Below are 72,089 nucleotides of genomic sequence, written 5' to 3' on the forward strand. Positions count from 1 at the left end.
TAGACGCATTTTAATTCACACGGTCTTAAAAAAAACAAAATAAGCATGCATGCATATTAATAAAACATAATAAAAAACACCAGCCAAAGTCCACTTTAAACCTAATAATTATACAAAAAAACATAAATAAATAAAAAACCAACCCCTCTGTCACATCCCACAGCCCTAGTCATCGTCCTCGGAGTGGTGGGGTTGGAGTACACCGCCACCTCAGCCCAAGGGAAGGCCCGCCGGTTGGCCACCGACGCTTCCTCCTCCGGTGTTTGCTGCTGCTGCGGCGACAATGCTCCTTGGCACAGCGCGCACCTCCTCCTACTTTTGTCACCGCTCCTCCTCCTCCTCCTTGTGCGCCAAACGTTGTCGATGCTCCTCCTTCTCGCGCTCCCGCTAAATTTGCTGCTCGGCGTGGCCCACTCATCTGCCAGCCGGTGCCCCTTCCACACTTCAAGGTGTTGCGCCTCCTCATCGGCGGTGGAATGCATCCACACGGGCGGCGCGTTGACCCACTGCCCGAGGATGCTGGTCCACTGGAACCTCCCACGGACGCCGTCGGGTAGATCTAGCACCGCCTTGGGCACCAGCGATGTTGGTGGTGCCGGTGGTGGTGGCGGGCAGACGCATTCGACTGCCGTGGAGAGCTGGAGCGCCTCCTCCATGCCAGTCCAGCGCGCGTCCTCCTCATGCATGACTCTTCAAGGGTGCGCTGGAGTGCCTCCTCGAGTGAGGCCTGGTACTCAGCCTCTGCTTCCACTCCTTCACCACCGGCGGTGGCAGTGGAGGGTGGGCCTCGACCTGGATGGCCGTCGTGGCGCACATCTTGCTCCATGGCGAACTAGACGTGCCAGTTGGAGCTGTCTAGCATCTGGGTCACGGTGATGCACCAGCGTGAGAAGGGCATGTCGGTTGTAGATCTCTGCCGCATGTGCTCGCTGACACTACTGCACGCCCGACATCGGAATGAGGTGGAGGTTGTGATGCCAGCCATGGGGAAGGTTGATATCCGGCCACGACAGTGGGACATCCGACAAATTTGAGTTTGAAATGCATCCACACGGACACGAGGCGAACGAAATTTGGGTTTGTGTCGGCGTGTTGGGCCAGAATTTTCGTATGTTTTGACCCAAACAGACACGCGCGGACCAAATGTGTCGACGCGTTCAAGTAGCGCTCATTATACACTAGTGGGCCCAAAAGTCAAACCCAATGGTGCATACACGTACTGGCAGGGCCCATCCAGCTGCCGACCACCCTTGATTCACCAGGACGCTCGTAGCCGAGAGAGCTTAGTAACTTTACTGATTGCAATTTGTCCTGCTCAGACGATTTGCAATACTATGTAGATGAACGGTTCCTCACAAAAAATATGTGGATGAACGTAGGGATAAACCCTTTGCGGTGCAAGACCTCAGATAAGAATGACCAACTAACCCTGTCGTACGTTTTTTCGAACTCTAGTTTAAGAATAATTGTAAGCATTTTCGTCCTTTCGAGCTCATGCATGATTTCGTTAAGACAAAGAACCCCTTTGATAATAATTGGACCCTTATTAAAGGCCGTTTGAGACATGTCTGACAATTTTAGCAGCAATGGACGGCCTCTCGCGTCCGTGTTTCGAGGACTGGTCCACCCATGTCCGTGGAGGGATGCGGAAAAAATTTACGGGTTGTCGTTGGAGATGCCCTAATAATATGTTTGATGATTCTTGCCCTTTAAAGCAACCTTGTAAAATAGTGGATGTCGTGACATCACCCTGATGGCAGCTATCTTTCCAAAGCATCAGCTCTTACGACTTGTAGACTACAAGCTCTGCTCTGATAGTTCTGTAACAGCGGCCAAAATCTCCTAGAGCATTATTCTAGAGGCGTGCGAAATCATGAGCTTTAGCTATGATCGTTCGAAGACAATCAAGGATAAGCCTCTACTCTATCTAATACATATACGTCCCCTCCAACAAGGGCAAGACACTTCAGCAATTCTATTCAGCACCTTTCTAGTACGTAGTTGGCAAGAGGGTTGCAGGAGGAAATAGCTAATCAGACCTAATCAACAAAAAATGCTAAACAGTCACATATTCCCCTGGAGCATCATTACATTTCCTAATAACTCTCAATCCTAGCACCTTGGTGCACACCATTGTACACTGGCCATCATGTTGGTAATTCACTAGTAAGCAATCTTCGAGCGGACTTGCCTACTCGGGCTACTAATTTTGTATATCCATCAGAATGAAACTGTCTTTGATGTTTCTCTCTCTGATCTCTCTTGACCTCCGAGGCTCCGACCACACTTCTTAGTGCATTATGCTTTCTTTGATGAAGGGTATCCCTCCCCTTTTATGGAGTGTATCTTCAGTGCCATGTACAATAGTGCAAAGGCTGCAACAGCAGGTTTCAGATCATTTTTTAGAGAAAAGGCCTAAGCCCGACTTTATAAATAAAGCCACAAGGCAGCGTCATAAACCCAAACATCAACCAGGGCGATACACCCAACATCCACAGCATCAGAAATAATCCAAGGCACACGAAAGTACTAGGGGTACATGGCAACCTGCCAAACACGGCATGCAGGCCGGAAGGAAAACGAAACAACCACCAACAGGAAGGACGAGACTGCACCAAGCAGGTTAGACATCAGGAGCCTCCCCGGAGATGGAGGACGCCGAGGCCCGAATTTTAGAGATTAGCAGGTCCAGAGCTCCCCGATCATCCTCTTTAGTCAATGATCTCCACTGCTGCAAGAATATACATGATTTGAAAAGAACGTCAGCAACCTTCGAAGGAAAGACATGTTCAATAGTAAATTTGTTCCTAATCGTCCAAAGGGACCAGCAAATCGCACCCAAGCCAACCCAGAAAACCCTCTTAGTGACCCCAACCAACGAGTTGGCTAGGTTTCTCATCTCTCGAAAGGAAGAGGGGTTCCAAGTAACCTGGAGCCACGACCGGTCGCAGCTCCACACTAACTTAGCGGAAACACAGTGAAAGAAGATGTGCTCCGTGTTTTCCACAGCACCGCAAAGAGCACAAAATTCCGAGCCCGGACCATTACGCTTACGGATTTGGTCAGCAGCGGGGAGCCGCCCTCTAAAGGCTTGCCAGAGGAAGATTTTAACCTTAGGAGGAACTTTGGACCTCCAAATGCAAGAGAACCTATTGGAAGGGACGCCTCCGATGAGCCTCGCGTACAAAGACTTAACCGAAAAGCGACCAGAGGCAGAATGAGGCCAGACAACAGAATCCGGAGACTCCGAGAGCAGGGGGAAGAAGGCAGAAAGGCTTTGCCAGTCTTCCAACTCTTCAGGAGTCAGGGAGCGGCGAAAGGCCAAATCCCAATTATTAGCTGCCACCTCCGTGATGGAGATTTCAGGGTTAGGACAGAAAGAAAACAACACCGGGAACCTATGAGCCAAAGGAGCATCACCACACCACCAGTCGCGGCAAAAACGAACCGAGGTACCATCGCCCACAGTAAACTTAACATGATCCAGGAAGAGAGGCCTGACTTTAATAAGGTCCTTCCAGAATTGAGATCCACGCCAGGCACCGGCAAACAAAGGACTGGAGTGAGGAAAGTATTTAGCCTTAAGGATGGAATACCAAAGAGAGTCGGCCCCACTGGACATTATTTTCCACCACCATTTAATTAACAGACACTTGTTCATGACCAGCGTATTAATAATGCCTAACCCTCCAAGGTTTTTAGGCCTACACATAAGCTTCTATTTAACCAACATGTACTTCCGTTTATTATCAGCAGCGTTCCAATAAAAAGCACCCCTATGCTTGTCAAAACCAGCATGGGTGCCAACTAAAAGAAGATAGAAGCCCATAAGAAACATTGGGAGGGAGGAGAGACAAGCATTAATGAGAGCAACTTTGCCAGCATTGGTATTGTATCTACCACGCCAGGGAAGGACCCTATTTCCCACCTTAGACACAGCCGAAGCAAAGTCCTTAGCATGAAGCACCACAGGAGAGATAGGAAGACCCAAATATTTGAAGGGGAAAGTGCCCAAGGAACAATTTAGCAACCTAGCAACTCTCAAGGCCTCTGTATCATCGACGCCAGTAACAAGAACCTCACTTTTGGAAAAGTTAATTTTCAGGCCCGAGACAGCCTCAAAGCAAAGCAGGATGAACTTAAGGTGGGCAATGCAGGCATCATTCAATTCGACCATAATGATGGTATCATCGGCGTACTGCAGGTGAGTAATACCATCCGGGACTAGGTGAGAAGCCACAGGCAAGATATGACCATGCTGCACCGCCCTAAGAAGAATGTGGGAGAAGGCGTCGGCCCCAAAATTGAAAAGCACAGGGGAGGCAGGGTCCCCTTGACGCAAGCCTCAGCCGTTAACAAAGAAATTACTAATGTGACCATTCACAGAGACCGTGGTGTGACCGCCCAAGACCAACTGCATGGTACGATGCACATAAGCCCCATCGAAGCCTTTCGCAAGAAGGACCTGCCTTAGAAAAGGCCAGCTAACCGAATCATAGGCTTTCTCAAGATCAAGTTTTAAAATGATCGCTTTGGAGTTACGAGCCCGCAGGTCATGAACAATTTCATGAAGACAGAGGACCCCGTCTAGAATGAAGCGCCCTTTGATGAAAGCAGACTGATGCGGGCTGATGACTCTATGGGCAACGGGGGATAGGCGATTGGTGAAACCCTTTGCAGGGAATTTAGCAAAGTTATTAATCAAAGCGATGGGCCTAAACTGAGAGATCAATTCGGCACCTTTAACTTTAGGGATCAGGGATATCACCGCATAGTTAAGTCAAGAAATATCAACAGTGCCTAGGCAAAACCCTTGGATGGCATTACAAACTAACTGCCTCAACTGAGGCCAAAACTTCCGGAAGAAAGGAATAGAGAAACCGTCCGGCCCAGATGCAGCGTTCGGGTTAGCAAAATTTACCACATCCCAGATCTGCTTATCAGAAAGGGGGATCATCAATGCAGCGTTCTCCTCGGCCGAAACCCTCAAACTATGGTCCCTTAGGATAGGAGAGATAGACAGTCCCGAAGGAGGTTTGGCCCCTAACAACGAAGAGAAGAACTCAACCACATGAGATAGGATTAACGAATGGTCTGAAGTACGCACACCATTAATGATCAGGCTATTAATACCACACCGCCTCCGCCTACCATTAGCAATGCCAAAGTAAGCCGTTGGGGAGTCCCCTATCAAGGTCCAGTTAAGCGTACCTTGCTGGCGCTAGTAAATTTTCGCCTGATGATGCAACTGCATCAAGGCGGCCTCAAGGTTATAACGGAGAGACCACCCATCGTCAGAGAGCCCAGAGGAGTCAACTGATACGTCCATTTTGCAACATGCTTTTATATCAATATTTATTGCATTATAGGCTGTTATTACACTTTATATCTCTTTACTTATGGCTATTCTCTCTTATTTTACAAGGTTTACCATGAAGAGGGGGAATGTCGGCAGCTAGAATTCTGGCTGGAAAAGGAGCAAACGTTGGGAACCTATTCTGCACAGCTCCAAAAGTCCTGAGACTCCATGAAACAACTTTTTGGAATTATTAAGAATTTCTGAGTGAAAGAAATAGGCCAGGGGCCCCACACCCTGTCCAGGAGACAGCCCCCCCCCCTAAGGGTGCGCCCCTATCTCCTGGGCCCCCTGGTGGGGCTCCGGCGTCCATCTTCTGCTATATCATCATTTTTACTCTGGAAAAAATCGTCGGCAGGCTTACGGGACGAAACTCCGCCGCCACGAGGAGGAACCTTGGCGGAATCAATCTAGGGCTCTGGCGGAGCTGTTCTACCGTGGAGACTTCCCTCCGGGAGGGGGAAATCATCACCAACGTCATCACCAACGATCCTCTCATCAAGAGGGGGGTCAATCTCCATCAACATCTTCACCAGCACCATCTCCTCTCAAAACCCTAGTTCATCTCTTGTATCCAATCTTGTATCAAAACAACAAATTGGTACCTGTGGGTTGCTAGTAGTGTTGATTACTCCTTGTAGTTGATGCTAATTGGTTTACTTGGTGGAAGATCATATGTTCAGATCCTTTATGCATATCATTACTCCTCTGATTATGAACATGAATATGCTTTGTGAGTAGTTACGTTTGTTCCTGAGGACATGGGTGAAGTATTGCTATTAGTAGTCATGTGAATTTGGTATTCGTTCGATATTTTGATGAGATGTATGTTGTCTTTTCCTCTAGTGGTGTTATGTGAACGTCGACTACATGACACTTCACCATTATTTGGGCCTAGAGGAAGGCATGGAGAAGTAATAAGTAGATGATGGGTTGCTAGAGTGACAAAAGTTTAAACCCTAGTTTATGTGTTGCTTCGTTAGGGGCTGATATGGATCCATATGTTTAATGTTGTGGTTAGGTTTACCTTAATACTTCTTTTGTAGTTGTGGACGCTTGCAATAGGGGTTAATCATAAGTGGGATGCTTGTCCAAGTTAGGGCAGTACCCAAGTTCCGGTCCACCCACATATCAAATTATCAAAGTACCGAACGCGAATCATATGAACGTGATGAAAACTAGCTTGACGATAATTCCCAATGTGTCCTCGGGAGCTCCTTTCTCATTATTAGAAATTGTCCAGGCTTATCCTTTGCTTCATAAAGGATTGGGCCACCTTGATGCACTTTATTTACTTATTGCTTGTTACTATTTATCTTATCACAAAACTATCTATTACCTACAATTTCAGTGCTTGCAGAGAAAACCTTACTGAAAACCGCTTATCATTTCCTTCTGCTCCTTGTTGGGTTCGACACTCTTATTTATCGAAAGGACTACGATAGATCCCCTACACTTGTGGGTCATCAAGACTCTTTTCTGGCGCCTTTGCCGGGGAGTGTAGCGCTTTTGGTGAGTGGAACTTGGTAAGGAAACATTTATATAGTATGCTGAAATTTTCTGTTACTTGTCACTATGGAAACTAATCCGTTGAGGGGCTTGTTTGGGGTATCTTCACCCCAACCAGAAGAGCAAAGATTTGCTCGTCAACTTACTGAACTTTATGAAAATATTTACTTTGAGATTCCTTCGGGTATGATAGAGAAACTGCTAGCTAATCTATTTGCAGGAGATGGAACATTGCATCCCGATTTACACCTTATCTTTGTGGATGAAGTTTGTGGATTATTTAAGCTTGCAGGTATTCCCGATGATGTTGTCAAAAGGAAGGTTTTCCCTTTATCTTTGAAGGGAGATGCATCGACATGGTATAGGCTATGTGATGATACGAGATCTTGGAATTATAAGCGATTGAAGTTGGAATTTCACCAGAAGTTCTATCCTATGCATCTTGTTCATCATGATCGTAATTACATATATAATTTCTGGCCTCGCGAAGGAGAAAGCATCGCTCAAGCTTGGGGGAGGCTTAAATTAATGTTATATTCATGCCCCAATCATGAGCTCTCTCGGGAAATGATTATTCAGAATTTTTATGCTCGGCTTTGTCTTGATAATCGCAACTTGCTCGATACTTCCTGTGATGGTTCTTATATGCTGAAGACTACTGATTTCAAATGGGACTTATTGGAAAGAATTAAGCGCAACTCTGAAGATTGGGGTTCCGACGATGATAAGGAGTCAGGTATGACACCTAAGTTCGATTGTGTTAAATCTTTTATGGATACCGATGCTTTTCGTGGATTTAGCGCTACGTATGGACTTGACTCTGAGATAGTAGCTACTTTTTGTGAATATTTTGCTACTCACATTGATCTCCCTAAAGAGAAGTGGTTTAAATATAATCCTCATGTTGAAGTGAAAGTAGTTGCACCTATTACAGTCGAAGAAAAGACTATTACCTATAGTGATCCTATTGTTCCTACTGCTTATGTTGAAAAACCTCCTTTTCCTGTTAGGATAAAGGATCATGCTAAAGCTTCAACTATTGTTCGTAAGAGTAATACTAGGACTTATACACCTCCTGAGCAAATTAATGTTGAACCTAGTATTGCTATGGTTAAAGATCTCTTGGATGAGGACTTAGATGGGCATGTTATTTCTTTCTTGGGTGAGACTGCTAATATTGCTAGACCTGATACTAAGACACGTAGACCTGTCGTAGGCATGCCTGTTATTTCTGTTAAAATAGGAGATCATTGTTATCATGTCTTATGTGATATGGGTGCTAGTGCTAGTGCGATACCTTATGATCTTTATAAAGAAATTATGCACGACATTGCACTCGATGAATTAGAAGACATTGATGTTACTATTAAGCTTGCTAATAGGGATACCATTAAACCTATTGGGATTGTGAGAGATGTTGAAGTTTTGTGTGGGAAGGTTAAATACCCTGCTGATTTTCTTGTTCTTGGTTCCCCACAAGATGATTTTTGTCCCATTATTTTTGGTAGACCCTTCTTGAATACTGCTAGTGCTAAGATTAATTGTGAAAATAATATTGTCACTGTTGGCATAGATGGTATGTCTCATGAGTTTAATTTTGCTAAGTTTAGTAGACAACCTCGTGAAAGGGAACCACCTAGTAAGGATGAGATTATTGGTCTTGCTTCCATTGCTGTTCCTCCAACTGATCCATTAGAACAATATTTGCTAGACCATGAAAATGATATGTTTATGAAGGAAAGGGAAGAAATATATGAAGTGTTCCTTAAACAGGAACCTATGCTGAAACATAACCTTCCCGTTGAAGTTCTTGGGGATCCTCCTCCACCAAAGGGTGATCCCGTGTTTGAACTCAAACCATTACCTGATAATCTTAAGTATGCTTATCTTGATGAAAAAGAAATATATCTTGTTATTATTAGTGCTAAACCTTCAGAGAAAGAAGAAGAAAGATTATTGAAAACTCTGAAGAAGCACCGAGCAACTATTGGATATACTCTGGATGATCTTAAGGGCATTAGTCCCACATTATGTCAACACAAGATTTCAGTGGAGAAAGATGCCAAACCAGTTAGGGATCCTCAAAGACGATTAAATCCCAAGATGAAGGAAGTGGTAAGAAAGGAGATACTAAAGCTCCTTGAGGAAGGTATTATTTATCCCGTTGCTGATAGTGAATGGGTAAGCCCTGTCCATTGTGAATTGATCCCACAAAGAATTATTATAGGTTATAGGATGGTAATTGATTTCCGTAAGTTAAATAAAGCCACTAAGAAAGATCATTACCCTTTACCTTTTATTGATCAAATGCTACAAAGGCTATCCAAACACACACATTTTTGCTTTCTAGATGGTTATTCTGGTTTCTCTCAGATACCTGTGTCAGTGAAGGATCAATCTAAAACTACTTTTACTTGCCCTTTTGGTACTTTTGCTTATAGACGTGTGCCTTTTGGTTTATGTAATGCTCCTACTACCTTTCAAAGATGCATGATGGCTATATTCTCTGATTTTTGTGAAAAGATTTGTGAGTATTCATGGATGACTTCTCCGTCTATGGATCCTCTTTTGATGATTGTTTGAGCAACCTTGATCGAGTTTTGTAGAGATGCGAAGACACTAGTCTCGTCCTGAATTGGGAAAAGTGTCACTTTACGGTTAATGAAGGCATTGTCTTGGGGCACAAGATCTCCGAGAGAGGTATTGAAGTTGATAAAGCCAAAGTTGATGCTATTGAAAAGATGTCATGTCCCAAGGACGTAAAAGGTATAAGAAGTTTCCTTGGTCATGCCGGCTTTTATAGGAGGTTCATTAAGGACTTTTCTAAAATCTCTAGGCCTCTAACTAATTTATTGCAAAAAGATATTCCTTTTGTCTTTGATGATGATTGTGTAGAAGCGTTTGAAGTGCTTAAGAAAGCTTTGATAACTGCACCTATTGTTCAGCCACGTGATTGGAATTTACCTTTTGAAATTATGTATGATGCTAGTGATTATGCTGTAGGTGCTGTTTTAGGGCAAAGAGTTGAGAAGAAATTGAATGTTATCCAGTATGCTAGTAAGACTCTTGATGCTGCCCAGAGAAATTATGCTACTACTGAAAAAGAGTTCTTAGCAGTTGTGTTTGCATGTGATAAGTTCAGACCTTATATTGTTGATTCCAAAGTTACTATTCACACTGATCATGCTGCTATTAAATATGTTATGGAAAAGAAAGATGCTAAGCCTAGACTCATTAGATGGGTTCTCTTGCTCCAAGAATTTGACTTCCATATTATTGATAGAAAGAGAGTTGAGAACCCCGTTGCAGATAACTTGTCTAGGTTAGAGAATATTCTTGATGACCCACTGTCTATTAATGATAGCTTTCCTGATGAACAATTAGCAGTCGTCAATGCTTCCCGTACTGCTCCTTGGTATGCTGATTATGCTAATTACATTGTTGCTAAATATTTACCGCCTAGTTTCACATACCAGCAAAAGAAAAAGTTCTTTTATGATTTAAGACATTACTTCTGGGATAATCCACACCTTTATAAAGAAGGAGTAGATGGTGTTATTAGACGTTGTGTGCCTGAGCATGAACAGGAACATATCCTACGCAAGTGTCACTCTGAATCTTATGGAGGACACCACGCTGGAGATAGAACTGCACACAAGGTACTACAATCTGGTTTTTATTGGCCTAATCTCTTCAAAGATGCTCGTAAGTTTGTCTTATCTTGTGATGAATGTCAAAGAATACGTAACATTAGTAGACGTCAAGAAATGCCTATGAATTATTCTCTTGTTATTGAACCGTTTGATGTTCGGGGCTTTGATTATATGGGACCTTTTCTTGCCTCTAATGGTTATACACATATTTTAGTTGTTGTTGATTACGTTACTAAGTGGGTAGAAGCTATTCCAACTAGTAGTGTTGATCATAACACTTCTATTAAAATGCTTAAAGAAGTTATTTTTCCGAGGTTTGGAGTCCCTAGATATCTTATGACTGATGGTGGTTCACATTTCATTCGTGGTGCTTTCCGTTAGATGCTCGCTAAGTATGATGTCAATCATAGAATAGCATCTCCTTATCATCTGCAGTCTAGTGGTCAAGTAGAGTTGAGCAATAGAGAGCTCAAATTAATTTTGCAAAAGACTGTGAATAGATCTAGAATGAATTGGTCCAAAAAACTTGATGATGCATTATGGGCCTATAGAACTGCATACAAAAATCCTATGGGTATGTCTCCTTATAAGATGGTTTATGGAAAAGCGTGTCATTTACCTCTTGAACTTGAACATAAAGCATATTGGGCTATTAAAGAGATCAATTATGACTTTAAGCATGCTGGTGAGAAGAGGTTATTCGATATTAGCTCACTTGATGAATGGAGAACCCAAGCCTATGAGAATGCCAAGCATTTCAAAGAAAAAGTCAAACACTGGCATGATAAGAGGATACAAAAGCGTGAGTTTAACGTAGGAGATTATGTGTTATTATTCAACTCTCGTTTAAGATTTTTTGCAGGAAAACTTCTCTCAAAATGGGAAGGTCCCTACGTTATCGAGGAGGTCTATCGTTCTGGTGCCATAAAAATCAACAACTTCGAAGGCACAAATCCGAGGGTGGTAAACGGTCAAAGAATTAAACATTATATTTTAGGTAATCCTATCAATGTTGAAACTAATATTATTGAAACCGTACGTAACCCCTGAGGAATACATAAGGGACACTTTCCAGAACGTTCCAGACTCCGAAAAGGCATAGGTATGTGGTACGGTAAGTAAACCGACTCCAAAACAACTCCAATGGCAATTTTTATAAGTTTTGGAATATTTAAGAATTTTAGGAAGAAAGAAGTAGTCCGAAAGGGACACGGGGCTCCCACAAGAGTGGAGGGCGCGCCCCCTGTCTCGTGAGCACCTCGTGTGCCTCCCGGACTCCGTTTTCTTGCACGTTACGTATTTTGGTCGGTAAAAATTCATTATATATACTCCCGAAGGTTTTGACCACCGTATCACACAAATATCCTCTGTTTTCGTTTCGAGTTGTTTCCGTTGCGGATTTAGAGCGCCATGGCTTCACCTTCCTCCAACATGAAGACAAGGATGCTTGACTTTTGAAGATAGAGCTGAAAAGAGAAGAACCAGAAGAGATCAACAAGGATGAAGGGATCAAGGAAGCCATGGAGGTTGAAGCTCCGCCGGTGAAAGAAGAAGATATCCCTCAACCTTTACCTAACCTATTTACTGCAATAGAGATTGAAGCTTTCAAGATGATTGAGTTAGCTCGCATACAGAACAAGTATCTCACACATGAGAATATTCTGTTGAAGGATCATATTGCTGGGCTTAAGGGCATTATCCGCAAGTTGGAGGAGCTTTTACGCTCAATGTGCAATTATCCACCGTCATCATCACCACCTCCATCACCTCCGAGGAAATAATCACATGGGTATGGGCACTCCCTTGGCAACTACCAATCTTGGGGGAGGTGCCCCGGTATCGTATCACCATCACACTCCTATCTTTACTGCTTTATTTAGTTTGATCCTTTTAGTAGTATCTTGATCTAGTAGATTGAAGTTTTGATATCAAGTAGTTTGAGTTTTTCTTTGTGATCTCTTTTTGTATTCGAGTCCGCGAGCTATCTATAATAAAGATTAGTGTTGAGTCAAGGGCTTTGCTATGTGCTATGATCTTGAGGAAGTAGAAAGAATTAAAGAGTTCTTATTGATCTTATGGATAGTGATAACTTCACATATAGAAAGTATGAGGCATAAAAATTGTTGAGAGTTGATAAACGTAGTTTTGGTCATCGTTGCAATTAATAGGAAGTGATAAGGAAAGAGAGGTTCACATATAAATATACTATCTTGGACATCTTTTATGATTGTGAGCACTCATTAAGTATGACATGCTAAAAGAGTTGACGTTGGACAAGGAAGACAACGTAATGGTTTTTGTTTTCTCACATCTCAGTTAAAGTATATTGTCATTGAACTTCCAAACATGTTGAGCTTGCCTTTCCCCCTCATGCTAGCCAAATTCCTAGTACCAAGTAGAGATACTACTTGTGCTTCCAAATACCCTTAAACCCAGTCTTGCTATGAGAGTCCACAATATCTACCTATGGATTGAGTAAGATCCTTCAAGTAAGTTGTCATCGGTGCAAGCAATAAAAATTGCTCTCTAATTATGTATGACTTATTAGTGCGGAGAAAATAATCTTTGTACGAACTTGTTGTGGAAGTAATAAAAGCGACGGACTGCATAATAAAAGTCCACACACAAGGGGCAATATAAAGTGACGTTCTTTTGCATTAAGATTTTATGCATCAACCCTAAACGCGCATGACAACCTCTGCTTCCCTCTGCGAAGGGCCTATCTTTTACTTTATGTTTTTACTTTATGCTTGAGTCAAGGTGATGCTCACCTTTCCCTTTTTCATTTTATCCTTTGGCAAGCTTCTCGTGGTTTAAAGATCGTGATACATATATCCAATTGGATGTTCGTTAGCATGGGCTATTATTGTTGACATCACCTAAAGGTGAATACGTTGGGAGGCAACACAATAAGCCCCTATCTTTCTCAGTGTCCGGCTGAAACTCTATAACCACAAGTATTGCGTGAGTGTTACCAATTGTAGAAGACTATATGATAGTTGAGTATGTGGACTCGCTGAAAAGCTCCATTGTTGACTCTTTCTGATGTTATGATAAATTGTGATTGCTTCAATGACTGAGATTATAGTTTGTTAGTTCTCAATGAAGTTTTTGAACCATACTTGAAATTGTGAATTGATTGTCACTTGAGCATAAGAAATTATATATTGAAATCTATATATGTTGTTGTTATTAGAATGATCATGATGCCCTCATGTCCGTATTTTATTTTTATCGACACCTCTATCTCTAAACATGTGGACATATTTTTCGATTTCGGCTTCCGCTTGAGGACAAGCGAGGCCTAATCTTGGGGAGTTGATACCTCCATTTTGCATCATGCTTTTATATCAATATTTATCGCATTATGGGCTGTTATTACACTTTATATCTCTTTACTTATGGCTATTCTCTCTTATTTTACAAGGTTTACCATGAAGAGGGGGAATGCCGGTAGCTGGAATTCTGGCTGGAAAAGGAGCAAACGTTGGGAACCTATTCTGCATAGCTCCAAAAGTCCTGAGACTCCATGAAACAACTTTTTGGAATTATTAAGAATTTCTTAGCGAAAGAAATAGGCGAGGGGGCCCACACCCTGTCCAGGAGACAGGGGGCGCGCCCCCTATCTCCTGGGCCCCCTGGTGGGCCTCCAGCGTCCATCTTCTGCTATATCATCACTTTTACCCTGGAAAAAATTGTGGGCAAGCTTACGGGACGAAACTCCACCGCCACGAGGCGGAACCTTGGCGGAATCAATCTAGGGCTCTGGCGGAGCTGTTCTGCCGGGGACACTTCCGTCCGGGAGGGGGAAATCATCACCAACGTCATCACCAACGATCCTCTCATCAAGAGGGGGGTCAATCTCTATCAACATCTTCACCAGCACCATCTCCTCTCAAAACCCTAGTTCATCTCTTGTATCCAATCTTGTATCAAAACAACAAATTGGTACCTGTGGGTTGCTAGTAGTGTTGATTACTCCTTGTAGTTGATGCTAATTGGTTTACTTGGTGGAAGATCATATGTTCAGATCCTTTATGCATATCATTACTCCTCTGATTATGAACATGAATATGCTTTGTGAGTAGTTACGTTTGTTCCTGAGGACATGGTTGAAGTATTGCTATTAGTAGTCATGTGAATTTGGTATTCGTTCGATATTTTGATGAGATGTATGTTGTCTTTTCCTCTAGTGGTGTTATGTGAACGTCGACTACATGACACTTCACCATTATTTGGGCCTAGAGGAAGGCATGGAGAAGTAATAAGTAGATGATGGGTTGCTAGAGTGACAAAAGTTTAAACCCTAGTTTATGCGTTGCTTCGTTAGGGGCTGATATGGATCCATATGTTTAATGTTGTGGTTAGGTTTACCTTAATACTTCTTTTGTAGTTGTGGACGCTTGCAATAGGGGTTAATCATAAGTGGGATGCTTGTCCAAGTTAGGGCAGTACCCAAGTTCCGGTCCACCCACATATCAAATTATCAAAGTACCGAACGCGAATCATATGAACGTGATGAAAACTAGCTTGACGATAATTCCCAATGTGTCCTCGGGAGCTCCTTTCTCATTATTAGAAATTGTCCAGGCTTATCCTTTGCTTCATAAAGGATTGGGCCACCTTGCTGCACTTTATTTACTTATTGCTTGTTACTATTTATCTTATCACAAAACTATCTATTACCTACAATTTCAGTGCTTGCAGAGAAAACCTTACTGAAAACCGCTTATCATTTCCTTCTGCTCCTCGTTGGGTTCGACACTCTTACTTATCGAAAGGACTACGATAGATCCCCGACACTTGTGGGTCATCATCAGCCGCAAGGTTAAGGGACAGAATTTGAGCTTCAAGGAGGTCTTTCGAGCGATGCTCCTCATCTGCGTGGTTACGGGACCACCCTCTCAGAAATTTCCGCAAAGTATAGGAGCACGAGTGCCGATCATCTAGAGGACCAAAGGAGCGAGCATTGGAGGAGAGAAGGAGGATAATCTTCGAGGCCAGCATATCACTGAAGCCATCGATCAGCAGCCAAGAAGCATCAAATTGGAATCTAGCAGGAGGTCTATGAAGTTGTGTCCCATCGTCCATAAGAAGAGGAGTATGGTCCGAACCAACAATACATTTGGCGACGAGGGAGGCCCTGGGAAATAACGAGTCCCACCTAGAGCAAATAAAAACTCTATCAAGAACCGACCTGATCGGGTTAGCCTGGTGGTTAGACCAAGTGAAACAGGCTCGCCAGGGGCCACAAGAAGTTGTTATTATTTTTATCAGAAGGGGATCGAAGGAGGTTAAAGTCTCCGCCAATAACCATCGGTAAATTGCAAGCCTCAATCTTCTCAGAGAGCTCATCCAGAAATAGAGAAGATAGCGAGTGATCAGCTAGCCCATATACTACAATGAACTCCCACAGCAAATTAAGGGTTTTGTGGCAAACAACTGTGCTGGCCCAGAAGATACCATGATCAAAGGCAACGAAATCGAAAACATCTTTTTTGGAGCCTATGAGGATCCCCCCCGAATGGCCCGACGCAGGTAACAGATGCCAATAAAATCTATCCATACCCGCAATAGACGACAATTCATTAGGAGAGAAAGATGCTTTGAAAGTTTCCACCATCCCTATCAAATCAATATTATTCGCACGAACCAAGTCTTTAATTTGGTCCCGGCGCCCCCTAGCACTGAAACCCCTAATGTTCCAGAATAGGGCCCTCATTTATAGGATAGATTTTTAATGCGGAGGCTAGACCTGCTAGGAACCATGCAGGGTTTAGATCGTTTAGAAGGGCCCTTTTTGGAGTTGTTAGGCTGGGGTTGGCCACTACCAACCTCCAACCCCTCACCCTGAGCCCGGGTTCCTACAGAAGCAGCAGCCGAAGAGGCAACGGCCTCTTTAGCTTTAGCAATAGCCGCCTGGGCCAACTCGTTAGCCCGAATAGTAGAGAGAAGAGCAGCAGGAGAGCAAACTTCGGGATCTACAAACACTCCCACATCTGACATAATATTTAACAAGAAATCATCAGATAAAGACGGTAGGACTAGCCGAGACAGGGAAGAAGGGGGGCAAGGGCCATGGAGGTTACCTGAAGGGGGGAGATCCTTAGCAGCAGCCCGCCTCTCTGTCCGCTCCATGATGGAACCACCCGCATCAGCAACCCGCCTACCCTTGCGAGTCGTGGACGCGGGCGACCGAATCGCTGAAGAACGGGCCATGGGAGAAGCCGGGATGGGGCCGGAGCGGGACATCGAGCCGAGGTCCTTGTCGAGGCGGCGACAGACACCAGTCATGGACTGCTTGGAGCCCGAGGAGTTTCTGCTCTTAGCCGGAAACTTGAGCACAAAAGATATCTTCTTTCTCTTAGACTGGGCTCCCACCTCATCACGAACAGGAGAGACAGGCAGGTCCTCAATCCCGGAGCGAGTGGGAGAGATCGGGCGAATAGGGAGGTTGGAGCAGGCACCGGAGGTGGGAGTGGCCGAAATCGGCTGGATCTTCAGAAGCATATCATCAGAAGGAGGAATCAGGAGGTTAGACTCGGGGATCGCCGCCGGCTCACGAGGAGCCGTAGCAGCAGGGGCCTGGGATTAAAACAGCTCACGCTCCGACTCAGCCAGCCCATCCCATTCAGATTGGGTAAACCTCAGGTTGGAGCCATCACTTGGATTTTGACCACCAGCAGATCCAGCACCCTCCTTGTCATGCTTGTCGGAGGGGTTGGACGGGGGAGGAGGAGGAGGAGGTGGGGGTTGGAAAGCGGCCGCCCCTTCCACCCGAACCCGGAGTCTGACACCACTTGGAGAAGGGAAGACATCAATCGCTCCATGAACACACAACGGATCCACGCACCAGATCTTAATCCGAGCAGGGCCAACCTTGTCCAAAGACTCAAGATCCACCTCCACAGGATTCCCGATCAGCACACCAAACGCCATGAGAAACGCAGACGAGCGAAGCCCCGCTGGCAGATCATCCACCAACACCCAAACCTGAGACAAAGGGCCAACCGTCCTTCCACTGCAAGAGGCCGGCTTGACAGACACCACCAGCTGGTTGAGGGGGAGGGTAAAGCTCGTGCACGAAGCAATCATCCGCAGGCAGTCTTTGGAGGGGAAAACAACAGAGGACTCAAAGTCCGAAATCTGATTAACTTGCCAATCCCATCCCTCGACATCCCAAATCCGAAGCCCTTCCAGCAGAGTTTGAGGTGAGATCTTTTGGTCTTTCACAGTAACAATAGCAGCATTAGAGAGGGAGGGCGCCGCCGTCAGGATAGGAAGGTCACTGTCCAGGGCAAAGAAAGCACATCCCGGGAGCCCCAAACCAAACTGGATGACCGATGTTGGTTTCAGGCGATTCATGCAGTTGACAGTAAGATGCCCATAAGAGCGGCATATGAGGCAGAACAAAGGGTTGGTACATCTAGACTGAAAGTGCCCGGGCCTGTGGCAAGCGAATCAGGTGAGCGCAGACGGATTGCTAGGGGTGGAAGAAGGGGGACGGATCTGCGGGAGGGAGGCGGGAGGTGGCAGGAGACCGTCCCCCACCCCCGACGAGGGAAAGGCACCAGGGAACGGACCAACCGGCGGACGCGCCGGCCCCGCAAAGGATTGCGGCGGAGGACGAAGCCCCACACCCGCACCGGCCGGGCGAGGGGGAGGGGGGATCCGAGCCGAAGCAGATGCACCACGCCCCGCGCCAAGGGCCGGCAGAGAACCGGAGGAGGAGGAGGAGATCCCCCACCAGCCGCTGCCGCCGCCTCCCAGGGATCCACCGTTGGAGAGAGGGAGGCCCCAGATCCGGACCCTTGCGGGCCAGATCCAGACGCACGCTCCCGCTCCGAACGCTGGAGCCAATCCGGGCCAGCAACCCAAGCCACGCGGTCGCGAGCCACCCGCTCACGAGCCGCCTGCTCCGCCTCCAACTTCGAGCGGAGCGAGGCCTCAAGCTCCAGATCCGCAGCAGAACCCGACGAGTCCTCCCGCCGGCGCTTACTACCAGACACCGCCTCGCAGGACGAGCCCCGTGACTTATCCGTGGAGAGCACAGAAGCGAAGGCGAGGAGGAGGGGAGGGGGAGGGCTAGATCTGACGAGGCGGCGGATGGGGAGCCGGTGGTGACGCAAATCTGCAGCGGAAGCCGGAAACCCTAATAGAGGGAGGAAGCACCACGGGTGACCCATATATACCCGGACCGCGTCATGCCCTCCAGGGCCCGACGGGCCAAGCAGGCCGAGGGGAGAGGGGGGGCAAAGCAGAAAGGGGCCGCACTGGGTCCACAGGGGGAGGGGGAAATCGACACCAGATGCCAGATGGGGGTGGGCCGACAGGACACACCACAGCCGGGCGGCCCAACAGGCCCAACAGACGGGTCAGCCCGCGAGCCAAAGGTCAACGAAGAGGAGGCCAGATCTAGGGCAAGCAGAGCCAGCGCCGCGGCCCGGCCTGGCGACGCCGCCGCCGGCGCCGGGGAGACCGAACCAGGCGCAGAGGAGGGGGAGAGGGGGCACGCCACACCCGGAGCGGCACCCAAAATCCCAGGAGAATGCGAACAGCGGGAGGCCTTACCAGATTTTTGACGCTGACGAGACACCCGAAACCAGCCATCATCCGAAGGCAGCGACGACACCGGCCGACCCCGGCCCCCAGGAGCGAACTTGCGAAGGCGAGGAGCGGCGGCAAGGGGCGAGGCCCGCCCCGGGAGACACGGCGAAGGGCGGGGAGACGAAGCCTCGTCCGACGAGCCCTCCCCATCGAGATCGAGAGCCCAAAAGCGGGAGCCCAGCGAAGACGACGAAGGCACCGGAGAGCGCCCCTCAACCGAGCGAGCGGGAGAGGAACAACCAGACACAGGGGGGACGGGAGAGTCAGGGCCCAAATTGGTGCCGGAGGGGCAGAGGGCGATGGCGGAGGAGCCGGGGGAAGGAAGAGGCGGCGCAGGGAGAGAGGGAGCGAGAGGAGAGAACAGAGCCATCCTCTGGGTCAACATATGGGCACCCTATACTATGTCATCTTTCAGATCATCCTATTTAAGAAGATGAATATCTTCCATGTCAACAGCTTTTCTAGCTGCACAAAATTTATTAAAAGAAAAAACTTTAAAACGCATGCCTTCGTCTTAGCAATTGGATGGGTCCTTGCATTTGCATGTTCACCTTTGTCGTTTTTTTATAGTTGCATCAAACAACTCTGGTGAACTATTTTGGAAAAATGAGTTTCACGTCTCCAAGATTTTATTCGAAAATATCCAAATACGCAAACTGGGATCAACAAGGTTCAGTTTTCTCCATTCATTTTCTCCTTGCAAAATCTTTTATTAGTCACTAGCACAAATGCCCGTGCGTTGCAACGGGAGAAATTTTTAGAATCCCGCTCTCAACGGACCCACATGTCATCTCCAACCTTTTCCCACATCCTGTGAAGTTTTATTTCAAAAGGCGAGGTGATACTAATTACTAAAGGAACCCTTCATCTAACACAATCATCATCTAGACCCGTTGGTTAGTTGTTATGTCGTTCAGAGGCGAGGTGGGCTTTTGGTTCATCTGGACTTTTTGTTCAAATCTTGGAGGCCGAGTGCAACAGCCGCTACAATATGGAATAGTCCCACCTCGTTGAACCGGCCAAATTAACTGGAGAAAACATACGAACTAAAATAATACGATCAAAGCGGGACGAAACATTACGTTGCTTTATTATAGTATATAGGTATGTGTGTTGCTACGGGAGAAAACAAAAACTTGGTTATGTCAATAAAACATACGGACGAAAGTAATACGATCAAAGCATGACGAAACCAAGAATATTACCTTTTTTATTAGTAGGTAGGTATATGTGTTGCAGCGGGAGGAAACAAAAAGTTGGTTATGTCAATAAAACATTCTTATGAACATGTAATCTATAAAATTTTCTGGTGAATAAAAATATAAGAAAAGAGAAACTTATCAATTATGTATATGCAGAAAAACGATATATGGCCTGGATATGATAATTTAGATTTCAATCAGTACCCAATTAAAAGGAGGGTAAATTGCAAAAAGTTCACCTCTGTCAGCTCGCAAAGTTCAGCGAACCGAGAGTTTTGCCCACACCATTCTCATTGGGGCTAATTTGAACAAACATCAAAGTTTGGAGTCTCCACCTGCAGTGCCTTGTGCATTAATTCCAGCCAATCATTTGTTCCATCCACGTACACATATGTATCAACCAGCACCATGCGCCATTGTCGGAAGAAACTAATTAAACAGAAGGGTTAGCTTGGAGACATGGTTAAACTGCAATTATCTTAGTTGCAGGCAGCATACAGAAATATGGGCGCCAAAGAATAGCTCTCATCTTGGCAGTCCTCGTGCTTGTAATCTGTTGGGAACTATTAAAAAGCATGTGAACACACCAGGGAAACATCAAAGCAGGTTATTTCATATTTTTATTCTGCGTACCTGATCTACTGATCATCATCACGCCATGTAACTTGGTTCCAATATGAGTTCAGGTGAGGACACCTCCATTAGCCCGAAGATAAAGACAGCCAAAGCAATTAACATAGAAAGCTTGTATCTGGTAGCCAAGCGAGACCTGCAGGAGCATCGAGGTGCATGGATTGATCAAGAAGTTAGGGGCGTGTTGACGTCGGCGGCGTTGGGGCCATATGCCTGAGTACCTCTCCGACTTACTTTACAATGCAATTCTTCGCCGGCTGGTGCTTATGGCCCAGAGAAATCAACATGTACAAGCTAGCCTAGCTAAGCTAACACGCTGGTGGATGGATTCTTCAGAGGATAACTACGTACAAGCAGACACTGGTGGATGGATCGATCCCATTGTACGCTACCAGGCTAGAGCTAGCCGATGGCTTCTCGCCCGATGGAAACAAACAGACCAAGTCTCGCTGAGACACGCACGCGACCCACGGAATTATGGCAACTGCTGTCGGCGTGCTATGCCTACAAGGAAGTGTGCATGTTGTAATCGAAAGCGGCGAAGCAGGCCTTCAAGCCCGAGGGTCAGCGTCGAGGAAGACAATGCGGTGATTTAGGCTGCAAATTTAGCTGCCGCAAAATCCTTTCTCCGATGATTTTAATTAGTGCTTTATACTGGATATAGACATCACAAAGTCAGAACATGCCTTTTTAGAGATGAACCATATAATAATATATTACACTAAAAGATTGATATGCACGCAAGGATTGTTTAAAGGGAAACGATTGGGGCCGGCGCACCGGCCGAACCACTCGGCCGGTCGCGCGCGACCTGTGCGATCCCCTTTTCATCGGCCCACAAATTGCTCGCCATTAACGCCCCACGCGGCTGCGCTGCTTCCTCTCTCTCTATTTCATCTCGCCGGTCTCTATCTCAGTTGGCCGTCGCCGTTCGCCGCCCCCGCCGGCCGTCCTCATCGCCGGTGGCCACCCGCGCCGGCCGTCCCCGTCGCCGTTCGCCGTCCTCGCTCGCCGGCCCCGGCGGAAGCTGGAACCGCGTCGTGGCCTGCTGCAACCCGTGCCCAGGAGAGCTGCCATCATGGATGGCGAGCATGGTGAACGGCGAGCTGCGAGGACGGCGGCGCTCGCGCTGCAGACATGGCGGAGGCATTGCAGAACCTGCCGCACGCCCTCATGCTACAACCGTTTAACCAAAATGCTTCAAACCAAGATGAAAAAAGCTTCAACCAGATACATCAAAAGCTGCAAGCAGTCATTGCCATGGCGGAGTGCTACAACCGTCGACATAAAATGCTACAACCCTTGATGAAAAAGCTTCAACCCGAAACGATAGAGAAAGCATTAACCAAGGCTGCTACAAAGAAAAAAGCTGCAACCATTTGATAGAAAAGCTTCGACCGTAGATGAAAAAAGCTTCAACCAGATACATCAAAAGCTGCAAGCAGTCATTGCCATGGCGGAGTGCTACAACCGTCGACATAAAATGCTACAACCCTTGATAAAAAAGCTTCAACCCGAAACGATAGAGAAAGCATTAACCAAGGCTGTTTACAAGAAAAAAGCTGCAACCATTTGATAGAAAAGCTTCGACCCTAGATGAAAAAAGCTACAACCATTGAAAAAGAAAGCTACAAACATACACTGCATAACCAGAAAAGTTGCATCCGTTGTAGAGAAAGCTTCAATCATATGTGCGAAATGCTTCAACCTGCGCGTGTCGCCACCGAGCCGCAATCACAGTGGTTGGCTGGCGGCCGTCGCCGACGCAATTTCCTGCAGCCATGAGCATCAACGGCGAGGGGCGGCGGCGGAGCTATAACCGGGGAGAGCTATAAGCGTCGCCGCTGCAAGCTGCAACCAGCAGATGATAGTTGGAAGCGGCGATGGGGACGGGGCGGCGAGGGTTGGAAGCGGCGACGGGGACGGGCGGCGAGGGTTGGAAGCGGCGGCGGAGACGGGCGGCGAGGGTGTGGACGGGCGGCGGGGATAGAAGACGCGGCGCGGCGCAGCCCAAGCGAGGGGATCGTGCCGAGGAAGAAGAAGCTGGGGGCGAGTTTTTTTTTTGCTCCAGATCCAACCGCGCACGCCTCGCATCGAACGGCTAGGGCTGGACCGGCCGAACGTTTCGGCCGGTGCGCCGGCGCCTAGCATCGCCCTTGTTTAAAGCTTTATCACTTTATGAAGGATTGTTTAAAAGCTTTATCACTGTAAGATGCAACGCTAGCTTTTTAGTTCCTCACTGATACCTTCCATTGAACCAGAGCATTTGCAGCAGGTTGTAGCCAACAAGCTCGTTTTCTTCCCCTGTATCTATCTTCCGATCTGATCAACATCTGACTTGATTATTCACTGGGTCACCTCTCTGTTTGTAGTTTATATTGACCAAGCAAAGGGCATATTAGATGCCATTCACGGAGCTTCAAAGTGAAGGTAGGGCCAGCGGTTGATGGGGAGAGAGAGCGCACAAGCTGTAGGTGCCCCAGCCCCTCAACGGGGCCGCAAGGATCAAGGATCGAGCCGCTGCTGCACCCCTGTTGCCGGTGAAGGAGGTAGTACGAGCACATGGCCGCACGCTGCTGCTGGATCTTGCCTCCATGGATCAGAAGAGATAGTAGGCACAGACGACCCTGAGCCATGACCAATACTCCAATAGCACCCATCATGGCTCGGGACGACGACCACCCTCATTGGTCCTGTACCCGAGAGCGACACACGCGGGGCCGCGGGCGGACAAATCTTCATCTAGTCCGTCGCTTGACCTCAGCGGCACCTCTCATGAACCTACCTCGCCAGAATCCTCGGCGACCACGCCTCGACGACGACGGGTTAGATCGAGGGATCAACTTTGTTTTATAGTAGCGGTTTTCTTTTCTTTAGAAAAATAGTTGTGGTTTCCTTTTTAGGAGAATACGGGTGGTTTCCTAGTTGTATAGGATACCGACGCTATGACTTTCAACTCAGCACGTTACATGGTGTGATGGTAAGCCATGTATTCTATATTCTGTATAGGTCTCGCGTTCGACTCCCCAAGTTTCACTCCTCGTGTTTTCTCGGCCCATAAGCGAAGCTAGCGTTCGCGTGACCCAGTGCTGCAGCCGTTCGACGGGAACTTGCGGCCCATAATTCGCGTGCTAGCAGCCGTTCGGTGAACTTGCGGCCCATAATTCGCGTGGTCCAGTGCTAGCGATGGACAAAATTTAGTACCACCTCGAATATGTTTTAAATTTAAACTGAAAGCGTAAAATCACGGGAAGAAAGCGTATTGTGACGGTGAATCCGACAAACTCAATCCGTGCTTTATTTATTATTATTATTATTATTATTATTATTATTATTATTATTATTATTATTATTAGGGAGAGATATCGAACAAAGCTAGTTACCAGCACAAGATAAGATTCAAAACAAAAGACAACTTGGTGCCAAATTGGCAGCTACCCTTCTACCCAATGGATAGTCAGAGCGCCCAGCACAAAGTGGCCATTCGAGAAGCACGGTCCTATCCCTACCAGGTTGTTGTCGTGCTCCATGTCGTTCGTCTTGTCGATATGGCCATCCCTAGTGGTGAGTCTAACAAGAGGTGTGTATGCTGTTGGAGGAGCCCCCGGTGCAGTCTGAAGGCACATATGCTAGTGGGTGATTCGTCCTCTGTCCACTAATACCCTGGATAAATTATTTGATAAACATTGCCTTTTGTGTCCCACAACATCAGTTGGATGGATGCGATCTCCATTTTTACAATTTGTGACTGGACACAAACTCACGGCTTACATACGACCTTTCTTTGAGATAATTTCACGCATTGTACATGGCTAAGATATAAAAATTATTTTTAGTAATGTCTTCTCTTGTGTCAATATCTGGGTGCCTTAATTAAGTGTTGAACATGTATTGGTGTTGGTGGTATTTCTATTGTTCTTAACTCTATTATCAAATCAGAACAGAGCATTTAATTGGTAACTTAACTTCAATGAAACTTATTATAATATATATCTTACCCTTTAAGTTAAATTATCGATGTGTCAAGACTTACGTGTTGGTGCAGAGGCCGGGTGTAATTGGTATCTTCGTGATATTAATATATTCCCTTTATCGAAAAAAAATCTCTATAGGTCAAAAATCAAGGGCATATGTAACTGCTATGTTTTTTTAATGGTCCGGTTTAGGCGGGCTTCATTGATTTAGGAGAAAGCAAGCGGGAAACAATGGGGATCAAGTGATCAAGGGCACGAAAAACACGTGCTAAAAGAAGAGAAAAATTAAAAATGGAGGAGGAGAGGGGAGTGATTAATTATCTAGCAACATCTTCCTCAAAAGGGCGCTCAAGACAAGTTGCACCCGCCAGCCTCCATTGCTCAAGATCATTGTTTATGGCTCACAGGACGTTACTGACCCTTGGCAGCTTTGATGTGAAGATGTAGGCATTCCTCGCTTTTCAAATTTCCCAGGAAATCAACATTAGCATTGATTTGAACCCCCTTTTGAACCTTCAGGGAGTCAAGCTGATCATCCTTTGGCAGTGTTTGAGGGAGTAGTGGTGTGCCTCCCGCCGTTGCTTCATGGTCGTGTAGCCAACCCAGGTCGAGGCCTTCTGCTAGATTGACGAAGAGAAGGGGCAGTCCCACAGAAGGTGCCTCGAGGACTCCGGGCTTCTCACGCAAAGGGGGCAGAAATAGCCATTTGGCCACCCACGCCGTTGCAGTCGACCATTACACCACAACCTATCGTGGTGCAACAGCCAAGCGAACTTCTTGGCACTACCGGGGGCCCAGGCCTTCCAGATGACTGCGTTGTGGCTCGAGGATGGGGCGGACTGAAATTGTAGTCCATAACCAATGCTTGTTGAATAAGAGTCTCCACCACCGGCCACCCATTAGATTTGATCCATTGTTGAAAAGATTTGGGTAGGTGCTGCATAGCGGCGCCGATCCCAGCCATGAACTCTTCGAGAAGCTTGCCAATCAGCTGCTGCCAATGTTGACTGTCGTGGCCTTCGTGAACAACTCCTGGTCACGTTGATCACATAGCAGAGGAAAATCCATCCACGGCGTTTGCGGCTGCTGCCAAGTGAGCCATACCCAGCGTAATCGGAGGGCGGTACTGAAGCGCTGCAGATCCAGGATATCGAGTCCTCCCTTGGCAATCGGCGAGCAAACTTTACTCCAAGACGACTTTGCATTTGCCACGAGACACCACTTCATCCTGGGTCCAGAGAAACCGCCGCCGCGCCTTGTCAACCCCTTTTAAAATTTTCTTAGGCACCTTGAGCACTGTTAGAGCAAACGTGAGGAGAGCAGTGAGCACTTCCCGCACGAGCACCCTATGGCCGGCTAGGCTCATCAGTTTTCCCTTCCATCCTTCCAGGAGCGATCTAACTCTTTCGATGATGAACTAGAAATGCACCATGCGCAATCTATTTAGCGAGATCGGCAGCACTAGGTATGTTGTGCGAAAATCTGCTATCTAACCATCGAACTCCTGTAGCACTTCCGACAACGGCAAGCCCGCGCAGTTTATAAGTATCACCGATGGTTTTACTTGGTTTAGCTTGAGCCCCGTTGCATGGAACGCTGCTCCACCGCAGATGTCGTCCATTGGTCCCTCAAGCGTATGCATACCTCCAAGAATGATGCCCCCAAGAGGGATACGGCACAAGAGCACCACCGTCATCCGATCGACCGGTCTAGAGTTTTCGCCGAAGGTGGCGGATACGGGTCTAGAGCTTCTCCACGACAAGAGTTGTTTTACGGTACCCTCAAACAAATATAAGCCGTCCATTTGTTCTGATCTGATAGATAGGATTGTTTGACACTCCAGTATATAGATGCCTTGGGGTACTACCGTTAAAAGTTGGGGAGTACCACCACTTTGAGGGTAATTTGGTAATCTACGACTAGATCATTAATTCTCCACTATTTAAGGGATAAAACCAACCTGCAGGCGGCGATTAAGCTGGCGACCGAACCTTGATTCACGGGATGCATAGAGAAGGACCTCTTCATCACATCCCAAAAACAAAATCAATAGATCAGATCTCAAAAGAGATAAAACGTGATGGAACTATTAATAATTACGTGATTTTGGAATTGGAAACCTGAACTGATTGCTTGACAACACTAGGAACATAGGTGCATGCAATGCGTAGATCCAGCGATGGGCCGGGTCGCCGGCGGCTAAGTTGCCAAAACTTCATGCATGTGCGTGAGGGCCTGGGGACGGCTCCACCGGGAGGATGCGGCAAGCCGGCAACCTCATAGTGCACGATCAGAGGCGGCGGGCGTGCGCTTCATCGGATGAGTTTTTTTTAGCTGATCGGATTAGGAAATTAGATCACGGGAATATCTCAATATTATACCTAAATCAAGGAAACAAAAAGTCTAAAGTGCCCTCTCAAATCAACGGTCAGATTTTGTTGGTACTCCCATCTCTATCTATGGAGTACCAGGGTGCTGTAAAAAACCTCATGCGTATAGGCAAGGAAAAAAGAAAAAAGAATCCAAAGAAACCGATCTGGATCAACAAACTATAACAATGACCATATCTGGACCGACCATCTTATGACACCACACGAACAATGAGGTTCTTCAATAGCAACGCTTCAGGAAGGGAGCAACACTCGAATGCCACCGTCACCGGATCAAGCCACCTAAGGCTAAATCTAAGGTTTTCACCCAGAAGAATCAGTCCGAGCATTCCGGACAATGCCTTCAACAAGGTAATGAAGTAAAAACATCTCCATTGCCAGGTGTACCCAACTCGGGCCAGACTTAGGCTTTCACCCTGAAACTCAAGACCGGGTGCTCAAGTATAACCTATCAAAGTCATTCATGTGTTGTCGCCACCACTTTTTCACAATCCTAGCAGCTACATGCGGTGTGACCACCGCCGCCGCACAACCATCCCTCTGCATGAAGACTTTGTCCATAGTTTGCATCTCGCCGCCGAAGTCAACTACCGGATCTTTGAAGATGAACTCTCAGAAAATCTTTTGATGGTGACCATGATCCACAGCGAGGCAGCCGTTGTCCTGGATCCAATTCCCGGTGACCCAATCAGAAGCGAGAAAGCAGATCTGCCAACTCCACCTAGCCGTGAAGACCCGGCCATGCCGCTGCCCGCCAAGACCTAGGTGACCAAGCAGCCATGACCATGTCCATGTGGTGCAACTAGCCGGCAGCCTGGACGGCCGTCGAGCATCTACACGCATGTGCACCTCTGAAGCAGCCGTGTGGATGCATCCAGGAACCAGCCCTGCACGTACTCTAGGCCATGGACTTCATCCAGATCGGAAGGCCGGAATCACCAAGTAGGTACCAGATCGGGAAGCCTGCGGCCAGATCGGAAGGCGACCACCAAGGGGAAGAACGGAAAGAGGTCGGAGATGCCCCGCCGCCGCCGCCGCCCACCGGGCGGCTAGCCTCCTCTAGCGGCGGCGTGGTGAACGGCGCTGCGCGGGAGGGCCTCCGAAGGTGGCCGAGGCGGCGCCTTCGGAATCGGCTGAAGCGACCCGGGAGGCGGGGGAGGGCCTCCGAAGGTGTTTTCTCTATGTGTTCGGGTACGGGGATAAAGATGACCTGATTAGATTCTAATCGGTTTAGATTTTAGAGTTCTATTCGTATACGTCAAGTACTGCCTTGTATACATCAAAGTCCAGTTATATATAAAGCCATGGCCGATTAAAAAAACAATCGATCTACTTCAATATAAATACATTACTTTTTATCGTTCGTTTCTTTCTGTAGTTTCTTCCTGCTGAGCCCTAGGAGCCCAAGGGTTTGGTGATCTTTGCAGTTTTGCACTGACAAACGGTTTGTTTTCCTTCACGAAAGCGAGGGATTTTTTATTGCTTTGCCCGAAAAGCAATTGTTCGTCGTCACGAAAGCATGACAAATATCATGGTGTTGTGCTGCGATTTTACGTGCCAACACACTTGACGAATCCGCTGGGGACGAAGAAGAATGACATACACACGATGGACACCGAACCCAAGAACGGAAGCGACTTCAACCGGGACAACACCATCGCCGTCACGCTCGACGATTTGTCAGAGGATGATCGGCGCGAGCTTGAACAAGAGGTTGAGAAGGAGATGGCTGAGCGGCTAGAACTGAAGTTGACTGGATACTACAAGACAAGGATCGGCATCGTCAAGAAGGTACATGTGTCGAACCCTTCTGATTCGATCAACACCGAAGTAAAATAGTCTACTTAAAAATTTCTCATCTAATTGATGTGTGTGTAGCTAATAAGTACGATTCTGATGTGAAAGCTATGACACACACAAGTACTCAATCGTAGCTAATAGAATTGAAGAATTTAAGGGGCGACTCATCTTGAAAATAATTTACTTGGTCATGTCCGTTCGTTAGTGCTGCAAAACGATGAGTATCCTGAGTAAAGGCCGATGGAGAATAGTGGCTTCATTAACTTTCCTAGTAATATTCATACAGCTGATGCATCGGCTAATAACGTTGTGCAGCCCCATGTCCCTTTAAGTAGCTATCAAGGTGGCCAGAACTATGTGAGCAGTTCAGCTAATAATTTTATGCCTAGCATAGCTGCTCCTATTGTCTCAACTTCAGTTCGACAAAATCACAACAGCAATAATGGAAGTGCTAGTTCTAATTCTAGCTTGCACCAACCTATTTATTAGGAAATAGCTATAATATACCACTCCTACTGTCTATCGGTACCGGCATTCTGTACGGGCCGGTAACCAATTCATATTTTAGTGGGTCTTCCTTGCAAGAATCACATGCTCAAATTTCTTTGTCAGGGTTTTAACCACGTGCTAGCACTCCATCTGCTTCACAAACTAGTTCTCTACAGCTGAATGATAGTTTTAAGGATAAGCTTGATAATATACTTAGAGAATAGGTTTATAACCTAAGGGTAAAGCATGTGCATATAAAAAAACCATACCCTAATTACTTTGATTTGATGGCATATCCTCGTGGTTTTACTATTCTAGATTTTTTTTAGGTTTAAAGGGTAAGATGGTAGATCCACTTTCGAGCATGTCAGACAATTTTTAGCCCAATGTTGTGATATCGGCCCATCAGATGTTTATAGGATAAATTATTTTTGTTGCCTTTGTCCGGTACTGCATTTACTTGGTTTACATCGCCTACTCCTAATTCTATTGCAACATGGGCGCAACTGGAGCAAAACTTTCATGAATATTTTTATTGTGGTGAAACTGAACTTCAACTTTCAGATTTAACTATGGTTAGGCAAAAATATAATGAGCATGTTTATGATTATATTAAGCGGTTTAGAGATGTCAAAAAACCAATATTTTAGCTTGACCATAGCCGAAAAGGATTTAGCCGATCTTGCCTTTTCGGGCCTGCTTGCTCATATTAAGGATAAATTAGAAGGATACAAATTTTTAGATGTTGATCAAGTTTTGCAAAAAGCTTTGGCGCTGGAAAACTGGACTAAGGAGAATAAACAATATAGCCGTTTTAAACATTGTTTGACACAAAAAAGGAAAAAGACATCGCTCATAAAAAGAATAGGGGGTTTCGTATGAGCGTCTCCCTTTGCGCCGAGGAACAAAAAGTTGCGGGCGTGCCAGTGTACAAAGTACACAAATACAAGAAGAAGAAAATGTGTGGGGCCTGCTGGCGCGGCCAAAGTGATCAAGCGATCATGGTCTCCTGGTTCCCGGGGGCCTCGGAAAGCCCCCGGTTAATTACTCCCGCGGATAGTACCGCGGGACACCTCAGCTACGCAGTCATCGTCTTCAATCTTCGCTTCGCGCATTCCTCATGCATGGTGGTGGTATGTGTATGGCGGCGGCAAAGTCCATGTACTGAGTGGTACACGCGCCGTCGAAAATGTGGCCTTTGCTCCGGCCACGCCCGCCAACGTCGTCTTGCCTCGTCGGCCTTGAGCGGCGTCAATGTGGTTTGTTGAAGTAGCATGCATGTTTGGGCTTGGCTTGGACGTCGTTGATGACATTGTAGATTCGCCGGGAGTGCGAGGGGTATGCCCCGCAGGAGTAGATGTCGAAAGGAGAAGGAGTGGCTGGACATGCGACACATGGTGTGCACACATCCATCGATGACCGCATACACCGCCGCCAACGGCGGAGGAAGTCGCCACCTTGCACCGCTAGGCACGGCCGGCGATGGCACAAGAGCTGCACGCCGCCGACACGGAGTGCCGGACCGGGAGCCGCTAGACATGAGCGGACCCCGACACGTGTGACACGTGTTCGTGCTGTCGAAGAGGGAGGCCGTAAGATACAACTAAGCGTGTCCCGACCGAAACCGGATGATGTCTCCGCCGCCATAGTTACGACGAGTCATCGTGACTCGTCAAGAGCCACGCCGCCTCCATGGTTACGACAAGTCGTCGTGACTCATCGAGGGCCGCACCGCCACCGATGCGTCGAGCCAACAACGTCGCCGAGTCCCGGCCAGCCCATGGCGCCTCCATGGACCGGCGAGACAGCGGTGCAGGAGACCTCGCGATGCGGTGGAGCCTCGCCCAGGCGCCGCCGATGGTGTAGGTAGAAGGGGTGGCGCACTTGATGGCGCCGAGTCGAACGATGCGTGTCGACGAGTTCCGACCAGCCCATGGCGCCTCCATGAACCGGTGAGACGGGGCGAGTACGACCTCGCGATGCGGCGGTGTCTCGCCTTGGCGCCGCCGATGGTGTAAGTAGAAGGAGGTGCGCCGAGTCAAACGATGCGAGTCGACGAGTCCCGACCAGCCCATGGTGCCTCCATGGACTGGTGAAGAGGGGCGAGTACGACCTCGCGATGCGGCGGTGCCTCGCCTTGGCGCCACCGCCGGTGTAAGTAGAAGGGGTGGCACACTAGATGGCGTGAGTCGACCAATGCCACTACAAGAATCCTGTTAATCCATGACGGCTACAATCCGTCACAGGCATGTGCAAAACTGTCACCGAAGCGCAGCGATGATGGATTTGAAATATGTCATGTATATCGCGTCATAATTGATGATTGTACACTCCGTGACGGATTTTGTCCGTCGTGAATTGCACCTAACTGAAGTGCTTATAACGACGTTAACTTGTATGCCACATCATCTGCTGACATGGAATTACGTGGCAGCCCATTAACTTAGTGGCCCAGTTGGAATTTAAGCCCACTAAACTTTAGCTCTGTCTAAGAATCAATGGCCCAATTAAAATTTCAGCCCACTAAATTTCAGGTCCATCTAAGACTCAATGGCCCAGTTAAAATTTCAGCCCACTAAATTTCAGCTCTGTTAGGATACACGGCCCATGTAGTAATCAACCGAATTGGAAATTCATTTCATTAAATTTCAAGGTCAGTCCAAGGCCCACTGATGTCAAGCCGAGAGATTAGCCCATCTCACAAAAAAACAATAGCCAATATTTATTTTCCAAAAAAATATGGTACAGTATAATAAACGATAAACACATGACAACACAACACTTTATTATTATACAAATGAAAGAAAGACAACAACACTTTACAGATCAGGTAAAAAAACGGTTTACAGATAACTCCGAATAATATTGTAGCATATATCCCAGATATTCAATCTACAACATGTCCCAGATATTCTGGGGCGGAGCCTTCAAAAAAGATATTCTCCAGTGGAGAACAGCGCCGACGTCAGAGACGCCATATCTACCACCATATTGACCCTACCCATGCTCCTGAGTAGCCGATCTCCAGCGACGAGAACATGCAATAGTTGTTGCCTGCACGTATACAACCAAATACTATCTAAAAAATTCTGAAATAAAAACCCGCAAAAAATCAGAAATAAAACACAGTGAACTCGAAACGGTGAGGCAACCGACTGACATCCCGCTGGGTCGAGGCCTCGAGGGACAAGCTGGGGGTGAGGACGCCGTCTGCGACGGACGCCATTGAAGAAGGGACGACAGCATCCCAGCACAACGGAGCCGCCTCAGCCAGGCGCCTGTAGAGTGCCGACTCGATGCGGCTCGCTTGGTGCCTCAGCGCGGCAGCATCGGACAGAGATGGGCGGCCTGAACCGTGGCTGTGTTGCTGCCTTCCTAACCTGCACATGACGAGAGGTGAGATTAGTGAAAGAATCCGGCGATTAAGAGCATGCGGCTGGGCGGGTTGCCGCTCATGTACCGATTGCGATTGGGACATATCCTGCCATATCGAGCACGCATCCAGAACAACGCTTACCAGCGACAGCTGCCTCTGCCGCGGCTCAACGAACCATCTCGCTAGCGCCATATCCTGCCGTCCGCCGCCGCTCGGACAGTGGAGTCATCGCTTCCCTTCGCGTTCGGTGGCAACGCCCACCACGACGCAGCTCCCCGGGGACGAGTCGGTGCGGCCCCCCGAAATCCAGGCGCACACCACCGCACGGTGTGGGTCGGCCTGGACGTCGCGGCGTCGATACTTGCCCCAGTGTGGACTCGGAGCCGAGAGAAGCAGCTAGGAGGGGACGGAAGGCAGCGACTGGAGAAGGAGATGGAGAAAGGAAGGCACTGGATGCCGGCGGCTGTGGGGTGGGGAAGTAAGAAGAGATGGATCGGTAATTAGGGATTGTGTGCCAACCATTGGATCTCAGGAAATCGAACGGTGGAGAAGCTTGATCCATGTGCGGGTAGGCTCAGCCAATCAAAACGCACGGTTTGCCTCACGCAGGATCGCCCCCCTCAGCCGAGAACCATATGGGCTTTTGCTGATTCCAGCCCAGTGTGAGTGAGGCCGCCCAGATTTCGAACTTTTTATATTATTCAAATAACTAATAAAGCCACCTTTGTCTCAAAACAAAAACCTTTGTCAAGTAACTTGCAAACAATTATCTTATATATCCCAATATAAAAAATACATGTGATATAAAAAATGTTATTTCAAAAAATCAAGAACCCCAAGTTTGTGCTCGATACTTGCCATGTCGATCCTTGGAATTTCTTTCCGTTCCTTTGATAGGGCCTAAACATAGAGTGAGGAAGAAAAATATGATTTTTAAACCCTTTTTCATATTTTAAAGTAATTGTAAATAGGATATACTCCCTCCGTCCGAAAAAAGCTTGTCCCTCAAATGTATCTACATCCATTTGAGGGACTCTACATCCTTTTGAGGGACAAGCTTTTTCGAACGGATGTACTACCTATCAAATGCTTAGAAAATGAAGTAAATGACTTTGAAATAGCAAATGAACCCTGGAAAATGCGAAAAGTTAGCATATGATATGTGATGGTGCATGTTAGGTGTCCAAAAAGTTTCAAGGCCAAAGGATTAAGCAAATATCACTTCTCCTTCAAACCCAACGCATTATCTCTGGAGATCATGATTCCTCCTTGTAGATTGTTCGACTTCAAAGGAGTGCGCATGATTTTGTTGTGAAATATTTTCAATTAATTTACCAAAAAATCTAGATGCCATATCATGACACCATGCGAGATTCCATATTTTTCAAACTTTGTTCGCATTTTTCCTAAATTTAAACTACTTTTCTTGCTATCATGTGTTCTTTAAGTTCGTTTATGAATTTCACTTGAATATAGCAAATGAGCTATAAAATGCGAATTTTTTACATGTTATGTTTAGTGGTGTATGTTGAGTATAAAAAACGTTTCACGACCAACTGATGAAGCAGTGGTCACTTCGCCCCTAAATCCGCCTTATTCCTTCTGAAAAGCTAGATTTTTTTCTCAAAGATGGCTCTGTTTCTAAACAATCAACGTGAAAAGTTGTGCGAAACATTCTAATTTTTTAACCACGGCCTCTAGGGGCATATAATGACACCATGACAAGTTTTGTATTTTTCTAGCTTTGTTTGAATTTGTTAGAATCAAATAAGCACTAAGCACTATGTTGCTGCTCGAGTCCTCGCCCCATCTTGTTTGGAACTAATTCTATTTCCTTACATATGGCATAATCCTACAGTAAAGACCACCAGTAAGATCTTTCAACCCATTTCTGAAAACTATTTCATGTGTTTTCAACTTAAATTTCAATTGTATCCATTAAATTCCTAGATATGCACTTAATGACTTAAATATATCAAAAAGGTCTTAAAATGCCAAAAAAATGACATGGTACGTTTAGTGTTGTATGTTGAGCGTTGAAAGAGTTTCAAGGCCAATTAATGAAGCAGGTTTCAAGGTTGACATTTATTTTTCTGTTAAATATTTTCCCATTCAAATAATAAATGTAAGAAAAAAAAATATTTTTTCCATGAAGTGTAAGGAAAGTGTTTGTGCATTTGAAAATATGTTCATAATGCTTTTGAAAAATACAGTTCCTGAATTATTTATTAGTACACAATTTTTTAATACAGATTTTCAATTGTTCCATAATTTTTTTTTAGAAAAATACAATGAATATAAACAATAGGTATGCGCGCACGTGTGTGCACGTGTGGTCTTCAATGAATGTATGTATTGTTTTTAAAAGTTCATGTTTACCTCTTATTTTCTAAAAGCACATTGAACATTATTGAAAATACATACAGTTAATGAATTAAATAAAGCTGACGAACCCCCAAAAATGCCAAATGTTGACATAGAACACGTGGTGATATACGTTGAGCGTGGAACGAATTCAAGGTCAAACGATCAATAACCGACACTTTGCTTTCAAACCAGAGCCGTTCCTTCTCAAAATCACAATTCTTTCTCAGAAATGTTTCGGCTTCCAAGCAATGTACATCACATATTTTGCGAGTAAAATCACTCTTGCATTTCAAGAAACATGTTGATATTTTATACAAGTTAAGCTATATTAGTACATTTCAAGAATTCATTATTAATGTTCTAATATAAGTTTTAATACACATTGTCAAATTTTTTAATATTTGTGTATTTTAAAAATTACAATGCATATACATAATAATTGTGTGTGCTTGTGGTCGAAATGAATATACATCTTTTTTATACATAATAATTGTGGGTGCTGTGTAAGGCGAGCTATGCTGTCAGTTAACTCGATCTACAAAAGGCGAAACTAGCCAACAGAACTAGTGAGCTCAACTGATTGATTCACGGCGCGAAACTTTAAGTACTGAACTTCCTTTGAAAATATCGAATACAATACATTGAACATTTTGTAAATATCCGTTGAACAATTTCTTAATATAAAATGGATAATTTAAATTATACACAATGAACATTTTTTAATATATGATGAACATTTTGGAAAAAGCATAAATATATGTGTTGAACAATTTTCGAAAATGCATTGAACATTTGTAATATACGTTGAACAACTTTTGAATACACATTGAACATTTGTGTAATATAACACTGAACACAATTTCAAAAACATAGGGAATACTTTATATTCATTAAACATTTCTAAATATATGATGAATATTTTATAATGCATGATGAACTTTTCGTAATACACCATGAACATTTCCTAAATGTAAAATCAACATTTTGGTAACACGCAATGAAATTTGTAAAAATAGGGAAAAAAGAAACAGTAAAAAGAGTAAATAAATCATTAAAACGGAAAAATAATATAAAAAAGAAATAGAAACATAAAAGAAAAATAAAAACGAAAATAAAAAAGAACCAGAAAAGAAAAACCGAAAAGAAAAAAAAAGCGAACAAAAAAACTGAAGCAGCAACGCGCAGCACCCCAACTGGGCCGGCCCACCCGCGGGCGCTGCGGGCGTTTCCTCGACGATTTGCCGCTCGCGAGCGGCAAATAGGAATTGCCCATGCTGACCTGCCACCTGGTTGTGGGGTGTAGCGGAAGCATAGGCACGGCCGTGTAATTATCTCGGTCCAACCGCTGCTCCCATGCGCTATTTTTTTACGTATGAGTGCAATATACACTACTCCCATGGGGAGTATATCTTATAAATTTTGTACCATACGAACAGTAGGAGTACAACTTATTACATATAGAAGTGAGGAGACCCTCGTCCGTGTAATTTTGTTGGTCTGGCCCCTGCCCCATGCGCTATTTTTTATCTTATATAAATTTTGTATTGTATGAATACTACTACATTTTGCTAAAACAAATGAATAATATTACGGGAGCGGCGTTTTAGGTGAACAGTACCCCCCAAAAATGAGTAAATATTTTTTAAAATTTTTGAAAAAAATTGGAGAGCAGCGGTGTCGTAAGCATGCTTGACAATTTTCATGTGGAACAGAGCAGCGGTGTTTCGTCAATGAAAAAAATTGGGGTTGTCATTTTATGGTGACATTTTGTCTTTGGTTTTTTTTTTGCGCATGCAAAAATGCTTAAACTTTTTGCCTCAAAATTTACAGGTGGCATTTGTGGGATGTCTCAATTTTTTTGACATTTGGAAAAGATGGCCAATCAAATTTCCCTAATATTACTACATATAGAAGTGAAAATGTCCAAATCGTATTAAATTTGGGCATTTAACCTACTGGCAAATATTTTGCCTAGAGCGCGAGGGTTTCCTGGGTTCGAGTCTCGTGCCTTAATTTCTGTACATATATTCCTTTTTAAGGTTTTTTTATATATACACTATTGACTACATCTGACTAACATGTGGGCCAAACAAGGAGGACGCATGACACATCAACACCATCCATCTGTGATGGTCTGAATGGCATGTAAGGAAAGAAAGGCCGGCCAAGCCGATCGATCTATGACGTCTTTGGTGACAGTCCCTCTTTGTCCGTCATAATGGGGTTACCGATTGGGGGAGGGGGGGCATCCTCGTGATGCAGATCCGTGACGATTTCTATGACGGACAAAGAGAAACTGTCATCATCGGTGACGGTTTTCAGGAACGTCATCAGAAATCTGTCATGGATTAACAAGTTTTTTGTAGTGTGCGTGTCGACGAATCCCGACCAGCCCATGGCGCCTCCATGAACCGGTAAGACGGGGCGAATACAACCTTGCGATGTGGCGGTGCCTCGCCTTGGCGCCGCCGATGGTGTAAGTAGAAGGAGGTGCGCTGAGTCGAACGATGCGTGCCGTCGAGTCCCGGCAAAACGAGGTTGCCGGCGGACTCGACAATGGAGAGTGCACCGGGGACCCTGCATGGATAGCGGCCCTGATATGTCGCCTTCTTGCATAGAGGATGTGACGGGGGTTGCGGATGGCCGGCAACCGCGGCACGTCGTTGCTGTCCTCGTGGGAGTTGTCGCCACCGGGGCTACACATGAACGGCAACCCCAGCATGGCGCCGGGGGTTGCGCGCGAGCGGTAGCACCAACACGTTGCTGGAAGAGTCGTGGACAACCATGGCGCCATCGTCTTCTTCACCGGCAAGCGATAAAGCAGGCGGCCGGCTCCATCTCCGGCCGTGCAGCCGCAGCTCTGGCGGCCACCATGGAGATGTGCTGATAGAGGAAGGGAGAGAGATTAGTTCAGAGCTCATCTTGAGAGAAGATGATCGGCATGGCGTCGATCTTCGTCAGCGGCTCCGGTGTGCCTCACCCGGCCGGCTACGTACAGGGGTCTCGGCCGCCTGCGCGAGTACTCCCGTATGGTGGCTGCGTGCGTCGGGAGCAGTCTGGGGTTCCTCCTCCTCTGCAGATGAGTGCGTGGTGGATGGAGATGAGAGATGGCTGGCGGATGGATGTATGCGTGGGTTGGTGGATGTGTGTGCCGTGGATGGCCGGCTTCTCTTGGCGGCTCCCGTGGGTGCTCCCTGCCTGCGTGCTTCGTGCCTCCGTCCCTCCATGTGAGCCTCCCTCTCCACTATTTATAGGAGGAGGTCGATCTCCTGGCGGCTGCGTGACGAGCCAAATCTTCCGATCTTTCTGCTGCTGGATTGATTCAAATCCTTTGCCGATGCTTATCCTTCGGCTGCTCATCTTGACGTACACGTCTGCACAGAAAAGTGTTAGACTATGTATAGCTTCTGTATTTATGTACGTATTGTAACACAACCATTATATATAATGAGATAAGCCACCCCTAGAGGGTTGTGCTGGTTCCCCAAAACTTATTGTCTTACATGGTATCACGCTAGGTTACGATCGCTTCCGCTTCTAAACCCTAATACCCGCACCGCCGCCGCAACCGCCGCCGCCTTCACCGCAGCCGCCGCGCCACCCATCGCGCCGCCGCCATGTCGAGCGCCGACACCACCGGTTCCACTGCTGCGGGCTTCCTCCCGGCCTCTCTTGCGGCTCTGCTCAACCTCCCGCTCGATGCCGTCTCCGTTCCGGCTCCGATCGGGACAAGGAGCATCGGCTCCGTCTTCTCCACGCCGCCGGCGCCCTCGCTTGGGCGTGACCTCGTAGTCCACACCGCGGCGCCGCCGTCCGCTGCGGACTCCGCAGGCGTCGTCCCGCCGCTCCTGCCGCAAGCGGATCACACCGCCCCGCTGGCGGGGTTGGCGGCGTCCGCCCCGGCCGCCAGCCTTGCGGCGTCCGAACCGGCCGCGAGCTTTGCGGCGCCCGCCCTGGCTGCGGTCCCGCCTCCTCCCGCATCGGCTTCGGTGCCTCTGGCTGCCTCCATGGTGTTTGCACCCCAGGCAGCCTCCTCGATGGGATCGTCTTCGCCGCCGCCGTTTCACTTCGGTCATCTCATCACCATCAAGCTCTCCGCCGACAACTACATCTTCTGGCGTGCGCAGGTTCTCCCGCTCTTGGGGAGTCACTACCTGCTAGGCTACGTCGACGGATCGCTTCCCTGCCCACCCGCGTTGGTAGACAGCGTGCACGGTCCGGTCTACAATCCGGCCCATCGCGTCTGGACGGGGCAGGACCAGGCGAACCTCTCCTCCATCCAGGGGTCGCTCTCGCCGGCAGTTGCCGGCCTTGTTGTCTTCGCGAAGACGTCTCATGAGGCCTGGACCATCCTTGAGCGCACCTTTGCAGCGCAGTCCCAGGCTCGTGTCTCTGCACTCCGTCGTCAGCTTGGAGAGTGTCAGAAGCTTGACTCCACTGCCACTGAGTTCTACAACAAGGTCAAGGGCCTCGCCGACACATTGGCCTCCATTGGACAGCCCCTCACCGACTCCGAGTTCAACTCGTTTATTGTCAATGGTCTTGATGAGGAGTATGATGCCTTAGTCGAGATCATCAACGAGCGGGGCAACTCGACACCCATGCTGGCACACGAGGTTTTCTCTCGGCTCCTTCTCACTGAGCAACGGGTCGAGACTCGCCGCACCAGGGGCACTGGCTCCCTCTCGGCCAACGCCGCCACCAAGGGTGGCCGCTCTTCTTCATCACCCCGGTCTCCCTTGGGGCTGCCACCGTCGCCCGCCTCGGCCCCCCCACCTACTGCGACCTTACCGGGGGCTGGCGGTCCACGTGTGTGTCAGCTTTGTGGCCGCGATGGGCACTGGGCCTCCAAGTGTCATAAGCGCTTCCAGCGAAGCTTCCTTGGTCTTGGCAATGACGGCAAAGATACACGCAACAATGCCCGTCAGGTCGCCATGGCTGATCGTCCCGCGCCGCAGAAGCAACAGGGACACACTCAGTCCTACTCCATCGATCCACACTGGTACATGGACTCTGGGGCGACAGAGCATCTGACCAGCGAGATGGGGAAGCTTCACACTCGTGAACCCTATCATGGCTCCGACAAGATCCACACCGCCAATGGAGCAGGTATGCACATCTCTCATATTGGTCAAGCATCTCTTCTCACTAGACATGCCAATAGGAATCTTCAGCTTCGCAATGTTCTTCGAGTTCCATCTGTGACCCGTAATCTTCTTTCAGTTCCTAAACTCACACGTGATAATAATGTGCTTTGTGAATTTCACCCTTTTGATCTTTTTATTAAGGATCGGGGCACGAGGGACATTCTTCTTAGTGGGCGGTTGTGCCAGGGCCTCTACCGTCTGGAGCATCCTGGCGTCGCTCGCGTTTTCAGTGGAGTTCGGGTCTCTCCGTCACAGTGGCATGCTCGTCTTGGTCACCCGGCCACACCTATTGTCCGTCATATTTTGCGTCGTCATGAGCTTCCTAGTTTGTCTAGTAATAAAGATGTAGCAGTGTGTGATGCTTGTCAGCAGGGGAAGAGTCATCAACTTCCTTTTTCGGAGTCCAGTCGTGAGGTGAAACATCCTTTAGAACTTGTGTTTTCAGATGTATGGGGTCCTGCTCAGACTTCTGTCAGTGGTCATAATTACTATATCAGTTTCGTTGATGCTTATAGTCGCTTTACCTGGCTTTACCTTATTAAACGCAAATCTGATGTGTTTGATATTTTTGTTCAGTTTCAAAAACATGTTGAACGTCTTCTCAAGCACAAAATTGTTCATGTCCAGTCGGATTGGGGGGGGCGAGTATCGCAACCTCAACTCTTTCTTTCAGTCGCTTGGGATAGCTCATCGTTTAGCATGTCCACATACACATCAACAGAATGGTTCAGTCGAACGTAAGCATCGTCATATTGTTGAAGCTGGTCTTACTCTTTTGGCCCATGCATCTGTTCCGTTTCGGTTTTGGAGTGATGCTTTCACCACTGCATGCTTTCTCATCAACCGTACTCCTACTCGTGTTTTAAACATGAAGACTCCCATTGAGGTTCTCCTTAATGAACAACCTGATTATACCTTTCTCAAGGTATTTGGGTGTGCTTGCTGGCCGCATCTTCGTCCATATAACAAGCGCAAGCTTGAGTTTCGTTCTAAGAAGTGTGTTTTTCTTGGCTATAGCTCTCTTCATAAAGGTTACAAATGTCTTCATGTTCCCACTAATCGTGTCTATATATCTCGGGACGTCGTGTTTGATGAGCATGTTTTTCCCTTTGCCAACCTTCCTGTGTCTACTGTCGAACCACCATCCCTGCATTCATCCTCTGTTGCTTCTGACCAATTTGATGATGTTGCATACTCTCCTTTGCTGTTACCTAACCATGGTGCAGGAACCGGACGTGGAGCTCGTTTGGAGCTGTTGGAGGATTCACCATCATCATCGTCGTCTTCTGGTGGGCACGTCGATCGCCCTATGTTGCATGGCGTCGATTCGCGTGCTCATGCATGGTCACCCGACGAGCCCGTCGCGCCGAGCATCTCCACTGCTCGGTCCGCTACGCCAGCGATCGCCGAGTTTCCAGCGGCTCGGCCTTTTTCGCCAGCGGCCGCCGAGTCGCCCGCGGCTCGACCCGTCACGCCGTCTTCGCCTGCGGCTCGGCCCGTCACGCCGTCTTCGCCCGCGGCTCGGGTCCTCACGTCGCCTTCATCCGCGGATCGGCCCGCGACACCGGCCGCGCCACGGCCCACTATGCCGAGCTCGCCAACGGCCCGGTCTGTGATGCCGGAGTCGCCAGCTGCTTCGTCTGCTCTGCCGGTTTCGCCGGTGGGCCGGCCTTCTTCGTCGACCGAGTCCGAGGCTACCGTGACTGGCTCCTCGTCACCGGCTGACTCGTCAACGTCGCCGTCCTCCAGCCCGTTGCAGGCTGCTCCGTCGACCTCGGTGGTTCCTGTGTCCCGACCACATACACGCAGTCGCAGTGGCATTTTCAAACCTAAGGAACGTAAGGATGGTACGGTTGCTTGGTTGGCTGCTTGTTTGGCTGCTGCTGTTGCGGATCCATCTTCTGAGCCTCGCTCATATCAGGCTGCCCTGCGCATTCCACATTGGCGAGAGGCTATGGAGCAGGAGTTTCATGCTCTTCTTCGTAACAAGACATGGACTCTCGTTCCTCCACCACCACGGGTAAATGTTATTGACTCAAAATGGGTATTCAAAGTGAAGAAGCATTCGGATGGATCTATTGAGCGTTACAAAGCGCGACTTGTTGCTCGCGGTTTTCGGCAGCGTCATGGTCTTGACTATGAGGACACCTTCAGTCCTGTCGTCAAGCCTACCACTATTCGGCTTCTTCTCTCCATTGCTGTTTCTCGTGGTTGGTCACTTCGTCAACTTGATGTGCAGAATGCTTTTCTACATGGATTTTTGGAGGAAGAGGTTTATATGAAACAGCCGCCTGGTTTCTCTGATCCTGATCGTCCTGACTATATCTGTCGTCTTTCCAAAGCACTATATGGTTTGAAGCAAGCTCCTCGTGCCTGGCATGCCCGCCTTGCCTCTGCCCTTCGTGCTCATGGGTTTGTGCCGTCCACTGCTGACACTTCATTATTTCTTCTACAGAAGCCAGAAGTCACTATGTACCTTTTGGTATATGTCGATGATATTATCCTTGTCAGCTCTTCTCAGTATGCTGCTAATGCTCTTGTCTGCTCTCTTGGTGCTGATTTTGCGGTCAAAGATCTTGGGAAGCTTCACTACTTTCTTGGAGTTGAGGTCACTTCTCGTGCTACTGGTCTTGTCCTTACGCAGAAGAAGTACTCCTTGGAGTTGTTACAAAGAGCTGGCATGCTGAAGTGCAAACCGACCACCACACCCATGTCGTCTACCGACAAGATAACAGCTGTTGATGGTGAGCTTTTGTCTCCTGCGGATGCCACAGAGTACAGGAGCATTGTTGGTGGACTTCAGTACTTGACGATCACGAGACCAGATATCTCTTATGCTGTTAACAGGGTTTGTCAGTATCTTCAGGCTCCCAGAGATACTCATTGGGCTGCTGTTAAACGCATTCTTCGTTATGTTCAGTTCACCCTGACATTTGGTATGCATATTCGGCCGACTTCCTCTCGGGTCCTTTCGGCCTTCTCTGATGCAGATTGGGCTGGTAGCCCAGATGACAGGCGATCCACGGGGGGTTATGCAGTATTCTTTGGCTCTAATTTGATCGCCTGGAGTGCTCGGAAACAGGCTACTGTGTCACGTAGCAGTACTGAAGCTGAGTACAAGGCTGTGGCTAATGCTACTGCAGAGATTATTTGGGTGCAGTCTTTGCTTCAGGAGTTGGGTTTGTCTCAACCACAGCCTCCTATTCTTTGGTGTGATAACATCGGTGCTACATACCTTTCTGCAAATCCAGTATTTCATGCCCGAACGAAACACATTGAAGTTGACTATCACTTTGTACGGGAACGTGTATCACAGAAGCAACTCCAGATCAAGTTTATCTCATCTAAGGATCAACTTGCAGACATCTTCACTAAGCCTTTACCGCTGCCACAGTTTGAGGCTTGTAGGCGCAATCTTACCCTTCTCAGTTCTTTAGAAAGTGGCTAAGATTGAGGGAGGGTGTTAGACTATGTATAGCTTATGTACTTATGTACGTATTGTAACACAACCATTATATATAATGAGATAAGCCACCCCTAGAGGGTTGTGCTGGTTCCCCAAAACTTATTGTCTTACAAAAAGAAAACATACGTAATACGTACCTAGTTGTTCATCGCAGGTGGACCAGTTCCTTTTCGAACGTGCTGAGTCTCCAGGCACCTGAGCTTGGCTAGGTACATGGGTATTCAGACACGTATAGACGCGTGGCCGGCCGGTACATACATATTAGGGTACGTGCTCGCCCATCCGACCGGTGCAAGTATTTGGATACATGAAGGCGTTTTCCCCTGCCCTAGCCGCCGCCACAACCAGGCGACTAGGGAGGCGAATCTTCTTCCACCGATCTCCACCTGCCAGGACGTTGGTCCCCTTTCCCTCCGGCTGCTGCTTCGGCAGCAGGAGGGAGGGGGGACCCCGTTCCTTTGCTCTGTAGTTAGGGTTTGGTTTTGTAGGTCGTGGCGCGTCGTTGGGGTGGTGAAAGCGACGCCCGGGCGAATAAATCTGTCTCAACTCCACTCCCACACTGGCGGTGCTCATCATGGCGGTGTCTCGGAGTTGAAGGCATCGTGTGTTTGCCGATCCTTCAGATCGGCGGTGTTAGGGTTCATGAATGGTGTCGGTGAGGCGGCGGCGGCGACTCCATCATGTGTGTCTCTCCTTCTGCTATGTCCCCGTTGCTGCGGCGTTGTCTCCGACGTCATGGTGGAGCAGGGAGGTTTTGTTGTCCAGGAGTACGCGCAGACGGTTGTCTACGCAAGTGACAGCTGGAAGATGGTGCATCTTGTGCTGAGTCTGTGGTTGAAGGCTGACAGTTCTGATTTCCTCCTCCGACGTCATAGTCGTGTGAGGGTGTCAGTTCTGGAGTTCGATGGCGTGTCCAGGGACATGTTGCCCTGGTCTGATTCTTTCAACAGCAATGGTTTTGCTTCAAGCAAGCTACTTTGGAGGTCTGTAAAGCTGCTGATCAGCGATGGAGCCGCGTCGACACTAGTAGAAAACGGAGCTTTAAAACCGGTTTGTAAGGGCCTTTAGTGCCGGTTATGAAACCAGCACTAAAGTGTGGGCACTAAAGGCCCCCCCCTTTAGTACCGGTTCGGCACGAACCGGCGCTAAAGTGCCACCACGTGGCGTGAGCTCGCACCCTAGTATGGGGGACCTTTAGTACCGGTTGGTGTTACCAACTGGTACTAAAGTTTTTTTTGAATTTTTTTTTGAAAATTTTGGATTTTTTTTTGATTTTTTTTATCTTTAATTTTTCTGAATTATTTGATGATTTAGTCTCTAATCACCTCTCTTAACTGCTCAAGTGTGGATCACTCATTCCAAATCATCTAACTTCCTGACCGGTCACCCATCCCTCTCACTACTCCAGCCCAAGCACGCTTAACTTTCGGGTTCTATTCTCCTTCGTTTCCGAGTCTGCACTTGTTGTTTTCCTGACAATAGTAAGATGTCAATCCTATTAACCCTTAGGAGTTTAGCTTGAGCATGAAGTCACACATTTCACCGTTTGAGTTTGAAACTATTATTCTAAAAAAACAGTAATTATTTAGTAACGCTAATATTTCTTGAATAAGTTTGACCGTAGTTTGACCATAGTTTGACCAAAATTCAAAAAATTGAAATAATTATTTAGTAACACTAATATTCTTGAATAATTATGTAGTAACATTAATACTTCTTGAATAAGTAGTTTGACCAAATTTAACCAATTTTTTTTAAAAAAAACTGAAATTTGACCATATCTTTTTTTCCTTTTCGAATTTGAGGATTCTAAAAAATTCCAAACAGGCCGTAGGCGGTCTCCATCGGATGCGGATTTTCGTGCTGAATTTTTTGATATATTATACGTTTTTTTTCCGACATCGTATGCAAAAGTTATAGCCGTTTTACATTTTTCCCTACACTTTTTGCAAAACATGTCCAAATTTAAGTTTTCAAATTTTCCTAACTAGTAGATATAGTAATATAACTACCTCTCGAAGGATTTCATTTTTTGAAGTTTTTATCATTTTCTTTTGATTTTTTTCAAAACTGAAATGGCGATACACGCGGGGGGGGGGGGGGGTAGAGTTTGAAAATTGGCCCCTTTAGTACCGGTTCGTGGCAGGCTTGTCCCCTTTAGTACCGGTTCGTGACACGAACCGGTACTATAGGTTAGACCTTTAGTATCGGTTGGTAACACAAACCGGTACTATAGGGGCTCGTGGGGACCCGGCCTGACGCCAGCCTGCCACTACCCCTTTAGTACCGGTTCGTGGCACGAACCGGTACTAAAGGCTCAACACGAACCGGTACTATTGATCGCAGCCACGAACCGGCACTATTGATCACATTAGTGCCGGTTTTTTTACAAACCGGCACTAATGTGCTTCACATTTGACCCTTTTTCTACTAGTGCGAGCTCGGGTGAAGAGGTGATCTGTCTCCTTTTTCTTAGTGGAGAGGGGCAGACGTTGGTTTTTTGCATAGGATTATCCTATCTTTACGGTCCTGTAATGTCGATGTTTACGTGGCTTGTAACTGAATCTTTATTTTATTAATGAGACACGTATTATCATGCAAAAAAATATTTGGATACATGCATACCACGGTACACACACATGGCCACGATCATGCATGTCATCATTCGATGCCATGGATGGGTACGTGAAGGAGCACCTACATGCATGAATCAATGTCTAGCTAATGCACTAGTACACATCTGTATCTTTGGCATTGCCCTTTTTTTCTTTAATTATTTTAGAATGCCAACAAATATTTTTTGACATAGCTCGTACAAAACCGCTTCAAACAAATGCCCCCTCACCAAGTCGTGTTCGAATGCGAAGCAAATCGGACGCGTCACTTGGTGAAGGAATTTTCTGTGGGCCAACAAGCGCAATTTATTTTTGCTGCCTTCAAATGTTTTTTTATAGCACTTGTGAGTCGCATGTGCTTGTGAGAGAAAACACCTCTGTGGCTATTAGCGAGTAAATTCGCCAACGCCACAAGTAGAAAAGGAAAAAAAATGGAGGTGCTTTACTGTAGCACGATTGTTGCCGTGCTGCCTGGCAATAAAGTAACCTCGAATCCTCCTCAACTTGCGGCGAAATACCATGCCAGGCAATGAATGTTTTATTAGTCAAGTCGCGACCGGTTAGCTGCATGGTGCTAGCCGACAGGATTGACGGGTTTCACAGCTTCGTACTGGCCGCACTGGCCAACGCTGAAGCCAAGAGTGGTTGAGGTACCTTGTTGGGTCGTATTGCTGCCACGACGCCTGTCAACAAAACTTCCTACATCATCTTCAGCCCGCAGCGAAACACCATGCCACATGCTGAAGATTTTATCAGACAAGTCGGGACCGTTTAGCTGCACGGTGCCAGCCGACGAGACTGAAGGGTTTCACAGCTTCGCGCTGGCCGCACTAGCGCGCTACACTGTTCCCACAATTAAGCTTGGTGTGGCCATGCGGACGGGACATCGGAACGCCATCGATGTCTCGCCCTATCGCCGAGTGTGACGTGTCGGTGACAAGGCCGACTTGGTGTGGCGACGACAGTGTTGTGCACACCCCCTGTTGTCGCCTAAGATGTTTGAGGGCATAGCGTTGCCCCCGATGATGTTGTTGTAGAGTTGCCGTAAGACCGACGACTGAGGGGCAAGGCTATCTTCAGTGTCGGCAGCCCGGCTCGAGGCTGGGTGTTGCCGTTGTTGGCGATGCCTACGGCTTCCGGTGAAGACGGCGTTGTGCGGGGACGGCACCCGTCGACGCCAAGTATCGAGGCCCTAGCGTTGCCCCCGGTGTTGTCGTTGTTGGTGAAGCGACGAAGTGCTAACACTGAGGGGCGCCGCCGCCCTCGATGTTAGTGACGTAGGTTGTAGCGTGGTTGCCAACATCTTGGCGACATGGCTTGGCGCCAGGTGAGGAGGCTGTTCAGCAATGAGGACCTCGGCCCCCAGCCCTCCCGCCATGGGCGTTGTAGAGGTTGTCGGTGAAGCGGACGTTTGAAGGGCGGTGATGCCGCTCGGCGCTCGTGGTGGTGTCGAGCCAAAGGTGCGTCGCTAGCACACATACATGTGGGCAGCGTGTCTCATCCGCATAGAAACTTAGTTGCTCCTGCACAACGTTAGAGGAACCAAACGACTGGAAATACCAAATGAAAACCACTGCCGAAGAGGATGAGAGAGAGAGAGAGAAAAAAAGGTGTTTTTTTGTTTAAGATGTTGGCTTTTCCGCTGGACACTAGCTATGAGTGTGACGCCGAAAAAGGCTGCCGAAGGACTTAGTCATCGGGAATCGTCGAAAAGCCATGACGATCGCAATTCAATAACTTGTTGCCTTATGTGTCTCTTTATGTGTGAGTATGTGCGTATCACATTGACGTGATTGGAATGCTCCTGAGATGCAGCAGGGAATCGTACCCTAGCCCATCATGGCAAGGAATAAACCCACGGCTCCATCATGCTCCCTTTCGGGCCTCAAGAACCCAGAGACTCTGGGTGAGGTGAATTTAGGGTATGTGGTTTTTGGACAACGGCTGGAAAACATATGTTCATGCCTTTGTTGAGGGGTGGTGGATGACTACCTCCCGCCTTCTTTCGAGTGGTTCCCTTACTGCTTGCACGCCGGGGCTTCTGAAATTTTGTGGGGATTTTTATCTCGCGCTTTTCTTCATGGACGGCCTTGGTGGCCACGAACTCCCAAGGATCGTCTCCCCTTGGAGAGAATAGCTTCATGGGCGGCCTTGGTGACCGCGAACTTTCGAGGATCGTCTCCCCTTGGAGAGAATAGCTTCATTGGTGGCCTTGGTGGCCGCGGACTTCTAGGGATCGTCTCCCCTTGGAATGATTGCTTCATTGACGGCCTTGGTGGCTGTGGGCTTCAGAAAATTGTATCCTCTTTCGAGGCGGGTTTGCACGCGCTTGGAGGTTTGCTTTTATGTTTCTTCGGGGACCACCTTGAGAACTTGGAAGGCAGTCATCCACCAATGTGGACTAAAACCCTCACGCATTTTATGTGGAGTTTTGCTGGCACGCCCCAGGGTCGTCAAGCGGCTACGCACCTAACCCAACTTGTGTTGGATCGGGCAGCCCTTTCCTGATCTTTTGCCTAGAGTCTTCCCTGGAGCGTGTGGAGTCTCTGGGAACCTGAGACACGTCCGGGAGCCTGGGGGTCTGGGGCTTCATTGTTTAGAAGCAACCCAAGTAGTATTCTCCGCTGCCTCCGGGAGCATATGGTGGGTGCGTGTCGTGTTTTGTGGGTATAAGAGCCGCTACACTAGACAAGTCCCAAGGCAGCCAAATCGTCCGTCCCAGCTGAGTGTGGTTCGGGAAAAGCCAATTTTTGTAGGATTTTGCAATCCATAAGAAGGGGAAACAAAAGAAACACGAACAAGTCCGCTTCATGCAATTGTGAGTGCAATGCGGACTCTGATAAGCCCCCGAAAACTCCCCTCTTGGAAGGCAAAAGAAGAAGAAAACAAGCCAAAGAGAGAAAGAAAAAAAAGAAAAGGAATCCTTTTTATGCAAAGTACTTTTTCAAGAACCTATCGTTGATCGGTGGCATCGGCCGGGCTCCTTGCGGATCAATCACTTGGGCACCTCTGAGGACGTGCGTCATGGCGCACTGGTAGGTGGCACCAGCGTTCATCAACCCGAAAGGCATCATGGTGTGGTAGAAGTTGCCTTTCGAGGTTCTGAACGCGGTGTCGATGGCGTCAAGTGTTGGCTCGATGTAGTTGGGGACAACATTGCTACTCTCAATGTCCGACGATTGAGAGGTGACAGGTTCCTGGATTTCTCCAGTCTCCTTCGCCGGCGCCTGCCCCAGCGCTGGGACTGGAATGGCACCCAAGTGGGGAGTATCATCCCCTGTCGAGGGAATGACTCATCCCCCTCTAACCTGGGGACGGACCTTGATAGAAGGCGGCGTTGGCTTGGATCAGCCCACCATTGAGTTGGCGGCGGTACTTCCGTCAAAGGTGCTCTGCGAGGAGCTCGCGGAGGCAAGCCCGACGCATGCGGAAGGTGACGAATCTTAGTCAAAGGCTGCTCCTTGTGAGTGACAAGGGCAACCTCCTGAGGAATGAGAGGTGTTGTCGTGGTGGCGAGGACAAGGTCGGATAGCCGATGCTCCACCTGAGCGATCGGAACCCGTGATGGCTCGCCTGCTTGGCCTTGTCCCCATGAGGTCCACGACTCCACGCTCACCATGTTCACGGAGTGGTAGTCTGGATTGACGGCCTCTGGGTCTAGGGTGACCCTTTTCTCATTGACGGCTCGTTGGAGCCATTCCTTGAAGGCGATGCAATCCTCGATTGCGTGGCCTACGTACCTGTGGTATGGGCAATACAAAGGATTGTCATCCATGTTTACCTGGTCAGGTCTTTGAGGTTCGGGCAGATTCAGAGCCCGATGCTCCATCAGTTGGTCGAACATGTCTTTCACCAACTCGCGGCGAAAGATGTACGACTTCTTGAGAAGATCATGCATGGATGCACGTCGCCTCCCCCCAGCTTGCTCGGTCCATACACCCAAGGTGGGCACGGTACTTCGTGGTGCTGAGGTAAGCATCCTGGTGGCGTTCGCCTCCGCCGCCACATTTGTCCTGCCCCCATTGTTAGGGAGCTTAGACGTTGAGGCAAAGCGCTTGGCAGGGTCAAAGGCGCTCGCATTCTTGTAGAGCTCCATGATCTGTGGAGACTTGTCGAACTCCAGCTTGGTGGCTGCAACAGCTGAGCTGAGAGCGCTAAAGTTTCTTGGCTCACGCCGAGACACCTCTAGCGACCAGTCCTGCTGCATGCCATGGACACACATCTCAATGGCATCCTCGAGATGCATCTCCCTAGCGAGACGCACATAGCTGTTGCGGAAGCGGATGATGTAGTCATCGATGGACTCCTCTCGCCGCTGCCGAACTTGTGCTAGTTCGACAACAGAGAAATCCTTCTTCATGGCGACGAAGTGTCTCTTGAAGACTTCCTTCATGCTCGCCCAGCTGGTGATGGATCCCACCGGTAAGCGACTATACCAGTGGAAGGCAGGGCCAGTCAATGACCCTGAGAATTGTCAAAGAAGAAGTGAAGAGCTATTAGCGGTGTCGCCGCAAGCCGCCTCGAAATACGCTAGATGCTCCCGTGCATCACCAGTCCCGTCAAACTGACGGAACTTCGGCGGATGCCAACCAGCAGGGAACGACACTAGGTCGTGCCATGCTTCATAGGGCTTCTCGAGCTCGCTTTCTAAGGTGCGGGGCGCTTGCTCGATGGACATCTGCTTGAGCTTCTTGGTCACCATGTCTTCGACGATGTCGTGGTAGTTCTTTAACATGCTCGGGTCTGATGCCCCATCGGCCACACCGGTGGGCTTGACCAATGGTCGCCCCCGCAAGCCTTGGTCTTGCTATTGACGCCCATCATTGGGTGGCGCACTTGCTAGCTCCATGGCTTGAAGCTCCTCCTCTTGCGGGTCCACCACTCGCCTTGGTGTCCCCGGCGCCTCGAGGTTATTGTTCATCATGAGATCGATAAACCGATCAACTTTCGCGGTTAGTTGATCGATTGTACGGCCTTGCTCGCGCACCTGATCAACAAGGTTTACTTCGAGCGGTTCGCCATTTCCTGCAAGACGGGATGGGTTAGCGTTGGAGGCTCTCAATGCCTCCGTTGCTGCTGCTTCCGCGGCCTCCTGGTCGGCGTCACCATCAGTGGCCACATGTACGGGCGCCGTGTGGAGATCTTCAAAGCCGCCTTCATAGTCTGATACAACAGACTGAGCAAGCTCATGGTAGGGCGGCACGCTCGAGTGCATTTGACAGAGAAGCTGCCCGAAGCTTCGATATCCTAGCTAATAGTGTCCTTGAGGGAGTCGGTAGTTACAGGTTGTAAAATATTCCTAAGAGCTTACCAAGCAATTGTTTCATTCGTCGTGAGCGATCGAAAAAACCCACGTTGGCACAAACACCTCGCTAACCAGAATGTGGGGATCCGCCCTGATGACAAACGTAGAGGGAATGGATCGTACAGAGGTTTGTCTGGAGTCCATTTGGCCAACGAGAATTTGGTGTTAAGACTGTTCCCCTTTGGTGTTACAAGCAAAGAAATAAGAGTTGGGGAAGTTTTTTGCTTCAAGTAACCGCACCCAAAGGCCATCGTGGTCCTGTGAGAGATTCCAAATCCATTTGGCAATAAGGGCGAGGTTCATCTTTCTAGAATTCAGAATGCCGAGGCCTCCTTGGTTTTTAGGTCTGGCCATATGATATTTGTGTTTTTTGGCATCGGCTTCCTAGAAAAATCTAGCCTGCACTTTCTCAAATTCAGAATGTACCCCATCCCCAAGGATAAACAAGCCCATCGCAAAGGTTGGAATCGCAGAACACGCGTTTAGTCAGCGTAAGACGAGGAACTGAAGACATGAGCTTCACTTTCCACAGATCACAAGTAGTACGCTCGTACCTTCACAAGAGAGGAGCACCTTCAGAAACAGAAACTTGGACTGAAACCTACTCCCTCTGTTCCAAAATAGATGACCCAACTTTGTATTAACTTTAATACAAAGTTGGGTCATCTATTTTGGAACGGAGGGAGTATGAAATAGTCCGATCTGCTTCTTCTACGCTGCTATTGCACCTGAAATTATAGCAGAAATGGAGATAATACTACAAGAGTATGCGGTTCCTCCTCTCTAAGTAAGGCATGAACAATCCTTTGCCTGCTGTCTTCATATTGTCTACATGACCCTTTGCTTCACGCTGATTTCTTGCCTCTTTACCGAATCATGAAGCACAGGCAATATGCTGATTTGTTTTGCTTTTCCTAAAGATGATTTTCCACCTTGCAGGTTTTCATGGGAGTTAGCGGCTTAGCACACAGCAAGATATTGACATTAGGATTTGCATCTTTTGACAGAATCTGGGAGTCTGACGATGTATACGGTGATTTTTCTTCCTTGCCGCATACGGCTCCGACGCGTACAGCCACAAGGCACATCGGCCGCTTTGCGTTAAGAGCGCATATCGCGAAGCATCTCTTCTCTTATACTACTTAAAAAAAACGTAGTGTTCCCTCTTCTCTCTTACGTCGCCCACCTTTCGTCCATCATTTTCCTACGACCCCCCTCTCCACCGATTTTCTTGTCTCCCTCCATCGATTTTTTTTACTGGTTCTCTATTTACCGGTTTTATCCTCATCTGACCGGGACAGACCAACTTTATGTTTCACATATGGTAACAAATCTCATTTTTGGTAATACAAACAAAATCAATTCACGTATTGTAATCAATATCATCTTTGGTAACACAAGAGTAGTTTTGGACAGTAATCAATCTCCTTTACTTATGTGAAAAAGTTGATAAGAATTTATGTCAATCAATCTCGGCGGCGGACAAAATTGATATTCAATCAATCCCGGGTGGTGGGGATTGGATCGTGGACAAAATAGGAAAGGATTTTTGTCAATCAATCTCAGCGATGAACGAGAGTACGCGGCCGCCCAGCTCCAACGCAGCGCTAATCTGTAGTGATCCATGCCGCTTGACATCTTGCCGCGCGACTGCAGCTCGGAGGGCGACCGGAAAATAGGGTCCTGGGTTTTCCTGGCCATCCATGCGCCGCTCACGTTACGTCGTCTCTGCTTCCCAACGGCGATCTCCATGGAGGACATCTATGCTTAGGAGGAGGACACCGTTGCGGCCTTCCATGAGCGGCTGGCTAGGCATCCTCCCCGACAAGTTAAGGTCGTGTTAGGAAACTACTTCCTGTTTTCCTTTTGTTTTTGCCTACTATGGAGCGTCTGTGGAGCACGTGTTTCACTTGCTGTAGCATAACCTGCAATCTAACCTATCCACTTCTTGATTGTTGTGGTTGTAGCTTGCTCGCTTGCTCACTTGCTTGCTCGGAGTACTGCCAGATCTAAGCTCTACAAGGCTGGACTTCTGCTCGACCATGGCCCTTTCCCATGTGGCAGGGACCTCCCCTGATTGATAGTTCAGAATTCAATATAACTTTTGCATTTAATTAAGGTGCAAACATGATTTCTTACACCTGTAACTAAACCAATATGTCAGATGCTTTTTTCAGGTGTATACTTGTTAGTCTCATCCATGGGACACGATAGCCAATTCTTTTGTAAGTGCGTTGGAGCAACCAAAATTGAAGTGAGAACAACATGCTTTCTTGCTATTCCATCTTAAAATTATATCTTGTTTTTAATCAGTTTTTTGGAATCTTATTCATGAAAAATGTCTACTTTGAAAATGCAAGTTATGTGCTAATCACAGAGATATGATTGACTTACGAAGAACAGATTGCCAAAGATGTGAATGTGATGAGTTATGTAGTTCTTATACAAAAAAATTCGGAAGAGAGTTGACTTAGTTGGTTCATTTTCTTGTCTGTAGTATAATCGGTCATGTATTGAGTGATTGACATAGTAATTTAGTAATTAAAGGTCAATCCAGGAACTTTTCTACAATCAAATAGGATCAGGTATTGTACTTGTATAAAAGGTTTGGCCAAGGAATGATTCCTATTGACTTCTAGGCAAAAAGAAAACAAACGTTTGACCAAGATATAGCATGAATAGTACTTCTATTTAGCATTTGTTGGCAAATCACCGGATACAATGAAAACCATTCCCTGATTAATCTTTTTATATAAGTGCAATACTTGCTCATGTTTGATTTCATAAGTTCTGGGATTTCGGACTTCTTTGAATTACTAAACCATTTTTGAATATAGAGGGTGTGGCATCCAAGTGCTCTTATGTATTTTCGGATTGATGTACCACTATTTTATGCTCACTGAGAATAGTAATGGCAAAGCTGGATATTTTCATTTGACGTGGGAAAGAGTACACAAGTGATAGTTGTGACATGCAAACCTCTTGCAAAAAAACAGAACTCATGTGACCTTTTACCCCTGGGCTAAAAATATTTTTATTACGTAATAGGGACCTTTATTGTTCAGTAAATCTTGTTTTTGTTTGAGAGCATGATAAAAGAGGTTGCTATTGTACGGTCAAAGTGATTGATTTTTTTTTTTGCGGGAATCATAGTGTATTCATTCCACAGTAATAGAGTTACAATCTCCAGGGACTAGCTCACTGATACATGATGGGGATTGATTTAACCAGCATGTTGTGTTATCCCCATTCTGATCAAAAGTCGCTAAACAATGAGCAACTCTATTTTGAGAGCGAGAAATTTTAACTTTACTTTTATATCGTTGTCACTAACGAAAATGATGTGGTCTTTCATGTTCTTATTTTCCCACGATATTTTTTTGGGTGAGAGGGGAGGGAGGGGGGGGGGGGGCTTTCTCTTATACTGTATACAAATACTATATTTGAAGTTACTTACATTCCCACTGGACTAATTTCCCACGATAAATAGCCTTGCGATACACAGCAATACATATGTACATTGCAAGCTTGGACTATTGCCATGGATAGACACGTACATGGCAATTTGAGAATATTTCCATGGTCACCACTAATAACACATATATATCCTTGATAGGTAATTTTGGATTGTTTCTAAAACTTGCCTATCTTGAAAATGAAAACCACATGTAATTCATCTCTTTGATAAGCATGCTCGGACTATTTCCGAAAACACTTGTCTACTCCATCTTTGTTTATATATATGTTTGGTCACATATACATTAGGCAAGGTAGCGATTGTTGTATGTGTATTGACACCATGATATCCCATGACAACGATTTAAGAAGGGTGAGGTGGCAAGGGGTGGCAATAGTATTGTGAGTCCATGATAGGTGACAACATATAATTAATTGGTTACACGTGTGTTGCACATGCATGCTTACATGATGCATCAAGGGGGGTTGCGAGCTAGATGGACCATGGATAGAGGTGGTGAGTTTGGATTGGGGATGCCGAAAGGTAGATATAGGGGTTGGAAGAAGGTCGTTTAATGGTAAAAAAAGAAATCATCAATGCCACCTGATGTGTGTGAGAATCCTAAAGATATGTGTTATATACTATTGCCCGTTTCAATGCATGGGCAATTAACTATTTAATAGTAAAAAAACTCATCAGCGCCTGATGTGCATAAGAATCCTAAAGATATGAGCTATATATAATTGATGTTGAACACTAAAATATGTATGCCCCGTTGCATCGCACGGGCAATTAACTAGTCTAAACCAATAGACAAGCCTATATGTTCAAGGTCACTACATTTCTAGCACAGCAAATGCCCCGTCCCAGCACCTGACAAAATCCTACGTGAAGCGCAAACTTACATGATGGACCAAACACGCATACACCAGCCACTTTTATTTTTCATGAAAGCTAACAATTATATTTCACTTTTAGACATCAATACAATTTCTCTGTAGTCAGTAGATTCAAAGATTTACTGAATCATTAGCTACAGCCAAACCAAATAAAGAATTTCACAAAGGAAGTGCTTTGCAAAATACCAACTGCATCAGGTCAACTAGAGATCAAAAGAGTAACAAGTCTGACCGAACCTTTTAGTACACTAGCAGGTTGACAATATGCACTAAGATTTCGGATAATAATTAATAAATGATTGTTATGGATAAGAGGGCCTATCACAGTACAATTTAGCCCCATGAAACTAAGACATGTCCAGAACAACAGCCAGTGCTAGGCAAACAAGAACAAGGGTAATAACATTCTTTGAAAATGAAATGATGCTTAATATGTAGGTTTACAGGCATTGCTGTGAAGTCTGAACTGGAAATCAAGCAAGCAGGAGTATAAGCGCCAGCAAATTGGGGGGCCATGATTGAAGCAGATTCAGAGGTACACAGACAAATTGTTCAGATGAAAGAAGAGCCAGTTTTTGGGAGGAAACACAGGGGTGGTTTGAAGGTAAAGTTACTACCCCTCAGCATCAGCTAATGGCTCTGAGAACAGAGGAACATAGGGTAGAAATTTGTGTACACTGTTTTTCTCAAGATTAATGATACAGCCAACTTTCTGATGCCACATGTCATATGATACCAAGGTATCACCTCCACACTGAGCCAGGAAAATGGTGTCGCAATCTGGATGAATCTCAACCACCCTGTACTTCTCTCAAGTCATGCTGATAAGTGTATCGATGCTGGCAGTATGCTTCAGGACCCATTGTTTACTGTCACAATCCTTGAGGCACCAGAGTGCTATCTCAGAAACTAGGATTTCATTGTTATTATTGAGAGGAGCTATAGCATAGTGTAAGCACCCCTGCGACAATCCAATAGTACCAAATTTTGAACAATACGGCACACGGATAGTCTTCCACACTTTCCCCTCCATGTCCACCCCCACCAGCACATACTCGCCGTTGATGTCCTCCAGGTTACCCATGATGTACAGCATACCGCCGACAAAGACACATTTACTCCTGAACAGGGTAGCTTTCTCAACTATCCCACTGTCTCTATGAATCCAGGCTCCTGTGCGAGACGAGTAGATGTTCACTCATGTGATCAACGTTTTCGGAAAGGTCCGCTCGAAACAAAGAACATGGAAATGGGACGAGACTGCTGGATCGAAAGCCAGGCCTGCGGTATGGTTAAGTCTGTTCATTCGCTCCTGTGTTTGAGGTTGAGGTGGTAGCTCCACCCACCTCCCGGTGGCGGGATTGCACACAACAAAATGGTAATCATGCCTGCTGCTGTTGTAACGGCGGTAGAGAAGGAGGCCATTGCAAGCGTCCACCAGGGTGATGCCCTCATCCTAGTTAGGATGTAGGTAAGGGAGGGAGGGGTCGAAGGAGGCTGCGCCGCCGGAGAAACTGGCGAAGTGGTGGCGATATCCGTTGTTGTAGAAGGATGTGTAGAGGAAGCCGGCAAGGGTCTGGGGCAGCTTCTTGTGGTTGGCGGGGTCGGCGATGAGGTCGCGCCAGAGCACTGATACGCACTTGAAGCGGTGGACGGATCTGGCTGGGAGGCGGGAGAGGATCTCCAGGATGAGGTCGACGTTGAACAGACTGGCCGCCCCCGCCGCTGTCACCTGCGGATGGTCGTCCAGCCTCGGCTTAGTGTTCCTCTCGCAGATCTCCCCCTTCTCCGCCCCCTCCATGGAGCTCGACTTGGTGTTCCCCTCGAAGATCCCCCCCTTCTTCGCCTCCTCCATGGAGGAGGAAGGGCTAGGCAGGGACACAGTTAGGTCAGATCTGCAAATGGAGAGAGGAAATCATGAATCTGCCTGAGAAAAATTAACCAGGTGGTGCTGGTGGTCCTATGAGGTGTCAGAAAGGTACCTTGGTTTGGTTTACGATAGCGACGGGTGCCGGCGGTGAACGGGATGCGGCCGGCGGCACTTCGCTTCTCAGAGGACAGTGGGGAACAACAACACGGAAGCTAAACTTAGAAAGAGGAAACGGGGATGCTTGGATTGGATAGTCGTAGATACAAACATAAAAATGACCTGTATGTAAAGAATTGACAACTTTTAGAATTTACCCTTTTCCAAACATGACCAGAAGGAAATGTGCGCCTTGTTGTGCGGTTTTTAATGCCACCGCAAACTAAGAGAAAAAAGCAAATAATTTCAATGCCACAACAAACTAAGAGAAAAAAACTAGTCCATCGCCACCTTCTCACTTGCCTCCCGCAACTACAGTTCCTGCATTTGGGCCTCCCTACCAATGTCTTATTTTCCAAAAAATGCCTTCTGTTCTCATGTAACTCCTATTCACTTAGAGAGTTCCAAAGAGAGCATTTGATCAAAGGTTTATTTCACCCTAACAAAAGCATATCAGAATATTGCATACAACAATGTGTTAGCTACAGACATATGGTACTAAGGCCAAATCCAACACGCAACCCCAAATGGTCCGGCCGCGTCCATTTGGGGCTAAGAGCATCTCCAACCGCGCTCCCAATAGGCCCCACAGGCAAATTTTCGCCGATGGCCGAAAATCGGCCCAGTCGCGCCGCCAGGACCTCGTTTAGCACCGGTTTGGACCAAATACAGAGCCGGCGATCCCGCCCCGAACCCAAGCGACCGGGTGTCGCCTGGGGGCGCCGGCAGAAGTGAAAAGAGGCGTGGGGCTGCTCTGTCAGCGAGAGGAGGCCCTCTATTTCCCGCCGTTTCCTCCCGCTTCCCCCTCGGCATCTCTCTCATTCTTCATTCCTCCCGCCAAACTCCGCCTCCTCCCTTCCAAGCCGCCCGCCATGCCGCCGAAGAAGTACGTGATGCCCCGCGCCACGACGGATCCCACAGCCGCCGCCGTCGCCCAGCCGAAGCAAAGGAAGCCGAGGGCACCGCCGTCCAAGCCCCCGGGCATGACCAACGCCAACTGGAAGGCGGATGTGCAGCGCCGGGAGGCCTTCACCGCCGATAGGCGCAATAGGGCCAAGAAGGCCAGTGAGAGAGCGGCGCACGCGGCGGCGGCGGCGGCAGCGGAGCAGGTGGAGCGCGCAGCAGTCGAACAAGCCGAGGCGGCGCGTGCGGCGATGATGAATCCACTCGGTGGGCACGGTCCGCACGCGGCCTGGAGACAGCAAAGCATCGGCTCTCCGGTCGGGTTCTCGTCGTTGCCACACCCATGGAGCACGTCGTCGCCGGGCTACGCCGATGGCGACATCCACGATGGTTTCAACCCCAACATCACCTTTCCCCATGGGCGCCCGGTCCAGCATACGCCCTCGTCCGCGTTCGCCGGCGTGCAGTATCCACCGTAAACATACTCGCCGACGGACTACGCAGCTTCACTGACGCCACCTCTCCGCCGCGGCCTCTACTCGCAAGCCTCCTCCTCGTCGCATCTTGGCGACGCCGACGCGACGGAGGACCACATGGAAGACATCATCGTAGCCGGCTCGGTTGCCGCCGCCGCTTCCCCCGGGTTCACTACCCAAGACAGCTCGATTGATCTCGGTGACATGGACGCCGAGCTCGACTACGGCGAGGAAGAGCCGGAGGAGGAGGAAGAGGAGGAGGAGGAGGAGGAGGAGGAGGAGGAGGAGCCGGTGCCGACGAGAAAAGGCAAGAAGTAGAATAAGAATAAAGTGTCGGCCAAGACCGGCGAGCCGCGCATCAAGTGGGCAACCAAGGAAGATGAGTGCCTCGCCGAAGTGTGGAAGGTCGTTTGCCTCGACCCGATCACCGGCACGAACCAGAACATCGAGACATATTGGGACCGCATCAAGGCCGAGTTCGACGAGCGCAAGCTCGTCAACCCCTACTTCAAAGGCGTCCACATAAAGCGTGGGTCGAAGGCGATGGCGAACCATTGGGAGCTCATCCAAACGACGTGCAACAAATGGCATGGGATCGTCGAGGAGGTCACGGCTCGCCCGGAGAGCGGAACCAGCATCGAGGATCAGGTATAGCACGCTGTCCTCACCCTATTGCTTTCGCCGTGTGCGTGCCCATGCGCGCGCTAGCGCCGACTGATGTTCTTTCCTCGGTGCAGCTGCTACGCATGTTCGTCATGTTCCGCGATGACAACAGCGACCTAGAGTTCAAGTACCTCCACGTCTTCAAGCGGATCGACAAGTGCGAGAAGTGGGCGGTTGTCCGGCGCACCCTCGCCAAGGGCAAGGAGACGTACAAGCCGGACGCGCCGACCCCGGGCGTGGCTGACGGGCGCCCGGACGACAACAAAGGGGCCAAGAAGGCGAAACACGCGAGTCGGCTGCCGCACGCGTGCAAGAGTCCATCGAGCATTGCCTCGCCGACGCCAAGAACAGGGTCGCCCAGCGAGAAGAGAAAACTGAGGCGAGGTGGGCTGCTTTTATGACGAACAGCGCCGTCAAACTCGACTTGCTCCGGTCGTCTCCGCGAAGAAGAGGAACAACGACCTGGCTTTCTTGATGGGCGGCGCCGACATGCTCCAGAGCGGCGACGAGAAGCTCAAGGCGTGGTTCTTGGCGGAGCGAGGCCTCATCCTGAACCAGATACCGGCAACGCCAACGCCGACACCGACGCCGACGCCGATGCTGCCACCCAGCCCGACTGACGATGTCTCCGTGATGCCCAGCAGCACAGAAGCCGCGCCGACCAGTCCAGAAGCCGCGCCGACTCCTCCCAGCCCGCGTACGCCGCCGACGACGATGGAGGTCGAGCTCGACGTTTGATGCATTCCTTTCGCGTCCTTCCTTTTTTGTGCATCGAACTACTGCCTATCCTTTCATTTGATCACCAAACTATGGCACCGAATCGTCGAACTATTGCGATGATTGCTGGATTGTGGCTTTTTTGGAGCGGGAACAATCGATTTTGAATATGGGGCGTGTGTCTGGCGCCTTGGGAGGCGGCACCTGGGGGCGTGGCTGGGGCGAAACTAACTCGAGGGGCCAATCTAGCGCCGGTTTGCCCCCAGGCCGCTCTTTTTCGGCGCCTTGGGGGCCGAACGGCTAGAGATGCTCTAAACGGACACAAATCGTGCCCCAACACATGGGAGCAAATGAAAAATGTCCTTTTTTGTCCGCCATCGGTCCATTCCCGGCCCAAATTTGGGCCATGTTTGCGTCGAAACGGACAGCATGCGGACGGGCGGGGGGCGCGCCCTTGTCCTCCCCTGGCACGATGTCGAGGACAAAAACGCGCCAAATTTTCCCCTCGTTACCAAAAACCTCCCATGCTCCCCCTCCCCTCCCTCCTTCATGGCTGGCGCCAAGAAACCCGACGACCGACCGCCCCACGACAAAGAAGGGCCGAAGAAACCGCGGTCAGAGCTCACGGTGGCGGAGGTCACGCGACTCGACATTGAATCGGCCAAGAGGAGGGTCCGGCGGACTATTGCGGCGGAGAAGAAAGCCGATGCTGACTTCGCCGCTGAGGCCGAGGCCGCGCAACACAAGGCCGTCGTCGACCAAAGCGATGCCATCCTTGCCAAGGCCATGCAGTCAGCGACGACACAGGCCCTCGTCATGCTAGGGTTGTGCCAACCCGGGCCGACAATTCTCTCCGCCATCGCCATGGCCGCGGTGAGCACAGGCTCGTCGACCGTTCGCCCTCCACAGTGCAAGTCACTAAGCTCCTCCATAACACCGGAGACGGATGGTTTTCATCCGCCACAGCAACATGCTGAGACCCAGTTCTCCACGTCACCGAACGACCGCGTGATCGCGTCGGCCATCCCCGCCCAGCCAGCCATCATCGACCTCAACATCACGCCTGGGTACAGTGGTGCTAGCCAGTTGTCCGATAGGATGCAGAGGAAGCATCCCTAATCGATTCCTAAGGCCAACCTTCCTCGCTCCTGCAACCTATTCAACAAAATGTCAATCCCGACGAGGCGGCCGATGACCCCAACCACAACGCGTTCATGGAGAACGTCAGCTTTGAGGGCCATGGCCAGGCCTTCCACCCCATCGACCAAGGCCAAGGCTACGATCCCGACGAGACCCAAAGGCAAGACAGCCGCGGCCAAGATGGTGCCGACCACTACTATGTCCATGAAGAAGAGGTCGGTGACCATGGCAACTCATGGCATGAAGATGAGGACATGTATTACGAAGATGAGGAAGAAGAGTTCGACATTGCGGAGGAGCCATTGTTTATCGATGTTCTCACCCAGAGCCGACGCACAAAGGAGGAAGTAAAGCATTCACACGGGATCATACACCAAAGAAGAGGACACACTGATTTTCGAGATAGGCCAAGATCCCAAGACTGGTGCTTTTGGACGAGAGTTCATACAACATTTCATGAAAGGAGGAATTTTTGCCCTACAAGTTTGCGAGCAACCGTGGCATCAACTCAATCCAAAAGAAATGGGGTTTCATTCAACAAGAATGCAACAAGTATTGTGCCGCGCTTGGGAGGGCTGGACCCCATCTCGTGAGTGGCCTAGCCGTGGGCGACTTGGTATGACCTCCCCTATTTCATTGTTGTGTCATGTTCATGTTTGTTGTATCTTGTGCCCTTCTCTATTACACTTGTGGTATTTTTTTTGATTGTGTAGGCATTCCAACCTTTGGAAGCCTTCAAGGCCCGACATAAGAACAAGCAGTTCACTCTAACACATTGTTGGTCACTCATCAAAGATTGCCCCAAGTTGAAAGATCAATATGCCTCTCTAAAGAAGAAAGGAGGGCCAACGGCCGTGGCTGGGAATGGAGATGTGCTCAAGAGGCCGAGGGACAAGACCAACTCGAAGGTTGACGAGAAGGGTCATGCTTCATCTATCGCCTTGCAAGCAACTTTGCACGACATGATGACTTAAAAGGAAGCGAGGGACGAGAGGAAGCGCCAAGGAAAGGAGGAGCAAATGAAGATATACTTGAAGCTCCAAATGAAGAAGCTTCACATGGAGGAGGCCACCAAGAGGAGGAAGCTGGACATAGAGGCTACCAATGCCGATACCAAGGCAAAAGAGGTGGCACTAGCAATCATGAGCGTGGACTTGACCAACATGTCCCCGAAGAGAAGAAGTTGGTTCAAGAGCCGGCAAAAGGAGATGTCCGACCGAGATGGCATAAACTAGAAGGACTCGGCCGTGGACCCGTTCTTTTTGAAGGTCGGCTTTGTTGCTGGCGTGAAAACTTGAGGGTTGTTCATTTTGAAGGCTAGCAAGTGTGCCAGCCATTGACTTAGGGCCGGCATGAGAAACGCGCGGGGGGGGGGGGGGGGTTGATCATTCTACAGGCTGGCGTATGTATGCCGGCCGCTGGCGCTCTACCCGGCTTGAACTATGGCCGTGGTGTTTTTCATTTGCATAAAAATTCCAGGCAGCCGGACGTGATGCGCCCGCTCGTCGGGTACGCCGCTAGCCCCATTGCCGTACCCAGACGGACGAAATCCGGACAAAACGGACATCCGTTTGGGGTTGTGTGTTGGAGTTGGCCTCATCAAGTATGGTATAACTGCATACCAGAGTTGAAGTACCAAAATACATAACCATTGATTGAATTTATTGATTACTACAAAGGACATACAGAGCATGTGATATATATCTCTTTCACCAACATAATAGCACAGGCGCGCAAGGGGGAGCCGGCGGCATGTGCCGGCGCCCGGGCGGCCGGAGGTGCGGTATTATGACGGTGTCACGAGGAGGAGCGCCCGTAGTCAGACCCGGGGATGTGCCATATCGGTGAACCTCGTTAACAAAATCTTGGTGTCGTGCTCATGTGATTGCTTGGTTCTCGGATGATCGACGGTGGCCTCGGATTTATATTCTAACAACAACAACAGATATATAAGGACAGATGGACTTTGGAAGAACTGGACATCTAGCGTTCAGTTTGAAAGTTCATGAAGGTAAACTTACCAACACATCCCTCATTTGGTGTGGACACACATTGTGGGAGCTGATCGCGTTCAGTAGTAGCGCCCCAAGATTCAGCAATACCCCCTATATACAAAATTAGAAAACAAACAATTTTAGAACCACATAATGCACCGAGTTCAAAAAGAAACCACCTGAAAGTACCTACAAGAAGAGCAGGCAGTTCCACTACACCAGCACTTTGAAGCACTGTCTGCTGCGACAAAATCATGATACGTAGATTCACCCTCTGGGAAGAACTTAGGAACCTGGAAACAAAGACAACAAACATGCCACATTTACCTGAAAGGTAAGTGTTGTCAGTCATTGTCTCTGTCAGGTCCTTCATAGCATGAAGCCTATACACGTGCAATGGAAGTATCCGACATAGGATCCACCTTTGTGACATTAGTCCAAGCCGTAAACATGAGCTCAAACCTGTGGTCGATTGTCCGATACGACCAAATCACCATAGCGACTTCCACATACTGTACATACACTTGCCCCTATTGTAGCAGTGACTGGAACTTTGCTATCTGACCCTTTAAATGAGGTCGTGAATATCATCTCCCTGCAAAAATGAATGCCATGAAGTCCAGCAGTAACACATCATGATCTTTTTTTCAAAAAGAGGGGCTCCCCGGCCTCTGCATCAAAACGATGCATACGGCCACTTTAATAAAAACACAAAAAGGTTCAACAAGGTGTTATAGTCTCGAAAAAGTAAAGAAAAGCTCACCAAGAGCCAAATAAAACATAGCCAACATAAGCCACAACCGGCTGGCACAAGAAAAGATAGGGAAACTAATTGTCTATCTTACATGACCGCCATCCAAACCGGTTGAAGATATCTCATGCTACCATCTCCCACCGGATAGATCTAGTAACCAAACGCTCCCTGGCTTCCGTCGGAGTGAGTAGCGATCACATACGGATCAACGCAGTGGCCCGGAAGATAACCTGCAAAAAATGAATATTTGATGTTCTGTAAAAAACCAAATCATTTCTGCAATTCCAGACTGCCCACAATAAAGCACATACTCCTAAGCGAATGTGGCTCGCTGTTCCAGGCTTTATCCCGTTAAGCCACGTTCCAAATAACGTGCTTACAAAACTCGAAGAAGTAATATTAAAAGCTATGTGCACCGTCCGCCATAGAACCTTGGCCAACGGGCAATCGAAAAAGAGGTGTTTGATAGTTTCATCCCGATCACAAAAGCTACACCTAGTAGGTCATGTCCAGTTACGCTTAGCCAGATTGTCCTTAGTTAAGATGGCTTGTTTACGTACAAACCACATAAACACTTTAATTTTCAACGGAACTTTGACTTTCTAAACATATTTGGAACTAGGAATGGAGCTAGAATTGATAACATCAAGATACATTGATTTAACTGTAAACACCGTAGTCCTAGTAAGCTTCCAACGCAACTGATCGGGCTGTTGAGACATCTGAACCTCCATCAATCTACTCACTAAATGGAGCCACGATTCCCAACGAGTGCCAACTAGCGTCCTTCTAAATTGAATATTAAGGGGGACGGACTGAAGTACCGTTTCAACGTAACCATCGCGTCGTTGAACAATACTATAAAGGGACGGGTATTGAAGCGCGAGGGGTGTCTCTCCTAGCAAAATATCCTCCCAGAATCGCGTCTTGGCGCCATTTCCAATAATAAACTTTGTCCTATTGAAAAAGGCTGATTTAACTCTCATGAGCCCTTTCCAAAAAGGCGAGTCCATCGGCCTCGCTGTCACCTGGGACAAAGTTTTGGAATGAAGATCCTTACTACGGAGAATCTGTGCCCATGTGGCCTCAGTCTCAACAGTTAACTTATATAGCCCTTTGCTGAGAAGACATCTGTTCTTGACTTCAAGATTTTCAATGCCAAGATTTTCAATGCGAAGACCCATTTGGCGAGTCTGTATTTTATTTTTAGCTCATCATTCTGCCAGAAGAAACATGATCGTTAGAAGTCCAGCCTTTTCCTTACTCCAATCGGAACCTCAGAAAAAGATAAGAGAAACATAGGCATACTTGTGAGAACCGAATTAATAAGAATTAGTCGGCCTCCGTATGACATGAGCTTGCCCTTCCAGCAACTCAATTTCTTCTCAAATCGATCCTCGGTGCACTTCCATACTCTGTTTGTCAGCTTTCGATGGTGAATTGGTAATACTTAAATACGAAAAAGGTAAAGTCCCCAATTCGCACTCAAACAATTGCTTATAAGCCTCTTGTTCGTCATTGGCTCTTCCAAAACAGAACAATTCGCTTTTATGAAGTTAATCTTTAACCCGTTCAATTGTTCAAAAAAGCATAATACCAGCTTCATGTTTCTTGCTTTCGCCAAGTCATGCTCCATAAAGCTGATCGTATCATTGGCGTATTGTATAATAGAGACACCTCCATCCACTAGGTGAGGCACCAGGCCACCCACCTGACCAGCCTCCTTAGCCCTACCTATGAGAATTGCCAACATATCAACTACAATGTTGAACAAAATAGGAGACATCGGGTCACCTTGTCTCAGGCCCTTATGTGTCTGGAAATAATGACCTATGTCTTCATTCACTTTAATTCCAACACTCCCTTTTTGTGTGAAAGATTCTACCTGGCGTCGCCAAGCTTCATCAAAATCTTTCATGCGTAAGGCCTGTTGAAGGAAAGGGCATTTGACTTTATCGTACGCCTTCTCGAAATCCACCTTGAAAACCACTCAATCTAGTTTTTTCTTGTGAATTTCATGGAGCGTTTCATGAAGGACCACAACCCCTTCTAGGATGTTCCTGTCCGGCATGAAAGCTGTTTGGGAGTGCTGCACCATAGAATGCGCAATCTGCGTGAGCCTATTAATCCCAACCTTGGTGAAAATTTTGAAACTAACATTAAGAAGACAGATGGCCTGAACTGCTCAATCCTCACAGCCTCTGTTTTCTTAGGAAGCAAGGTTATCATTCCAAAATTGAGATGAAACAATTGAAGTTGTCCAGAGAATACATCATGGAATATCGGTAGCAAATCCCCCTTAATAACATGCCAGCACTTTTTATAAAACTCCGCCGGAAACCCATCCAGCCCTGGAGCCTTATTATGTTTCATCTGTGAGATAGCTTCAAACACCTCCTTCACTACTGGAATTTGCTAATTTGCCGTCTGCCAGGTCGTTGCCGTCAGCTGGCGGACGGCAAAGAGGGGCTTTGCCATCAGCCACCAAAAAACGGACGGCAAAGAGGAAGCGAACGGCAAAGGAGGGCTTTGCCATCAGCAAATCTTTGCCGTCCGCCAGCCGACGGCAAAGAAGCTTTGCCGTTCGCTAGCGGACTACAAAGAGCGTGGGTGGCAGACTTACGGGGACGACCTAACGGCCGTTTTCCTTGCCGTCTGCTGGCTGATGGCAAAACTTCATTCCCGTCAGCCAGCAGACGTCAAAGAGAACGGCCGGTAGGTTCTCCGTTTCCCCTCGGCCCCACCCCACTAGGTACGTACTTTGTCATCTGCTAGCAAACGACAAAGAACTGACCTACTATAGAAAAGGGGCCACGCCCGCGACCCCTCCCCTCTCTCTCTCGATCTCCTCTTCACCACCCACGCTGCAACCCTCGACCACCGCTCCGCCCTGCCGCCCCGTCCCAACGCCCCACTGCCCCGGCCCGGCGCCTGCCTCGGCGCCCCTCCCCATCGCCCCGGCCAGGCTGGCGTCGCCGCCCCGCCGCACCAGCCCCGCCACAGCACCCGGCTCGCCGCCCCGCCCCACACCACCCCCGCCGCGGCGCCCGACGCGTCGCCCCGCCCTGCACCACCCCCTGGCCCGCGGTGCCACCCCGCCCCCACCGCCCTGGCGCCCGCCGCCTCCTCCACCACTGCCGAGCCACCCAAGGCTTGCCGCCCGGCGGCGCCCCGGCCCCGCCGCCCAAGGTGATTTTTTTTTTACTTTTTTGTGTTTAGGTTTAGGTTTTAGTGGTAGGACTAGGTTACTGCCAGATTTAGGTTTAGATAGTTAGAAGAAGAAAATAATTGAAAAAAGAAAAATAAGTAGAAGAAGAGGAAAAAGGGAAAAAGGAAGAGGGTTGCCGAGGGGATAGATGGTGGAGCCAGTGGGTCACGCCGGTCCCGACGCCCATGCCGAGAACCCCCGGTCCGAGTGCTGACCCGTCGACCATGCGTCGACTATTCTCGGTGTCGATGGCGGTCGAACACCATTGCGAATTAGGGGGTTAATTAGGGGGTTCCTCGGTGTCGATGGTACCCTAAATAGTAAGTATCGTCAGTGCGAAGTACGTGTGGTCGTCGGTGTCGAATACTACATCCACGTCCCACAAGTGACACAGGGGTCCTGCGTCCAGCAGCAACAGTTCTCGGCGTCGATGGCGGTCGAACACCATTGCAAATTTGTCTGGCAGCCTCAGAGATGGCGATTGAAAGCTAAGTGTTGAAACTGAAACACCCAAACTAACTCAAGTCGGTTTGGTTGTTTGAAAATTTCAAAACTTGGCTTTAATCCTCATCGCAGAGGCTGCCAGACAAATTCGCCAAGGTGTTCGACCGTCATCGGCCACCAGAACTATTGTTGCAGGACGCCGGGCGCCGGCTTCACTTGTGGGATGTGGATCTAGTGTTCAACGCCGACCGCCTCATGTACCTTGCACCGATGGTAGTTGCTATTTAGTTTACCCGGGGATGAGCGGGTTAGAGGGTTCCTCAGTGTCGATGGTACCGTAAATAGCAAGTATCGTCAGTGCGAGGTACATGTGGTCGTCGGTGTCGAATACTTGCTATGTTACTCATCTTTCGATTTAAATATGCAGTTATTTCGTCGTTGCGAGGGTCTAGTGTTCGACGAGCTCCGTCCCTGCGTTCGTTGGTGAGCACAAATGACGTCTCCTCCCCCCCTTCATTTTCTCTATTCCAGTCTTCGTGCCGATGAAACTTGCTAGCTATAGGCGTCAATCAACAGTATGCGTAACCACTATGCATCTCCTGTTCGAAAGGGTTACATCTATAAATATGCATGCATTTGCATATTTATAATCGTGATTCTTTTGAATTGTCCAACGTTATCCATGCACAGCCCGAGTATGTGTAGATTGGGTTCGCTTTCCCATATGCTGAGCTCCGGATCTGATGCAAAATTTCGTCAGTGCCTCCATGTTGTTCTCTGGGTACACATCCTCTCTGCTTATTGCTAAGACGTGTATCAGGAGAACAGCGGGGAGGTGCTGCCAAAATTTTGCGTCAGATTCGGGAGCATGGGAAAACAAACCCGATCTACACATACTCGGGTGGGATTAGGACCTATCCTTACCTATTAGCGTGTAGGTTGCATGGACGTAATAAAACTAACAAACTCTATTAACTAATGGATATGGTTTGCCTAATTATGTATATGTTTCTTGTGTGTCTAGTAGGAAGTCAATATGAGTGATCGTGCGTGGATGTACACCGGTTACACTAGCCAGTATGTTTGGGCCGAGGAATGGTTAACAAAAACTAAGGGGTTTGTTAGAGCCGCATTTGCAAATGGCCAGAAATTTAGCTGGTTCCCCTGTGTTCGGTGCGACAACTATAATCAGAGGGACGAGCTTCAAATGAGTAAACACCTGCAGAAGTTTGGTTTTATGCCTAGTTACACGGTCTGGACATTACATGGTGAGTCTGCCCAATGTGCCAGAGCCGAGGTGGTTCATCGTCGCACCGACGAGCATGGTACCGGGACCACAGACATGGTGCAAGACTTTGACGATGCTCGGGACTCGGACGAGGAGATGGAGGAATCTGCAAAGGCCTTCACTGAAATCTTGGAGTCCTCAAAACGTCTTCTCCACGAGCACACTGAGCTTTGTCAGCTGGATGCCATCTCACAAATAATGGCTTTGAAGGCTCAATTCAACTTGGGTAGAGAATGCTACGACGCGATGATGACAGTTTTCGGACGATTTCTACCCAAAGGCCATGTGCTACCTCCGAACCTGTACCAGTCAGACAAAATCATCCGTGCTCTTAAGATGCCCTATGAGAAGATACATGCCTGTGAGAAAGGATGTGTCTTATTTAGGCTTCAGTATGAGGACTTGAACTATTGTCCCATTTGCAATTCTTCCAGGTATGTTGTGGTAGACAACGGTATGGGTGAGAAGACGCAGACCAAAATACCCATTAATGTTCTTCGGTATATGCCAATCGTACCAAGACTTCAATGTCTTTTCATGGTCGAAGGGATGGCCAGACAGATGACATGACACAAAACGGGCAAAAGAACCGAACTAGATGCAGATGGGAATGTGATGATGGTGCACACATCGGATGGTGAAGCGTGGAAGCGCTTCGATGCATTACATAAGGAAAAAACGGCAGATCCAAGGCATCCTCGAGTCGCCGTCAGCACAGATGGGTTCAGTGTGTTTGGTCAGATGGCAGCCCCATACAGCTGTTGGCCCGTGTTTGTCATTCCACTCAATCTCCCCCCCCCCCGGGCAGATTATGCAAAGAAAGAACATTTTCCTAATGTTGATAATTCCAGGGCCCAACTATCTGGGGAAGAATATGAATGTGTACATGCAACCGCTTAAGGACCAATTGCAAGAAGCTTGGGATAATGGGTTCAAGACATACGACGCCTTTAGCAAAGAGAACTTCATAATGCGTGCCTGGTACATGTACTCGATGCATGACTTGCCGGCATATGCGCTATTCGTTGGCTGGTGTGTGCATGGAAGGTTCCCGTGCCCCACATGAAAGGGAGTTCTTGAGTTTCGTTGGCTGACGGCGGGGTGCAAGTATAGTTGCTTCGACTTGCATAGACAGTTTCTAGATCCTCGCCATAAGTTCAGGAAAGACAAGAAGAACTTCATGAAAGGTAGAGTTGTCAAACATTCTGCACCACCTGCGTTGACAGGCCAACAGACCCTAGGTCAGATAAACGCTCTCGAGCCAGATCCAGAGCGTCCATGGTATTTCAAGGGGTATAATAAGGAACACGCATGGACTCACAAGACATGCTTCTGGGATCTGCCTTACTTCAAAGACCTCCTTTTTCCACACAACATCGACGTGATGCACACTGAAAAGAATATCGCCGAAGCCATTTTTGGTACATTGTTCGGCATAGAGGGGAAATCAAAGGATAATACTAAGGCTAGAGACGATCTAGAGGAGCTCTGTGATAGACCGTTACAAAACATGCAAGAACCGAAAGGAAAGCGGAACTGGAAGAAGCCAAAGGCATGGTTCAATCTTGGAAGGCCAGCTATGAAGGAAATTATTTTGTGGGTGAAAATGCAGTTGATGTTCCCCGATGGGTATGCAGCAAATCTAAAGAGGGGAGCGAGTCTTGATAAATTGAAAATATTTGGTCTAAAAAGTCATGATTGGCACATATGGATAGAGCGGATAATGCCGGTGATGCTGCGTGGCTTCATCCCTGAGGATGAATGGCTAGTACTGGCAGAGCTGAGCTATTTCTTCCGTGTTCTTTGTGCGAAAGAACTATCGCCTGGCCTCCTAGAAGAAATGGAACAGTTGGCGCCGGAGTTGATCTGCAAGTTAGAGATGATCTTTCCGCCAAGCTTCTTTAATCCAATGCAACACTTGATTTTGCATCTCCCGACCGAGGCACGATTGGGGGGGGCGTGCAAAATCGTTGGTGCTACTCAACTGAGAGGATGCAGAAGACGCTTCGAGAAAAATGTAAAAATAAACATAGAATAGAAGCATCGATGGCCGAGGCATTCATCACTGAGGAGGCGGCAAACTTCGTGACAACACACTACGAAGCCAAAAATCGTCATTTGCATAATCCGAAGCCTCGGTACAATGCTGACGAGCCTACAAAGGGTCAATCCAACCTCAGCCTATTCAAAGGGAATCTCGCACCATCCAGTGCTTGGAAACCAGTATCGTT

General features: G+C 48.0%; 1 long non-coding RNA gene across 2 annotated transcripts; it reads right to left on the reverse strand.

Moving 5' to 3' along the window:
* Positions 1-32,381: 32,381 nt before the first annotated feature.
* Positions 32,382-33,444, reverse strand: LOC123158878 (uncharacterized). Of its 2 annotated transcripts, XR_006479376.1 has the most exons (3): positions 33,131-33,444; positions 32,774-32,993; positions 32,382-32,667 (listed from the first exon to the last, which is right to left on the reverse strand). It is a non-coding gene; the product is annotated as an uncharacterized lncRNA (long non-coding RNA). The 2 variants fall into 2 exon arrangements; XR_006479375.1 differs by having other exon boundaries at positions 32,382-32,993.
* Positions 33,445-72,089: the final 38,645 nt, after the last annotated feature.

Source organism: Triticum aestivum, chromosome 7B (assembly GCF_018294505.1).
Source record: "Triticum aestivum cultivar Chinese Spring chromosome 7B, IWGSC CS RefSeq v2.1, whole genome shotgun sequence".
NCBI lineage: Eukaryota > Viridiplantae > Streptophyta > Magnoliopsida > Poales > Poaceae > Triticum > Triticum aestivum.